Raw genomic sequence first — 72,089 nt, forward strand, 5'->3', positions numbered from 1 at the left:
ACCAGTTCAGCTTTAATTCTATGCTGGGCACCATGTTGGGGTTTTTGTGTGTGCCCTTCTCTCGGGTCCTCTGCTCAGAAGAGCTGTTTTTCTGTCTGGTGCCCACTCTCCCTCACTCCCCACGTGCATTTGAAAGGAAGATGAGCTGTGTGGCTCGAGTCCAGTCTATGCTAGCCGACTGTTCCTTTGGTTTTGAAAGAGTGGCTTTACTAAGCATTTAGTGGGCAAAAGTAAAAGCATAGGTAACAAGTGGGCAGAGGGCAAGACGTCATCAACTTGGTCCTCACAACAGGCAGCAGATGACTGACAACTGAAAGAGCAGACAAAGGTGACATCATCAAATCCAGGGCTGTTAGCATCAGGAGAAACCAAGCAGGGGAAGTCGAGGCAGTCAGATGAAGCTTTTTCTCCTTGGGTGATTAACTTCCATTCCGTGGCAGGCATTTTTATACCACAGGGTAAACTATAGTAACCTTGGCTGGAAATCGTTTACATTTTAGCTGTTTTTAAAACTGCAGTGTTTCAATTCTCCTAAACATTTATCTAGTGTATGCCTTGGCATTTCGTGAAGGTCAGAACCTGTAGGATTTGGTTCACTGCTTCTACCGCTGGGATCTGGGGGGTGGTGGTCACACTTGGGTTATCAGGCTTGGTGGCAAGTGACTCAATGTTTTATTAGTACTGGTAGCTGTTTACTGTTTTTCCCTGATCTGCTCCGGAGCCAGAGCTGGGGCCAGGGGTAACCCATCACCACACAAGAATTCCTGTGTGACATTTGAGATAAACATGCCTGTTGGGGGTGGGGTGGAGTCAGGTGGGGTGGAGTTGACTCTCCTTTCAGAGGCACTTCTCAGTAAGTTTAAACAGCATATGACAACGTGTCAATATGATGTACATTAGATCTCAGAAGGCTGGGGAGGCAGCCTCATACAGATCTTTGATGTTTTTATCTAAACTCCTTGCCTCGGATGACATGGAGTTCCCCAGTCACCTTTGCATGCAGAATACATCATCCTTGGTTAAATAGGAGAGGGAGTGAGGGAGGAAGGCAGAGAAGAGGAAAGGAGAGAGAGAGACAGGCAGGCAAGCAGGCAGGCAGACAGACAGACAGACAGACAGACAGACAGACAGAACACTAACCCAACAGGGGATTCGTGGTGGTTTTCTCTTATCTAAAAACAAAGTGGTGTCTTCACTGTAGATACAGTCAGTCCCCTGCTCTGTTCTTCGACACTCTGCCCTCTGTGAATTCTCCTTGACCTTGACATGCAAGTGTCTTAGTGACCCAGAGAGCTGGCATACATGCATGCATGCATGCGTGTATGTGATATTGGAGTCCTATGCCATCTGCCTCCAACTCTCACAGGTTGCCATGTTGTGGGTGCCGCTGTCCTGTCTGCTTTTTGTCTGACCCTTTCTTGAGGCAAGTTGGCTGATCTGTGCGTTGCAGATAGCAAGGAAAGCACAGACTCCTTCCTCACAGCGCGCTGATGGCTTTGAATTGACTGATCTGAGGAAGGAAAGATGGGCCGAGGTTGGTACCTGGGAAGCCACAAAGCTGGCCATCTAGCTGAGCCATAGATCAAACCTCCCCACAGTTAAGACTTTCTTGTCTCCCATGCAGCCCACACTAAAGAACAAGAGGCATATCTCACCTCCTCTGGGCTGGAACATCAATATTTAATTACTTGGATTGTTTTTGCATGGAAATATGCCTCTTCCCTCCCTACCTTTTGATTAATTCCATTTGTATGAGCTTGAACCGAGGCTGTCTATTTTATGCTTTGGATTATGACCTAATACCATTCATTTTGTCACTGGAATTGTTCTAGTTCTGGCCAGTTGGAGCACTTGAAATTGGCCCCATTTTTTTTAACATGGCCCTGTGAAGCAAGATTAATAAAAACTCAGGGTCATAAACTGGGGTTCAACCTGAAGATCCGAAAAGCAAAACAACCGGTCACTCACTGGCTCTTACTTCAACTTCAGACTGAAATGGTGATCCTGCTTCCTGGAAACTCAAGGGTCTGTGTGTTGAGAGCTGTTTTCCTCCCATTTTATAGTCCTCTCTAGGACTGAGATTAAAGGCATTTACTGCCCAGTTACTATGGCAACTAGTGTGGCTATTGGGATTAAAGGTGTGTGTCATTGTGGCTACTAGGATTAAAGGTGTGTGTTACCATAACCTGGTCTGTAAGGCTGACCAGTGAGACTGTTTTACTCTCAGATCTTCAGGCAATCTTTATTTATTAAAATACAATCGAAATGCCACTACAGTCCTGAAAATGTGGAGCCTACTTCTGAGCTTTTCTTATTTCTGGCACTACAAAATGCCTCTTGTCCTGTTTATTTCTTTCCCCGCACTGCCAGAGTCAGCCATTGCTCTCTAACCCCCAGTTCCTTCCATCACAATATGGCACCATAGGCTGGGGCTTGAATGCCAGGCACACTTGTTGACACTGGGGATGACCCGCTCCTCCTACAGAGCAAAGAGGCATCTGAATACTGGTACACATACCAATAGACACGCTGTAGACAAGTATTGAATTTCCATGAGAGTAGAAAGATTTTGTGCTGAATTCTGAAATCCCCTTTCTAATTAACACATGTGCTTTCTGCTGTCTTCCTATCTGGCTCCTCTGTGAGTTCCCACCCCGACATCAAGAAATCTACCAGCTTCTATTCACTGCATCCTTGTTCACTTCTGGTAGCCATGGGGAGCAGTATTAGCCCGTGTTTCTCCTAAGACAGCTTAGCTTCCTCATGGAGATCACAGGCTTGCATGGGATGCCCTTTGCTCAGCCTCGAACATGCTACTATTTTGCAGAGTTCCCAGGTCATCATTGGTCACCCATACTCTTTCCTGTTGGTTTGGGACCTTCACCATAGAACCCAGCTTTGGCCAGGCAGAGTTCTTCTCTGGATCCTCTGGCCTCCAGAATGGCATTTTAAAATTTGGACACAGAAGATTCACATTTTATGCAGCAAGTCTTTGGACTTTTACACATGCACAGTACAATGAAAAGGAACATGTCTCATACCAAACTACTTTATGCTAAGAACCTGGGCTTTTCCAGCTCAATTTTCGTTCTTCTCCTGACACCCAGAGGCTATTTTACTGTTCTGTACTTTTTAACATTAAGAATTTCAGTTACGGCCCGAGACAGCAATGTCCACAGGAGTATACTTGAGCCAGGCCCAAGGCAACAACCTCCACAGAAGCAGGTACAAGGGAGCCACTGCTGAGGGAGCAGGCTCAAGCCAGAGACCTCTGCAGGACCAGGCATGAATCAGTGACCTCTAAGGTAGCAGGCCCGAGCCAGTAACCTCCACTGGAACAGGCCTGAACCTGTGATCTCCACCGCAGCAGGCCTGAGGAAACAACCTCTGTGGGAGAAGGCTCAAACGACCCCTGGTATTGCAGAGCAACCCCTGGGAGCACTGAGTGACCTATAGGGTGACTGAAACCGTGGCCCTGACTGCACCATGAGAAGCAACCATCTGAGCCTTGGATTCACTGGCACCTGGAAGACTGATCACTAGAGACACAGACAGCCCCAGCCACGGTAGACAGGGTAAGAATACACTCAACACCACAAAGAGCAACATGACACCAGTAAAAACTAGTGGCCCTACCACAGCAAGACTTGAACAACTAAATATAGATGAAGCAGAAGAAAATGACCTAAAAAATAACTTTAGGGAGACTGTTTGAGGCCCTTAGAGAGAAAATGAGAAATTCCCTCAAAGAAATGGAGGAAAAGACAAACTAAAATTGGAAGAAATCAGCAAATCCCTTAAAGAAAACCAAGAAAAAGCAATCAAACATATGAAAAAAAAACTATTCAAAACTTGAAAACTGAAATAGAAACAATAAAGAAAACACAAACCAAGGGAATTATAGAAATGGAAATTATGAGAAAATGATCAGGAATCACAAATGCAAGCATAAACAACAAAATATGAGAGATGGAAGAGAGAATATCAAGGGCTGAAGATACAATAGAGGAAATAGACTCATCAGTCAAAGAAATAATTAACTCTAACAAAAGCTTAACACAACATATCAAGGAAATATGGGACACTATGAAAACACCAAACCTAAGAATAATAGATATTGAAGAAGGAGAAGTTCAACTCAAAAGCACAGAAAATAGCTTTAACAAAATCATAGAAGAAAACGTTTCCAACCTAAAGAAAGATATGCCTGTGAAGATACAAGAAACTTACAGAACACCAAATAGACTGGATCCAAAAATGTCCCCTCACCACATAATAATCAAAACACTAAATATACAGAATAAAGAAAGAATATTAAGAGCTGCAAAGGAAAAAGTCCAAGTAACATATAAAAGCAGGCCTATCAGAATTACACCTACTTCTCAATAGAAACAACGATAGCCAAAAGGTCTGGGTCAAGCATTTGCAGACATTAAGAGACCATGGGTGACAGGCCAGACTACTATACCCAGCAAAACTTTCAATCACCATAGAAGGACAAAACAAGATATTCCATGACAGAACCAGATTTAACCAATACCTAGCCATAAACCCAGTCCTACACAAAGTACTAAAAAAGAAAATTCCATTAATATAAATGGACTCAACTCACCAATAAAAAGATACAGGCTAACAGATTGGATATGAAAACAGAATCCATCCTTCTGCTGCATACAAGAAACACACTTCAACCTCAAAGACAGACATAGTCTCAGAGCAAAGGGTTGGGAATAAAAATTTCCAATCCAATAGACCTAAGAAACAAGCTGGTGTAACTATCCTAATATCTAACAAAGTAGGCTTCAAACTAAAATCAGTTAAAAGAGACAAAGAAGGACATTTCATACTAGTCACAGGAAAAATCCATCAAGAGAAAAATCTCAATACTGAATATCTATGCCCCAAATACAAGGTCACCCTTATATGTAAAAGAAACACTTCTAAAGCTTAAATCTACATTAAATCCCACACACTAATAGTGGGAGACTTTAACAGTCCACTCTCACCATTAGACAGGTCAGTCAGACAGAAAATTAACTGAGAAATAAGGGAACTAACAGATGTTAGGACTCAAATGGACTTAACGGACATATACTGAATATTCCATCTAAACATAAAAGAATATATCTTCTTCTCAGCACCTCATGGAACCTTCTCAAAAACTGACCACAAAGCAAACCTCAACAGATACAAAAAAGGTGAAATAACAAAAAAAGTGAAATAACCCCATGTATCTTATCAGATCACCATGGCTTAAAATTAGAATTCAACAGCAACACTAACTCCAGAAAGCCCACAACACATGGAAATTCAACAGTGCTCACCTGAAGCATCAGTGGATCAAGGAAGAAATTTAAGACTTCCTAAAATTCGACGAAAATGATCACACAACATATCCAAATTTATGGGACACAATGAAGCAATGTTAAAAGGAAAGTTCATAGCACTAAATGCCTACATAAAGAAACTGGAAAAATCCCACTCTAGTGAGTTAACAGAACATTTGAAAACTCTAGGACAAAAAGTGGCAAACTCACCCAAGATAATTAGACGGCAGAAATAATCAAATTGAGAGCTGAAATTAACAAAATAGAAACAAAGAAAACAATACAAAGAATCAATGAGACAAAGAGTTGGTTCTTCGAGAAAATCAAACAAATACACAAACTAACCAAAAGGCAGAGAGAGAATATCCAAATTAACAAAATCAGAAATGAGAAGGGGGACATAACAACACAGAGGAAATCCAGAAAATCATTAGGTTACATGACCAGATAAACAAATTAAATAGACCTATAACTGTTAAAGAAAAGTCTCCAAACCGGAAAAAAAAAAAAAAACCACCAAGGACCAGAAAGTTTTAGCTCAGAATTCTACAAGATTTTCAAAGAACTAATACCAATACTCCTCAAATTGTTCCACACAATAGAAACAGAAGGAACATTGCCAAACTCTTTTTATGAGGCTACAATTATGCTGATACCCAAACCACAGAAAGACATTGCTAAGAAAGAGAATTACAGACTAATCTCACTAATCTCATGAACAATGATGCAAAAGTAGTCAATAAAATACTGACAAATTGAATCCACAACCACATCAGAAAAATCATCCACCCTGATCAAGTCGGCTTCATCCCAGAGATGCAGGGATGGTTTAAAATATGAAAATCTGTCAATATAATCCACCATATAAACAAACTGAAAAAAAATCATCATCTCATTAGATGCTGAAAAAGCCTTCAACAAAATATAACAAAGTTCTTGGAGAAAGCAAGGATATAAGGAACATACCTAAACACAATAAAGGCAATATACAGCAAGCCAACAGCCAACATCAAAATAAATGGAGAGAAACTCAAAGCAATCCCATTGAAATCAGGAACAAGACAAGGTTGTCCACTCTCTCCACATATATTCAATATAGTTCTTGAGGTCCTAGCTAGAGCAATAAAACACCAAAAGGAGATCAAAGGAATACAAATCGGAAAAGAAGAAATCAGACTCTCACTATTTGATGATGATATGATAGTTTACATAAGCGACCCCAAAAACTCTATAAGGAACTCTACAACTCACAAACACCTTCAGTAATGTAGCAGGATATAAGATTAACTAAAAAAAATCAGTAGCCCTTCTTTACACAGATGATAAATGGGCTGAGAAAGAAATCACCTGTCACAATAACCACAAATAGCATAAAATACTGTGGAGTAACTTCTGGAAGCATCACAATCTCTGACTTCAAACTCTGCTACAGAGCTACAATACTGAAAACAGCCTGGTATTGGCATAAGAACAGACAGGAGGAGCAATGGAACTGAACTGAAGACTGGGTATCAATCCACACACCTACAAACCTGATTTTTGACAAAGAAGCTAAAAATATAAGATGGAAAAAAGAAAGCATATTTAACAAGTGGTGCTGCTGGCATAACTGGATATCAACATGTAGAAGAATGAAAATAGATCCATATCTATCACCACGCACAAAACTCAAGTCCAAATGGATTAAGACCTCAACATAAAGCCAATCACACTGAACCTCATAGGAGAGAAAGTGGGAAGTACACTCGATCGCATAGGCACAGGAGACCTCTTCCTAAATATAACCCCAGCAGCACAGACACTGAGAGAAACAATTAGTAAATGGGACCTCCTGAAACTGAGAAGCTTCTGTTAAGCAAAAGAAAAGGTCCACAAGACAAAATGACAGCCTACAAAATGGGAAAATATCTTCACCAACCCCACATCAGACAGAGGTCTGATCCCCAAAATATACAAAGAACTCAAGAAACTGGTCATCCGAAGAACAAATAATCCAATAAAAAATGGAGGACAGACCTAAACAGAGAACTCTCAAAAGAGGAATCTAAAATGGATGAAAGACACTTCAGGAAATGCTCAACATCCTTAGCCATCAGAGAAATGCAAATCAAAACAACTCTGAGATTCCATCTTACACTTGTAAGAATGACCAGGATAAAAAACACTGGTGACAACTTATGCTGGAGAGGATATGGCATAAAGGGAACACTCCTGCATTGCTGGTGGTAGTATAAACTGGTACAGCCCCTTTGAATATTAGTATGGCAATTTCTCAGAAAATTAGGAAACAACCTTCCTCAAGACCTAGTAATACCACTTTTGAATATATACACAAAGGATGCTCAATCGTATCACAAGGACATGTGCTCAACTATGTTCATAGCAGCATTGTTTGTCAGGGCCAGAACCTAAAAACAACCTAAATGCCCCTCAACTGAAGAATGGATAAGGAAAATGTGGTACATTTACACAATGGAGTATTACACAGCAGAAAGAAATAATGACATCTTGAAATTTGCAAGCAAATAAATGGATGGATCTAGAAAACACCATATCGAGAGAGGTAACCCAGACCCAGAAAGACAAATATCATATGTACTCACTCATAAGTGGCCTTTAGACATAAAGCAAAGAAACCAGCCTACAATTCACAATCCAGAGAACCTAGAAAACAATGAGGAGCCTAAGAGAGACATACATGGAACTAATCTACATGGGAAGTAGAAAAAGACAAGATCTCCTGAGTAAATTGGGAGCATGGGGACCTTGGGATAGGGTTGAAGAGAAGAGGAGAGGGTAGCTCAATAAAATCAAATAAAAATAAAAAATAAAAAACAAAATATTCAATCATAATAATTTTTTTTTACATTTACGTAAGTATGTCCTGTGGAAGCGGCCTCCTGTGTGTCACAGTATGCCTGTGTAAGTCAGAGGATAACTTGCAGAAGTAAATTCCCTCCTTCCCCCATGTGGGTTCCAAGTATTGAACTCAGGACATCAGACTTGGCAGCAAGCACCTTTACCTGCTAAGCCATCTTATCGTAAATCTGAATCAGGATTAATTTACTCACATGGGCTCACTCAGCAGAGACTCTTCATTTAGTGTTTGGAGTTCAGGGAACTCAAACTGTCTGCTTTCAAATGGCAAGGCCGGTAGTGTATTTTCACAGTCTTACCCCAGAGGCATATTAACCCCTGGCTCTGCACCATACTTCAGTCCTCAGTAATCTTCCCCTGTCCTTCCACAAGACGTCACTTCAGTCCTTTGGGTCAGTGACATTATGCCGACTGAAGCTGCCGAGGGAGAAGTCCCAAACATTCTCTACTTCTTGGCAGGATTTGTGTGTCAAGATTGGGAAATGAATATGACCTCAATTTAGGAGCATTCTTTGGGGGAGATTCAGAGGTCAAGCTCGGTTCAGATAGGCCAAAGCATCTAAGGTGGAAGACTAACTAGTGTGTATCTTTCTACAGCTAAATTAAAGAAAGAAACGGCACCTAGTTGGCCTCTTTGGAGACAACACATTCCTCGTTTGGGTGTTACTGTCATTAACTGAGTGACCCAGAGAGCTGCTAGTCTGAATGGGATCCAGAACAGAAGAAGGCTTTCCAACAGATCCTGGCTGCATGGGAGCTGTGCAGCTGCTGGTTTGGGCTGTGGATTCCAGCAGAGTTATGGGTGCTGCAGTGACAGTGGCTGTTTGGAGCCTGGTGCTGCTACAGGTGAAATGTCCCAGCCTTTGGACACTGGAGCAAACCCTCTATTTCCTAAGGGAAAGTACTTTGCTCTTGAGAAATGTTTGACCTGCTGCTGGACCTTAGCAGAGACTGAATGTTGACAGGCTGGGCTGGCTTGGAATTTTCTATGGAGCCCAGACTGGTCTCACGTTCACAAGTGCTGGGATTACAGGCATGACTCCCATGCCCGTTCTTGTCTTTGTCTTGATGGTCCATGCTGATATCTCAGTCATCTGAGAGTCCTTCATCCTTACTGGACAAGGTCAGGGAGGTCATGCTGGTGACAGATCTCTTCTCCAGACTGCACTACCAGAGAAGGTAGTAACAGTTTCAAAGTAATTTGATGATAGATCATTGCTGGGTGTCACTTAGCCATGTCTGAGGAGTCGGTTACCATGGAAAAGAGTGGGTTCTTCATAATGGGACCCAGTTCCTTATTTGCATCCTTTTAAGCATTTGGGTTCTATTCTCTGCGATGCTACAGGAGTTCTGACCTTCTGACCTTGCTGGATGTAGGTCACCGTCCAATCCAAGTTCAGTCAATGAGCAAAGCCAGCTAATAAAGCCATCCCAGCTGTGAAAGCTCGAACATTGAATTCTGAATCTTGTAAAAGTCTCCCCACTGGCAAGTTCAGCCTGATCCAGCCAAAGTTCAGGCTTCTTGTCTAATCCCCTAATAATGACACAGACAGCAGAAGTTAAGAGTGGCAGAGATACCATCTCTTCCAGCCCTTGTCTCACCAGAGAACCTCAAAGCAAAAGAGACCCACGCAAGTGTGAAGAGTCACAGCATCCCAGAGGACCTTGTTTCTTGACGCGAGTAAGTAGTTTTAGAGGCTGCCACTAGCCCCCAGTGGTGGAGACTGGGGCTGGAATAGGGCAGAGAGCTGGAGACATCTCCAGAAGCTGGGAGGTGGTGAGAAACTGCTTTCTGACTGGGGAAATGCCTGTTAATGGCTCCTCACCAGCCTCCCACGCTCATGTTCTGGTGGGATCACAGGGTGTTCTGCCAAGGCCCTTGGCTACTATGAGTAAGCCTGGCCTGCACAGCCTTTGTGAATGGAGATGGACGAGGACTCTAGGCACCAAGCTAGAGGCATTGCCCACTCGTATTCACTCCATCCTTTACTGAAGAAAACTGAGGGGATACTCCTCAGCACCAAACTTATCCAGGGGTGTAATTCTATAGGCGCTGGCCCCAGTCTATCAATATGATCTTACCTGGATGCCTCCTGCCTGTCCTGAGCAAGGCAACTGAGAAACCTGAACATGTAGTAGAAGAATCTTTGGACTTATGAGAAAGGCTTTCTTACGTTATAGAAAGTTGTGATTCATTTCCTCCATAGCTATTTTCGAGCTAAGCTTGTCTGGGGGTGCATCTATCTATCAATCTATCATCTATATATGCATCTAACATTTATTTACCATCTATTTTCTGTCTACTAGTCAACTATTACCTATCTTTGTATCTATCAACTATTAACCGTCAATCATATATCATTACTTATTATCTCTTACTGAGAATATAGATCATTTCCTCAACACGCCTGTCCCTCTTATGTCCACTGACTTGGCAGTTATTCAGTTCAGTGAGAACTTGTGGGTAAATTATGTGAAAGTTCGCACTGAGCTCACCCATCCTGTCAGAGGTCAGTGTATGACTGTGTGAAGATGCATGCATCTCCAATGCTTTACCAGTCCTCCTGGTACCAACTCATGCCTGCACATGGAAGGTAGGAAAAAATAGGGAGCGCTTCAACTTACAGGCACAGGTAAGGACTTTCTGGGGCATGGAAAATAAGACCAACAAATAGGATCTCATGAAGCTGGAAACTTCTGTACAGCAAGGGAAATGGAAGCAAGTGAACAGGTAGCCAGCACAATGGGAGGCAATATTTGCCAGATGCTCATCCAGCAGCAGATAGCTGTTGTCTTTAGTACACACTTAAAATTGTTCCACTTTTGGCCCTTGGCGCTCCCCTAGGCTGGCCCCCAGACCTTTGCAGAAACCCATATCCTTCCTGAAGACACTTTTGTTTTTTGTCATAACAGAATACTCCAGGCTTATCTATCTAGTTCACCCCCTGACCCGTTCCTGGAATCCATCTCTTCCCCCAGTGGGGCTCTGTCTCACTGACTTATAGGATGATGGTTAGAACAAAAGAGCTGGTGCTCACTGTCAATGGGATGTCATGCTTTTCTTTCAGTGTCAAGGTAGGCAAAGTTAGAAAATGCACAGGTATAATATGTGTATGTGTTTATTTTATCTATCTATCTATCTATCTATCTATCTATCTATCTATCCATCCATCCATCCATCCATCTATCTATCTATCCATCCATCCATCTATCAATCTATCTGTCATCTATATATGCATCTAACATCTATTTACCATCTATAATCTATTAGTCAACTATTACCTATCTTTGTATCTATCATCTATCAACTGTCAATCATACATCTATTACTTATTATCTATTATATCTATTGCCTATTATCTATCTTTCTATCTACCCATCATCTATCAATATTATCCATGTATATATTTACCCACTTACCATCATCTATTTTTCTTTATCTATTAAAATGTACACTGTCTCCAACGTAAGTAGAAGAGTTCGGAGGCTGCTCCAGGCATCACGCTTTCTTATTTGCAGTAAGACACCGGCTCTCTTTCTAAGCCATAGTTACATATTTGTGTCACCGTCGACATAAAACAGATTCAGAATTGTGGATTCGTCGAGAACATATTTGCTGACTAGAATACAGCACTTGTCTTTAGTTGTAACACAGTTTTACAAGATGACTTCCATCAATTTGCCCTCCCCATTCTCTTCAGAGTGATTTTACTATTATTTATGATAAAGTCAGGTACACTTGCTATTTTGTCTTGGGTCCTCAATCAATTGAGTTTTTGAGAAGGGGGTGCCTGCTATGTTGGCTGATGGCAATTCCTGAGCTCAAAGGATCCTTCTGCCTCAGCCTCCTGAGTATCAGGGATTGCAGGCATGCACCACTGTGCCCAACAGTAGTTTATCTTTTTAAAAGCATGCTCTGTAAAATTCATTCTTCACACCACCTGCCTCTATGGGCTTTTGATAAACGCATAGACTCACATGGTCCCCACAGACATTGTTGTCCTATGGATGTGTTCCCTCTCCTGCACTGTCTAAGTCACTGTTTTATTGCTATGAAGAGACACTGTGACCCAAGGCAACTCTTACATTTAGCTGGGGTTTTAGAGAATTATTCCATGATCATCACAACAGGAAACGTGGTGGCATGAAGGTAGGCATGGTGTTAGAGAAGTAGCTGAGAGCTTTACACCCTGACCTACAGGCAACAGGCAGAGACACTGAACCTGAGGTGGGCTTTTGAAGCTTCAAAGCCTACTCCCAATGACGCACCTCCTCCAACAATGCCACACCTTCTAATCCTTCTGAAACAGTTCCAGTAGCTGAGGATCTAGCATTCAAACCCAGAAGCCTGTGTGAACCATTCTTATTCAAACCACATGCACTCAGTCACAACAGACATATGAGGACTCTGATCAGCCCTAGACTCCTCATTAGCAGTGCTGCAGCGTTAATCTCCCCCCCCCCCCAGGAGGCACTAGAGTAACTGTTACAGATGCTGCAGAAGTCACATCTGTGCTGGACGGTGGAAGACAAGGACAAGGACTCAGACATCTGCCACACTGATGGTGTTTAGGGATTTGATAGTCTAGTTCAGTGGTTCTCAACCTTCCCAATGCGGTGGCGACCCTTTAATACAGTTTCTCATGTTGGGGTGACCCCACCCAACATAAAATTATTTTTGTTGCAACTTCATAACTAATTTTGCTACTGTTATGGATCATAATGTAAATATCTGATATTTCCAGTGGTTTCAGGTGACCCCTGCAAAAGGGTTGTTCAACGCTCAAGAGGTTGTGACCTACAGGTTGAGAATCACTGGTCTAGCGTGTACTATGACCTCCCTCTAATGACAAATTGCCACACCTCACACCTTCTGCCACAAAAGGAAAGTCAAAAGCTGTGATGTTGTTGTCTTTGGAATTCAAATATCTCCTGTGGCTGATGGGACTGTGTAGGTCTACATATTGTGTGGCATGCAAGGCTACCGACTTCATGTGGCGCCCAGAGCTGTGGGCTCTGCAGTCTGTCCATAGTGCAAGCTTGCTCAGCTCTGCAGATCAGAGGTTTGGATGGACAAGGATGTGGTGAGGTAGGTGGGTTATAAAATTCCAATGGGTGAGCTGTCATGTAGACCACTGCGACCCTTGAACAAAACCATGCCGTTGGTGGCCAGACTCTTCAAATCCTCAGATCAAAAGACTGCAGCAGAAGATGGGGTGGGATACATGGGTTAAGTCTGAGCAGGCCCAGAAAGCACCACAGCAAGAGGTAGATGACCCTGATTCTCATGTCATTTCCTCTCACACTGCTGCTTCCCAGGTAGCTCACATCATAGCCTCATGGTGAGGAGTCGCGATGGGGATGGAGATCCCATAATCCTCTGGGGGATGAACAAAAGCACCATATCCTGGGGTGGAGATGAGTTGACTAGGAGGGTGACTGTGCTTGAGACGGAGCTGGAGGACACTAGTGACAGGCTATCATCCAGTGGGTGGCAGCAAGCAGGAGAGAGTCTATCTAGGGAAGGAGGGAAGGATGGAAGCAGGGAGATGCATGCGCTCTGGGCAAATAGAAAGACCTGGTTGATGGGTCAGAGCAACCAGAGCGGGCAAGAGAGAAAGACTTGAAGCAATGAGGAAAAGGCAAGTAGATGGATCCCCCATAAGAACAACCACCGGGCATGCAAATTTCTGGTCCCGTGTTGATTTTAGGCAAGACACTTAATAGCCAGAGGCTTGGCTGACTACCTCCTGTTCCAATCCAGAGCATGCATAGTGGGCTCCTGACTAAGCGGCACATGGCAGGCTTGGCAGCCTCACTACAGACCCCGTAGTCTAAGTCCATCAAACCTCCTAACTGTCACTGTCAGGACCCTGTCTACCTGCCTCCGATGATTACGTCATACCCGTGTCACCTGTAAGTCCAAGACTTGTCCTTATTACAATGACCATCTCTTCACAAACACGAGTCTCTGGACAACGCCAACACTCTGAAGACAACTGAAGGCTTGCTTGGTCAACTCCATTCCACAAACCTCTGCTTCAACCCAAGGACCTTCTTGGTTTCTCTCTACATATCAAGATGCGAGGAAGCCTCGGTCCTGACAAAACGATGGGATGGCCTGTTGGTGACTCAAGCTTTCTGCTGAGCTGGAAGTGCTCCAGACAGACTGCTAATGAGCCTCACCCAGTGCTGGCACACGGGGCCCCATTAGTGAGAAGCCACAGTTGGATGGCCCGAGGTTGAAATAGTCATGTTGCACACTGTGGCTTCCAGAAATTCACAGTTAGAAAGTGTGCTTCTGGTTTTGATAACAGCAGGCTCTAGGGCCCTGATGGCCAGGGGTGCAGCTTGCTCCGGGGACACCGTGTTTGCCAGTGCTCTGAGGACAGCATGTGCAGTTTGGACTCGTCATGCAGGCAAGCAAAGAGTCTTGTTGTTGGGGTCCAGGCTTTTCCTGGTTGGGGTGGGAGGTGGGGTGAAGACTCTGAAGTCTGCAGAAATCCAGGTGAGCATCTGGATTTTTTTCTCAGCTGGGGTTGCCAAACTTCCTTTTCAAGGAGGAGATATAAACAGGCAAGGTCTTACATCTATGGTCCCTCCTTCTAAGGTCCAAACGACAATCCAAGGCACGATTCCACCTCAGTTCACCCTGGGAAATCAATACATTTATTGGCCCTCCTTACAGAACATGGATGAAAGCTTGCTTACTGGGCTGTGGGTAATCTCTTCCTGCAAAAGAGACCACATCACAAAGTGTTTACCCAGCAAGGATGAGCCCCCCCATAGTAAGATAGATAAAGACAGACTCCTTCCTCTATCTTTCCTTTGGATGCTCTCTAGTCCCTTCCTGAGGCCACATGCAAGCAGAGTGGTGTTGCGTACGATAGGTGGTAGGGGGTGGCTGGATACTCAGGTGAGGGTCTTACCACCCTCTTTGTCTCCCTGCTAGGATATAGAAACAGCAAACAAGCCCAGCTGGGAGGACCTTTGGCAAGCAGACGCAGACGAACTCTACAATATGGCGGTAGAGAGAATGATGTCAGCCACGAGCAACCACAGTAATCATGACCTGGAAAGGGAAGTGGGGCTGTTCAGACCCTCAGACCCTCAGCAGTGAAGACTGTGTCTTCTTCCACTAACTCTGTGTTTTGTGTTTTGAAGATGTTAGCTCAGCTGTTGCCTTGAGGCAGCCACCTGAGTAGAACTGACTGAGATGAGAGCCAGGGATGCATTGAAGGAGTGACCGAGGTCCCTGCACCAGTCTTGGAACACCCCTCCCACCCCACTCCACTTGGCTTCACCTCATCAGTTATGACTGCAGTGAGGAAGATGTGGGGAGGGAGCCTTGGGAGAGGGCTCAACCCACGCTCACCTGTCACCTCTGACCTCCAGTAAGAGCCCATAGTGCCCCTTCGTGTGTACCTTGGAGCAACTATGATGCTGTGGACACAGCAGGACCCCCATCAACAAACACATATGGGCATTCCAGAAGTGTGTGGGTACCCAATGTGGGATGGAGGCTGAACAAAAATTCCTTTACTGTTTGGTTCTCAGGAAGCCAGTTCTAAAGAACATCTGTATATTCCTCCTGAGGGTGAATCGGATCAGGTCCCACTTATCTGACTCCGTGCTGGACTCAATATGGTCTTTCCCCCTTCTTTTGTTTCTCTGTCTCCTCAGCTCTAGTCTCTGGGACCAGGACTCAGACCAAATATCTACACACTAGTGGGGGCAAACTGTTCTCATAGCAGCAGGGTGGAGGGGAAGCTCAAGTGTAGACATGCTTACAGATGTGTTGATAAGTCACTTGCATAATGGGACCCAAAAGAACAATAGTTACAAAGCAGCAAGGCTCTAATTGAGCTTCCTCTGTCGCTCCTTGCCTTCATTATCCTGTGTGCTCTGGACGAATTCAACACCGGGAAAATAGCATAAATATCTGATCTACGACTATAATTTTCTATCCCTGATCTCGGAAGCTCTGGGCACTCACCTCCCTCTCCCCTGCCCCATATCCTAGTGGGCACATGGCACATTCAGGGTCCAAACCCAACACACTCTCTTCCATGCTTATCTTTCCCAGTGTTTCTCCTGGATGCTGATATTGTCCCATTTCCCTCTGGCAGTGCAGCCTTGCTTGATTCTTCTCTTCCTTCTCTATGACCTCCTACCCAGGAGGTCTCTCCAGCTCGTCCCATTCTTTCCACTTCTGCTGCCAGGAGAAAACTTCTTATTTGTTGGAGGCAAGAGTGTGCCAGTCTGCAATATCTACCAATTACTCCCATATCATATTCACTATGTATCATTACCAACATTTTTGTTCTAAAACATCTCATTCATTCATTCATTCATTCATTCATTCAATAATTAACTTTGGATTTCCCATCTATTCCTTCAACAGTGAAAATGCTTGGGTTTGCAGAATATTTCCAAGATGATCCACATCTACTCCTTTGACATCATGTTGGCTGCTTCTGCTTGCACACTGCAGCCCCACACAGCCACGCGGCATGAAGACTGCATCTCTCTGCTTCTCAGGTGCCTGTCTTGGAGCCATGTCACTGATCTCAAGTGGCGGGGAAGGAAGTTGGTTTCTAACCCTAGATATAGGAAGAGGACATCAATGGCAAAGGAGTTTGATGGACACACATAGGTGTACACGTCACTTTGCCTACGACGGAGTAGACACTAAGCCTTATGATTTAAACAAAAGGATTTAGAGGGATTCCTGGGAGAGCCATCCTTTGGCTTTAGATAGTCTGTGTTGGTGTTGGGCAGGTAGGTTCTGGGCTGTAAAAAGAAAGCCAAAGTCCCCTCTCCTGGTGAGAGGAATATCTGTTTACTTCTGCATGTGAAACTTGCACCTCACACAATCAGTTTGCCATTTGACCTTCATTGACTTCGTCTCCCAGCACCTGGCTCTGACCTCACATTTGGACTGTACCCATCATTGGCTTGGAACTTTGGTTTTTTTTACCCATGACCCTCTAGTGTTTGACCCTGCACCCTCTCGTGGTTCTTGCTCCAGTATTCCCATCAGTCAAAGAGGTCTTTTCCTAACTGCAGTCAGAACTTTGCTGGGTCCTCTTGCATCATGGAATAACTTCTCAAGGTACCTCACCCTCAGTTCTGGTTTTCTGAACCAACCCCTCTCCTGCCTTCTTCTGTCACTCTTAACTCCTCCCACCATGCGTGGTCTCTCTTCGCTCTGTGACTAAGAGACGCCATGCCTCTGCTTGCCCCTCTGTACCTGCTCTCCCCCAGCACCCTCTTTCTGTGTTTCCTGCCTGTTCTACGCGTTGTGTCTCTGTGCATAAGTTCCTTTCTTAGACAGAAGCCATCTTCAGTCCCTGGATGAGGATACAGAATCTATAACGGTGTTAGCCTTTGCTTCTTGCATCATTTACATGTGTGATGATTTATTTGCTGACCCCCCAGTGTACAAAAGCCTACTACCATGCCCGCTACATAGTAGGTGCTTACATGTGCTGAAAGAATGCATTCTCTGTCGCCAGGGCACTGTGTTGATTTGTCTTAACCTGAGTTCTTTAGAAAAGGAAGTCTTAGACACACTTATACTGGGTGGAGGGGGATCCACAGGGAGGTGAGACCCTAAGGGCAAACCAGCAAACGAGAAGGTAAATGCCACTACTGTGGGAGACTTGTATGTAAAGCCATGAGACCTATGGAGAAGCCATCAAAAATGTGACTCCAAATTGGCACTCTCAGGTGGGGTGGCAGGAAGTATGTATGTACTAGTTCCTGTTTTCTGTTTCTTAGGGACTCCCCTGATTCCCCATTGTGGAGGTAACACTCTTGCTTTGTGCTTTCATAGCCACCAAGAGACACCTTTGATTCCTCAGTCCTGGGCATGGTGAGAAACCAGAGGGCCACAGTAGCTATGAGACTCTTGAACAAAGCTGAACAGGACACTGTCAGGTTGAGCCTAGATGAAGGATGAACCTAGACGGAGTCTATCAGGGCCATGTAGGGTTGGCTGCCTCGCTCCTGGATTAGGTGCAGGACCTCATTTATTGCGTGGCTTCAACTGCTCAGATGTTTTGATACCTTATGTAATTGCTGGCTCCAGTTCTAAAGATGTGATTTCACTGATTTATAAATCGAGATTTTCTCATTCCTTCTTGGATCAAGGGAGACTTAGTGTGGTCCAGGACAGATTTCACTTACACCCTGGGGGCCAGATTCAGTCTCTGCAGATGTAAGCCTAGAAGGTTATTGGGACATACGACATGGTCACTGGAGTGAGCCATAGCTGGTGTTCCCATCTTCTCTTCCCCTCTCCTTTGGCATATTTTCGCACCCTTTAGAAGCACTTTGGTGGGTCTGAGTTGCTTGCCTGTGTGTAGGAGGGCATTGAACTTGTGTCCCTGAGGGGTCTGAGCCTTCAGCAGATTCACCCTTGTCAAATAATGAGAGAGTTTCAACTGCCCCCGCCCCCCCAGCCAGAACCACTCTTCACCAGGGAGGGGCATGGGTTCCAGGTATCCATCTCAACTACTATTGGGTACCACAGTGGTTCTTAGTGGTCATTAGGGCTGACTGACAGACCTTTGGGGCTCCCCAAATCCCTTCTCTGAGTTTCACAAGCTCAAGACTATTTCATAGCACCTTTCATCTACAGGACTGCAAATGCTCTCCATTTCACCATGGTAGAGGTGGAATATAGCTCTCCACTGTTGGGGTAGGCTGACGGATTGACTTCCTTCCCATGGGCATTTCAGAAAGAAGGAAAGCACAACTCCAACTCCATGGTAGACAAGCCTGGTAAACACCACCTTGTCAGGGCTCACAAGGTTAACATAAACTATGAGTCACTGAGATGGTAGTGTGCAGGGCACACGGGGGTGGGGCATTTGGGATGAAGGACCCTTTGCCTTCGGTTCTTTCTTCCTAACCCCAGAAACTCAGCCTAATCAAGATGGAACACCAGAAAGAAATCATCGTGTGACATCTTATCAAATCCATAGCCAGCATCTGTTGTTTTTAACTAAGTCTCTACATCATTCTATTTTATCAATAAAGAAGTGGGAGCCAGATGTGGGGATGAAAATCTTCTGGCTCAGAGAAGCAGAGAAGGCACCCAGCTGCTTCCTTATCTGCCGTCTTCCCAGAAAAAGAGCTTTCTCACATGACATCTCAAACAAAACCTCCTCAACCAGATGTCCCCACCTTCTCCTTCCTGTGCATCCCTCTGTCCATCCTCCTGACTGCCTCTTCTCCCTATCGTTTTTACTTCCTGTCAACTGGTTGCTTGATCAGTCTCTTAACCTAAGGTTGATTTTATTTAATCCTTTTTATAATATTCAATCAGAAGGCTCTTGGATTAGGCGTGTGCTGGGGCTGAGCAACACCCCAGCTAGAAGCAGGTTTTTCCAGTATATAACACAATCTCGGGGTTCATGGTATGTATGATTAAATATCCCACAACAAGCTTTCTTCAAGTCCATCTAGATCCTAAAACCAAAAGAAGTCTCAGTGATGGACGGTGTAGACAGTGCCCAATGAGATGTAAAGGCTAAGATGATGTGGGATCCTGGGTGGAAGGAAACCTGGAAGAAGAGAAGGCCATTAGGCAAAACTAAAAACTTTGAGTCGAGGATGACTTTGGTTAATACAGTTTTAATTCTGTGTTTCTGGCTGTCACAATGGACTGAGCTAACATGAGATGTTGATAATAGGGGAGATCTGGCTGTGGGGTTCATGAAACCTCTCCAGGTAATTTTTGCCATGTTTCTCTACTCATCTTCCTCTCCCTCTTCCTCATCTCTCCTTTCTCCTCCCCCATTACTCTCTCAAATGCAGGCTCTATGGAATGACAGGTGTATTGATTATATTGACAGCAGCAGTCATTTCATGGAGTATGTGCTGAATGTCCACACTGTGTATCTTAAAAGTCTGAATTTATAGGCCAACTGTGCATTAGTGGAGAATCAATTAAGAAGGCACAACAAAGAGAGAGACATACAGCAAGCACTCAGTGCAAAGGCTACCCCAAAGGATGCCTCTGTGGCTCTGTGAGTTCTGGGCTGATCTTTAAAAAACAAAAGAGAGAAAAATTATTCAGACGTACACATTTGACAGGAAGCTACTCAGCAACACGTGAAATGAAGTGTCACTTTGAGAACGAGTGACAGTGTTTGTGGCTGTCCTGGTGTCCTGGCTAGTGTCTGTCAACTTGACACAAGCAGAAAGCTCTCAGGGGAGATTAATGAACCTGAAGAAATGCCTCCATCAGATTAGCTTGTGGGTATGTCTTCATTGATGATTGGTTTTGGAGAACCAATTGTGTTATGATCTAAGGAGTAAACTTCAGTCTCTTTCTTTTGTTCTACTTTCTAATTGTTTTACGTTATTATTGTGCTGGCCAGGGTTTTGTCGTTGTTGCTGCTTTTCAGTTTGACACAAGCTAGAGTCTTCCGGGAGGAGGGCACCTCAGTTGAGAAAATGCCCTCACCAGCCTGGACTGCGGGCAAGCAAGCAAGGTTTGTTCCTGATGACTGATGTCGGAGGGCCCAGCCCACTGATGGTGGTGCCATCCCTGGACGGGTGGTCCTGGACTGTATGAAAATCAGGCTGAGCAAGCCATGGAGAGCAAGCAAATAGCAACATCCCTCCACGGTCTCTGCTTCAGTGCCTACCTTGGTTTCTCTCGTTTGTTATAGGAGACTTGTAAGTTGAACAAAGGCCTTTCTTCCTCAGGTTGCTTTCAGTCAGTGTTTTGGCGCAGCAACTGAACAGCAAACCATAATACTGGTTTAGCTTTAACTGGGAGTGTGATGCAACCTACAGACACCTAGAAAGAGTCTTGGTTGAGGGATTTCCCAGGTCAGATTGACATGGGGGCATGTCTCAATTGTTAATTATCAATGTAGAAGGCCTGAAAGTGTCTTAGTTATGTTTCTATTGCTATGGTCAAACACTGTGGCCAAGGCAACCTATAAAAGAAAGCATTTAATTTGGGGCTCGCAGTTCCAGAGGATTAGACTCGCTCATCCTCACAGTGGGCAATCAAGCTACAGACAGGCAGGCAGCTGAGGCACTTGAGCAGGCAAATTGAGCAGCAGCTGGGAGTTTACATCTCGATCCACAAGTACAAGGAAGAGAGAGCTAACTGGAATGGCATGGACTTTTAAAACCTTAAAGCCCACCCCAGTGACACACTTCCTCCAATAAGACCACACCTCTTAATCCTTCCCAAACAGTTCCACCAACTGGAGAACAAGTATTCAAAATTATAAGCTTATGGGGGCCATTCTGATTAAAGCCACCACAATAAGAAAGTTAGCTAAGATGAGCCAGAAACCAGCATTCCTACATAGCTTCTTGCTTTGACATCTTCATGGGAGGATATGATCTGGAAGTGTAAGTCAAATTAAACCCTTCCCTCCCTAAGTAGCTTTTTTTTTTTTTAAATGGCAGTAACAGAGAGGAAACTACAAGGGTAGCCAATAATAAAACTTTAACTCACAAACATAAGGAATTTCATATAAGTTTTAATACTTGTACGCATTTTTTATAATAAAGTAAGTTGGTGCCTTAGAACCCTGAATCAGTCTTGGCTGATTCAGTTACTTAAGAAACTTATTTTCAGCCTTTTCATCTTCTATGGTTTCATACTGAATAAATATCATCTTACCGATATGTGAGTGAATTGTCAAAACACATAACTCACAGGGAGTACTCTCTTCCATTCTTTAAGTCTAACTACGATTACTTACCTGGGCTTGGTGAATGTTCACAACAATGTAATCATAGTCCATGTCCCATGTGAGGTTAAACTCTGACCGACTCAGAAAGGATGAGGGCTTCCTTGAGAAGAGGGTGGGGTGCTGGGTCTTAGGAAAGGAGTTGCTGTTCTGAGGATAGCAAGGTGTGGGGGCGTCAGAGAAGAGGCAGAGCCAGGAGGTGGTCCTAGGAGTAGCCTGACTTCTGCTTGCTCCTGGGGGAGCTGTAGAGCATGTACTGCTCCACAGAGTTGCTTACATTTTGGGGTGCAGAGTCTGGCCCATTGTGCTGATTTAGGCACTGGCCCCTACCTCCCTTGTGTGTGTGCGTGTGATTTTCTGAGCCAAGTGGTTGTCACTGTTCCCAGGCCCCTTCTGGGGCAAAGGGAAGCTGTGAGTCCTCAGAAACCCATATGCACTGCAGCTGGCGGGCGTGCACCAGCCCAGAGCTCTGGGAAGGCACATGAGTATTGATTATGACTTATCTGTGATCCTTATTTGCTGTAAATAAAACCCACACCCCAGAAGCCAGAGCGACTGAAGTGACCATGGTATGCTGAAGCAGTGTTTCCCAACCTTGCTAAGGCTGTGACCCTTGAATATAGCTCCTTGTGTTGTGGTGACCACCAACCTTAAAATCCCATTCATTGCTTCCCCATAACTGTAATTTCGCTACTATTATGAATCATGTTAATGATCTATGCCTTCTGACAGACTTAGGTGACTCTCAGAGGGGTCGCGACCCACAGCTTGAGAGCCCCCAGCTCTGGAGTCTTAGTTACTAGACCAATGAATGAGTCCATTCTTCCTACGGAAACTTTGGTACAGATTCAGCAAGGGCCGTGCCATTTTGTAAAGCTCTTCCATTAATTTGTTTTTCTAGATTCTTGCTCTCCCCACCCTCACAGATAATTTTTCATATTGGTCTCAGACTAACAGACTCCCTCCCACTTTAACCTCCACCCCCGGCCTCCAGGAATCAGAGAAAACCTGACTACAGACATGCACTATGAATTCCCACTCAACCACAGGGGCCCAGGCTCCTCTTAGTACCCCCACTGCACTGCTGTCTGCTGTCTCTGGCATTAATATCTCTTCTAATAATGCTCTTATAAAAAGAATACACCCTGCCCCGAGTTCCAAATATATCTTTCATAGACTAGAGGAGACCCTGGCAGCCATTCAAGAGTGAATTTGATCATGGAGCTTCATCGCAAGAGTCATCCTTAGGTCCATGAGTGTCTCTGGATCTTTGCCATGTCAAGGCAATCCCAGGAAAGTGGTTTTGTGTGTGTGTGTGTGTGTGTGTGTGTGTGTGTGTGTGTGTGTATGTATGCATGTATGTATGTATGCATACACATGCTGATATACATAGGGGTGCAAGCATACATCACATGCATACATGAACATAGGAACACAGAAATGCATATTTCAAGTCCACAAGTACACCTGATGATAGGGATCAGATCAGTTCATCCACATTCCAGCTGGCTAGATATGGTTCATCAGCTTTAGGAAGAACACAGTTTGCTGGGTTCTAAACCATTGCAGTTTGTGGAACACACCAGAACATTGAAAAGCAGAGCCATAGGAAAGGGGACTGATGGTCAGTAAAACTGACAATTATTTACATGCGAGGGAGTCTAAAATGGAAGAGATGGAAACTTAGGCATGGCCACTGGACTAGGAAAGGTCGTGTCTTCCTGGCTACCTAGGCAAGCATTTAGGGGATGCTCTGGCTGCAGCTGGTACACCAATACAATAACCCACCCTGGTTGTTCTACTTTCAAAGGGACAAGTTGAAAACAGATACCAGAGCGGTACACATCTGGGAGCCCATGAAATTTGACACTGTCAATGACAGGAAAATTGAGGAATCAATGCCCACATTAGTGCCCAAGATAGTGCCCTTGGTAGTGCCCATGACAGTGCCCACGATAGCCCTGAGAGCTCCCACTGGGCCATTTGTTCTTTAACAAAAATGTAAGACCCAAAGACGTGCTCCAGGGTTTGCAGTTTTGAAAAGCTGACAATTGAGATGGAACGGTTTGGGTGACACTAACCTGACCGTGGATGAACTCTCCCTACGAAGCTGTTTTGGGCCAAGGTTTTTATCATCTGGAGAATAACTGCTTGTGGGATGTTTAATCAATGTGGCAGGGGCCAATCAGTTTTTCATCAGACAAAAATGTGGGGATTGTAATACTCCATCCCTGTGGTCCATTATTTTTCTTTGCCCAGTCAGATAATTTTTTTCCCTCCTTGAGCAAAATGGCAATCCACCACCAGTATGTTGTAAACAGGAAGTGCACCATCTGTGACTGCCCTCCCCCCCTCCCGCTCTTCCAGCTGAGGCAGCACCTGTGTTCCACAGGACACAGTCACATGCCACGGCCATAAGCATGGTACCCAGAAGGGGTGCTTTGCTAAACAAGAGTGAGCTCCCCAAGATGCCAGCTTCAGTACTAAAGAAAAGAAAACAAACAACCATAATCTGACTGGATCCCAAGCTTCCTATGGAAGTCATGGACTCAATAGTCCTGATGGGAAGCTATGACATAGCCAACCCAGATCGTCCCTACAAGGTCCCTGTGATTGAAGCCTCCTGTCATTTTCTAGATGAAGACCCAAGGCCTAGAAAGGGTCACCAGCCCAGCAAGGACGGAGTTGACATGTGTGCCCAGGCAAGCAGAATCAGCGAGTTACCTGCATTCCCTCACAGCTTCCAGGTTCAGGTCCTGCGCTCTGGTCCTCTGGCCCAGCGGGTCAGCTCTCCAGGTTATCTCTGCTCCTAGTTTCTGCAGAGCAGCGCAGAGAACCTGAGCAATAGCACAGCCTCAACCGTAGAGGGAGGGAAGGGCCACTGATGGTGGGATGGCGGGATGGGTCTCTATTTCCTCTTCCAGGCCGAGTCTAATAGAGTTAAGAAATCTGGTAGACAAGGTGACGGGGGATGCTGTGTTGTGGGGGTAGGCGCCACACCCACACTCTACTTTCTTCTTGCTGTGTGATGGAGCAATGCACATACCTCTTTCTCTTGTCTCCTTTCAGGAAGAGAGGGTTAACAGAGCCGAAGTGTAGAGGCCATTAATACAGATGAAGGATGTCCTGCAGGCTGAGGGCACTGAACTACGGTCCCGTGCAGTGGCAAGCATTCTCGACCACTAGGCCATCTCTCCAGTCCCCACCCTTAAAAATTATGCAATCAAAATTCTTTTTAATTGCCAAAACCTTCTTTCTAAAGTAAGGAAGTTAGCTGCCTCTCTACCTTAGGTTGCAATGCTTTTCCCTTAGCCCCCGGCTGGAGATTTAAAGTGTGAAACCAGAATTGCCTTCCAACTGTTTCTTTTTTTGATCGATGATAATTTTACGTGTTTGGATTTCTTTCTTTTCCCTTATACATTTTGGCTGTGAAGTCAGTCTACCTCAATATTATTCAAATATCATTCAAAATCATTCCTCATCATTTTGTGATTTTTATGTTTTGTTTTTAAATATTTTATCCATCTGGAATTCATTTTGGTATTTCGAGTGAGTCAAAGAGAACCAGTTTTATTTTATTTATAAGTGTTCCAATAATATGTTTAAAAGAGTCCTTCTTACTCATTTCTGCCTTAAGCTGGACTCTCATCCATTTCTCTTTCTCAACTCTCATTTGATTCCATTACCTACCTATTCTTTACTCTCATCCCAGAGTATGCTTGAATATCAGACCAGATAAATCTGGTTTCGTTAACTCTCCTCATGCCAAGCTTCTTCTTAAAAGTTACAATTACTGCTATTTTTTCTATTATAATTTTATTATATTCTTCTTTCCTTTACTTCCTCTCACCTCCTCCCATATCCCTCACTTGCTCTCTCTCAAATTCGTGGTTTCTTTTACTCTGACTGTTGGTACATATGTATGCATATACACATACGTACTCCTAAATATGGGAATACAACATGTGTAGACACACGTATACACACACACATATATACATACACACTCCTAAATATATGAATACAACATGTGTAGACACACGTATACACACATATACATACATACTTCTAAATATATGAATACAATATGTGTAGACACACATATAAACACCCCATATATACATATATATTCATATTATATAAATACAACCTGCTCAGTGTGTATAATGTTTCTTGTACACATTTTTTCGGGTTGATCATTTGGTATCAGATAACCAGTCTTGTGCTTTGCCCTGAGGAATTTTTTTCTCTTATTCTCAGATTCCCTAGGTACCTGTATTTTTTGTTGTGGGATGGAGGCCTCCTGAGCTTCCCCCAGAGTTCTCTTAGATCTTGCGTAGAGCCAGTCCCTCTTGTCAGCTAACTCTCCAGTTGCTGTTTGAATTATACTGAAGTTCTTTGAGCTTTAGGTATGCTACTATATTGAGGCAATTAACATTCCCAGAATTCCCTGCCAACATAAGGCGTGAGTCAGCTCAGTGGTACCTGTTGGATAGGGAAGTGAAGCCATTTGTCCTCCTGCTATTTAACACAGAGGGGCGTTGCTTACTAAAGCTCCCTGTCTAGCCAGGCTTCCTTTTGCTGCTTGCCTTGAGGCTTCCTTTACGAGCATGTTGAAATTTCGGGGTTGCCAGACTCAAGGTGGATAGTTGAGGTATACAGAAGCTGCAGGAATTCAACTTGTAGATTGTTCTGGGGGTGCTACACTTCCTAGTTAACCTGAAGTCATCTCTCTACTAGTCAGAGGTCTCGTGTTCGTTCACACATAACACCTAGGGGTTTTGTTGGACTTGAAGGACTAGGGAGAGTACCTCTACCCATCTTCATGGAAGCAATGCTCCCCTCTGGTCCATGCTCAGGTTCTGTGCTGTCTTCTCTTGGGTCCTCATATTTATACCTACTTTTTAAATATTTTAGTAGTAATAAAACTCTCAACAGTCTGTATCCACTGTTAAAAAAAGATACAGGAACTTTGAGGCAGAGCATCCTGTGCTCCCTTCCTCCCACACGCTCCTCTTTGTCTCTGTCATGAAACCCCCAACATAGCAGATACCACGATTGCTTCACACAGTTATCTTTCAATGAATCACTAAGACAAAATGGAAAGGTGGGGGCTTTGTTTTGCCACCGTTATTTCTTCCCAAGCATGCCGCCTTTCTTCAGGTAGTTCCAGGTTTCTGACCGAAGGCAAAAACATCTCCCAGGCTGACACGAATCCCTCAGTTTTTTGTTTGTCTGAGAAAAACCTTTATTCTCCTCCCGCTAGCAAGGGTAACTCTGTAGGACACAACTCTGGGTTGTTGTCTTCAATAGTTCTCAAGTCTACACTCCCGGGGGAACGGAGGTGGGAAGTGCCGAGGCTCACGGGCTCTAAATCTCTTCAGCGTTTCCCTGTTTTGTACCTATCTACACATCACCAAACCCAAGTTGCTTTTGGTCAGGGTATTTTGGCACAGCGAGGGGGTTGAGACGAGGACAGGGTAAAGACACACACCAATTCCTTGCCACCTATTTGTGCTGCGGGTGCTCTTTCTGGCAGGAAAGCTGCCTTTCCACTGGGTCTTAAAACAACAGGGCCCTTTGTTTTTAGTGTGAAGGTGTCTCATTGATATCGAGCCCCACTGTTTTTGTTCTAGAACTTTCAGAGACTATTTCTTTGTGGTGCCACCCTCTCGTGTTTGTTGTCCCTTCTGTCACCTTGCCTCGGGAGTTACTTCTTTTCTGTCTTCTAAACCTTGAGCTGAATGCTGAGTTGATTTCTGTTTACTCTTTCTTTGCTTCTGCCCCACGCTGTTTAGGGAGACGGGTGTTTTTGATGCCCTGTGTGGCAGGGTTTGCTTTCCTTCCTTTTTCCTACTTAGGTCATTACATGAATTTTATTGCATGGTAGTTAGCGATCCTGAGCTCTGGGGTCTCTTTTCTTTCTCCCAGTCTCTGTCTAGTTCAGGAGATCTTAGCATTCCCTACCGCCCATGTTGTAGAAGACACACTCTTGCCAAGCATATGTATGGATGCTTGCCCTGAGAAAGGTGGCTGATGGACCCTCGGGGAGCTGTGTGTAACGTACAGTTCTTGCTGTCTGCTGTGGAAAAGGCTCACACACATATTTGATCGTTGGGTTTACGCCGACCTTGCCTGCTGCTTCTAAATAAACTGAACATCTGCCTGGGATTTCATTGACTATTAACAAATCACTCCTCTGCAGTCTTTCCCATGGCTCTGTTTCTTGTATGACCAGTCAGTCCCATGTGAGCCAGATGGGCCCCAGCAAAGCCGCTGTACGTGGGGGAATAGGGCATAGCTTGGCTGCAATGTAGTCTTTGCCCTGCTGGAAATAAACCCTAGAACTCCCTGGTTTGCTGGTCAGTTATGCCTCCAAAAGGTTCTTCAACGAGGGCCACCACACGCTGGATCCTGAGGCATCTCAAGGCCAGAAATAGAAAAGACTCCAGATTTCAATAATGTGAGACTTCCGTTGTTGAAGTTCCGTGCTGCATGAAAGTCTGTGCTCCAAGTCTCCCCTCCCAATAACCTCAAAGGCAGGAAGGCCCTTCTCAGTTTCTCCTGTCGGCCCTGTGCTCAGCAGATGTCCAGCCCCCTGTGGTGTCTGTGGAGTCCTCAGCCAGGAGAATCCAAGTCAGCAGCGTGGGGGAGGGGGCGTTGAGGACATAGACCTGTCTGAGTCATTCTTTGTATTACCACCGTCTCTAAGATACGGTGTTTCCCAGGGTCCGGAGCCCACAGAGTGATCTATAGCTGTTGCTCCATGTGTCCTTACTGACTGCTAGTGATGAGAAGCAGCTGCTCGCTGCTCCTGCTAACTCATGCATTTCCATATTTCTCTCTCTCTCTCTCTCTCTCTATCTCTCTCTCTCTCTCTCTCTCTCTCTCTCTTTTCTGAAAAGCAGTCCATCCCCCTGAGGAGACTCCCACGTCTGAGCAGCTGAGGTTCCAGGCCTGATCTACAACCCAATGCTTCAACCCCATGCCTCCCTGCTTGATTCAGCTTGGCCATGGCTGGGCCCCAGGTCAGCTGGGCACTGCCAGCCCTGTGAGAATAGCAGAGGCTGCCTGGGGACTCTCACTGTGGCACTGAAGAAGACAAGAGGAGGTCACCCTGAACTGTGACAGTCAGGGAAGAGCAGAACAAACTGATCAGCAAATGTTCTCTCAAGCATCCCTGCCTTCCCCGGATTGCCATGGTCTTCTTTATCCCTCTCCTAAAACACCCACCCATGGCCCACATGCCTCATACACAGGCCATGAATGCACACATACCCATATTCATACCACAACGCATGTAAGCCACACAAATGCACATCCACACACCGCAAAAATCTATGCAACAGGCGTGTGAACATGCATGTCACGCACATCATATACATGTCACATGCACATACATGCCATACATATTCGATGCCATTTAACCCACTCCCACAGATATACCATACACAAAAACACCCATCTATACCAAACAGTAAAAAGTAAAAGACTTATACTATTCCAGGTGCAGAATCTCTGCCTCTGGCCGGCAGATACAGATGTGAGCTCTCAGCTATTCCCGCTGCCAAGCCTTTGCTACGCCATGACGGATTTTAGCCCTCTGCAACCATATGTCCAACTACATGATTTCTTTGATAAGTTGCTGTGTTCATGGCGTTTTATCGTGGCAATAAAAACCCCGATAGATTAGGCAGTCACTTTTTCTCATTTTCTTAGCTCCTTGAGAGTTCTGTATGATGTATTTTGATTGTGTTCCAGCTGAGAAGCTACTGGAAACTGATAGCTGCTCGGAAAGGGAAAGTCTGTTTTCTTAAGAGTGAGGCCCATGGTGGGGCAGTTACACACATACAAGAGGATCTGTGCAGTACAGACTGTATTTGATGTGGTGGAGGACACACAAAATCGAATGGGTTCAGAGAAAGGTGGATCAGGAGGATTGGGGGGAGTGAACATGACCAAATGTTCTACCTGTTAAAACTGCTACTTTTGTTAGGTATTTACAGCCAGGGTGTCATGATACAAACATCCTACCTGTCTCTGTGCCTTCTCTGTGTGGCCCTCCTTCCTGTTGCTGCTATTTAGTACAGCGGTGAGGCTTCGTGCTTAAGGTGGAGCACCCGAGCGGGATCAGCAGGAATGACCCCAGCATCCCGACTCCCTTCTCAGTCCCCTTCGGTGACCCCGGTATCCCGACTCCCTTCTCAGTCCCCTTTGGGGACCCCAGCTTCTGGTTTTCACAGATAAAGCCAGGCCTCCTCCACTACAGGGCCTTCACACTGCTCTTTTGGGGGTCTCAGGTGTGCTTTTCTCTGCTATAGTTTTAGGGAGAGCTGCTCACTTTGGTCACGTTCCTTCCTGACACCCCAGCTCCCCTTCTTCTTATCTCCCTTTCTGACTTTGGTTTTCCTCTGTGCTATTTTCCACATATAATTTAATCAAAACTAATGAATGACTTCTTTTATTCCTTTCTCTCTCTCTCTCTCTCTCTCTCTCTCTCTCTCTCTCTCTCTCTCTCTCTCCCCCTCCCTCCCTCCCTCCCTCCCTCTCTCTCTCTCTCTGTCTCTCTCTCTCTCTCTCTCCCTGGAATAAGGGATTAAGAGTTTTGTCTATTTGCTCACCGTTGTAACTCCAGATCCAGGCATGGTACCCAATACACTGTGTTCAGTAAATGTTGATTTAACAAATAAGTAACAAGTTTGAGGCCTAATCGCTGGTAGACTCTGAACCAAAGACAAGACCGCACTGGTGGCAATGGGAAGGCCAAACTGATCAGCTGTAAGTTCATGGCATTTCTTACAGTGACCACTCACTGGCATCTGTGATGATCAGTCTCTATGGGGCTTTAGGCTGGAGCCTCTTTGAACTGTATTTCAGTGTATGTTAGAGGAGGAAGGGGCCTCTCAAATATATGATACAAAAGAGAGTGTTGAAAGAAATTAAATAGGAACAACACCAGGTATTTATTTTGGAAATATAGCTTAAGTGTTACTAACTACATTTCCAAGTGATAACTCTCTGTGTTAGGTGTGTGTGCGCACGAGCGTGTGAGTATGTATTTATCTATAGGTCTGTGCTTATCTGTGTGTAAGTATGTGTAGGATGTGTGTGCACATGCGTGCACCATATCATTATCTGCACGATGTCTCACACAGAACATATTCCGAATGGAGAATGCTTGATGTGGAGCTTTCCACGTGGGCCTGACCACAGTGCTCGGGCTGCAAGGAGCCACCTTGACCCTACATCCCTTCACTTGTCAGCATTTGGATCCAGTTTCACGGATGCTACAGACTTTGATCAGCAAGCTAGTCACATTTTCGGCATCTTGGGGCCCACAGACCCCAATTCATAACCAAGACACCTTGGTGGACTCCCACAGCTGGTCACACACTGTAGCACAGAAGCTGCTCTTAGACGTTTCTCAGTGGCCCCATTGTGGTCCTTCCACACTCATCCTTGCCTCCTGCATGCTGTTCTTCTAAGAAAACCTTCCCTCCCCCCCCCCCCCCCCCCCCCCGCGGGAGAGGTTACCACTTCATCCACCCCCTCAGGGAAAACAGACTGTGTATGGTTTATTTTTGTCAGGGGAAAGAGAGTCACAGCAGGGGCGAGCACCCTTCCCTCTCTCCTGAAGGAATCATCTGGAAAGATTGATTTTCCAAAAGCTCCACTGGGCCATGCTTTCCCATGGGCACTGCAAGCCAGTCAGTTTACTCTTACCACAACTTAGAAATGAGAAAGTTTTTTCGGTCTAGAGATTGCAGTGAGTCTGGGCAGTCAGAGGCCTGTGGTGAGGCTCCTGGCTAGAGCATGTGATGGAAGATCTCATCAGTAACCAGAGAGTAAAATGGGAAGATACAAGGGTAGAATACTGTGGGCTCCTTCCAGGGCAGGCTACTGCCATCTAAAGACCTCCGGCTGGCCTAGCCCCTTCCAGGTCTCACTCCAACCCCTGGTATCAAGGTACTTATTACTTTTCTTATTGGTGTGACAAAAGGGGACCTAAGGGAGGATTTACCCTGGCTCACAGTTTAAGGAAACAGTACATCACAGTGGGGGGAAGTGTGGCGGCAGAAGCAGCAGGCAGTGGTCACACTGTGTCTGCAGTCCAGAGGAATGCTGGTACTCAGTGTGCATTCTCCCTCTTTCTTATTGTTTCGACTGGAACCTCAGGCAGTGAGATGTGTCCGGGCGGGCCGCCCCTCATTGAATGGGCCATCTCTCTTCAGATAAACCTCTGTGGACATTCACAGACACAGAGGTACATCTCCTAGGTGACTTCAAATACTGACAATGGGAGCCGAGCATCACAACTATCCTTGGGGCCAAACAGCAATGCAAGGCTATTCGGGAGACATTCTAGGTCTAAACCTGCTCAGCTTGCTTACTATCTAAGGGGTGCTCCGAGAAGTCTGCTTCATCCAGCAACAGCCCTGGTGTAGAAGATTCTGGCCTCTGCTGGGTCAACGGGAGTGTTAGCCACCACCTACATCACCTGGTTGTCACGCTGTGTTCTTCTTGGACTGTCTAATTTGTGAGCACACCACTTCCTCTGCTGCCTGCACAGGGGCAGCCCATGGTTTCCTCCATGGGGAACACGGGGTTGTGCTATTGAGATAGTAGATGAGTACTCTGAGAAGCAAGACGGAGACAGGAGAGCGCAGATCTTGGAGCCAGCCTGATTTCTCGAGAAGCAGAGGTGAGACCATCTTTTCTTCCTCGCCCCTACTTTTGCCAGCTCTGCCAGGGGCCTCCAGAGTAACAAGAGGCAGACCCTCTCTAGGATGGACACTGAGATTTTTTTTCCAGTTTGGTAAAATAAGATCCAAAGCCACGGATGGCATTAGGTTTAGAGCTAGAAAAATGTGTCCATTAATCAGACCCAGGTGCTCGTGGAGCAAGAAGGCGACATAAAGAGAGAAAAGCCTGCAGTGTGTCTGCAAAGCATCAAGGCCAAGGTGACAGATGCTTGCTCAGCTCCTTCCAGGATGGCCAAGAGATGTTGGTCAGGAGCGGTGGGTGCATCCAGCAGTGTACACATGTGTGTCCCTGGCCTTACCAGCATATGTTTGCAATTTGTAAAGATCATTTCCTCTTTTCCAGGGTGTGGATTTTTATGACTTTTACAAGAACTATGTGTGATGTCTCTCTATCATAGTATACATCTGAACCTCAGCAACGGGTGAAGCCAAAGCCATCATACAGATCTTTAGGTATTTAAGGACGTGGACAGTAGCGGCTAATGGCAGAGAGTTTGTGTGTCAGGGAACACAGCAACAGAGCAGGGTCTCCTGTGCTGTTACTGTGTCTCCTGGGCTTATTGTCACCATACCACGGGACACGTTAGGAGTCTGGGGCTCTACCTAGTTCATTGTATCAACAAAACCTATAGTGACTCAGTCAAGGGAGTCTCCCCAAACTTCAGGGCTTCTTTCATCAGCTCCCACAATAAAGAACTCTGCCTCTGGGCTGGAGAGATGGCTCAGTGGTTAAGAGCATTGCCTGCTCTTCCAAAGGTCCTGAGTTCAATTCCCAGCAACCACATGGTGGCTCACAGCCATCTGTAATGAGATCTGGTGCCCTCTTCTGGCCTGTAGGAATGCATACAGGCAGAACACTGTATACTTAATAAATGAATAAATCTTAAAAAAAAAAATAAAAAAAGAACTCTGCCTCTGATTTAAACCAACACGAGGAACCCAGTGGACACATTGAAGCTACCCATGAGAGAAGCTGGACACATCTGTTTGGGAGGAGAACAGTCTTCCTAGGCCAGGCAGAGTGTCAGACAGTGTGGGGGTTATCAAGAATTACTAAGTCTGCTGAACAGGAGACCTGCTCTGTGCTGTGCTATGCGGTGCTGTGCTGTGAGGCAGTGCTGTGCATATCCAAAATGCAACTGGTCCTGATCCGTTGCCAGGAAATATCTGTGGAGCACTGATGCCTTGCTGTCTGCATCTCTGCCCCTCCACACCGTCTCCGCTCTCAGGTAAAACTGACACCCAAAAATCTCTGAAAGATTTCAATGCACGTTCGTGACACCTCATCCAATCAGAATTGAAGATGTTATAGCCTGTGGAAGTGTGACACACCTCAGAGACAGCAGGTGCCCCAAACTGCTCTGCCTTCTATCTCTGAAAGAACGGGGGCTGGGAGAAGGAGAGGTTGGTCAGCCCTGTACAGGGAGCAATTCTGCAAGCAATCTGCAGTCTTGTGTCTGTTTTATTTGGACTCCAGGGGCTGGTAACTCAAGCTGAACACAGACCATGGATCTGGTTCACATATCGTAATCACAAAGCACGCTTGACAGTGAACCTGCCCACTTCTTGACCTAGTTACTAAGCCCCAGTTCCCACACTCTGAGTACACTACCACCCCACTTTGCCACTGGGAGACATTATATCTTCGCTTTAATAGGACAGTCTGCACACACAGAGACAGACATACAGACACACACACACACACAGAAAGCAACACACACCCACACATTTTCTTTAAAGGGGCAGGATTTCCCCCCAGTGATTGCAACTTTTTCAAGGCAGTTGACTATTTTGCAAACATCTTTTCATGTGTGCTTGCACAGCACTTCCCCCAGGTACAGTTCTTGCTCCACTACGGCACAGTTCCTGGGTCAATCCTAGATGAGCTTTGGTAGCTCATGAAGTCGAGGCCTGGAACCTCTCACTCCAAGGCTCTGTTCCTCCTTCTGTCGCCGTTCCTGATGGAGCCTTATGAGACGTACCATTTCCTTCCCCACGGGAACATCTTTAAGGCTATGTTTTCCTTATAGGCAGAAGCTGCTAGTTTGCTTCCCAGCCACCCCACAGCTCAGACCCAAAATCACCACACAGAGACTGTATTAATTAAATCACTGCCTAGCCTATTAGCCCTAGCTTCTTATTGGATAGCTCTTACATCCTAATTTAACCCATTTCTAGTAGTTTATATTTTACAATGAGGCTTGTGGCCTGCCAGCAAGGTTCTAGCTTTTGGTTTGCATTTTTCTTGTCAGGTGGCTCCATGGTGTCTCCATGACTCCTTCTTCTTTCTCCCAGCACTCAATTTAGTTTCCCCCCCACTTAGTTCTACTCTACCCCATCACAGGCCAAGACAGTTTCTTTATTCATTAACCTATAAAAGCAACACATATACAGAAGGACTTTCCACACCATTTCCTGACTGGTTTTTATGTCAGCTTAACACAAACTAGAGTCATCTGAGAGGAGGGAACTTCAGGTGAGGAAATTCTTCCTTAAGATCCAGCTGTAGGCAAGCCTGTGGGGACATTTTCTTAATTAGTGATTAATGTAGGAGGGCCCAGCCCATTGTGAATGCACCATTCTGCACTGGTGGTCCTGGGTTCTGTAAGAAAGCAGGCTGAGCAAGCAATGAGGAGCAAGCCAGTAAGCAGTACCCCTCCATGGCCTCTGCATCTGCTCCTGCCCCCAGGTTCTTGTTCTGCATGAGTTTCTACCCTCACTGCTTTTGATGATAAACTGCTATATGGAACTCTGAGGGACATAAACCCTTTCCAGCCCAAGCTGCTTTTGATCACAGTGCTTCATCACAGCAATATCAACCCTAACTAAGACTCTTGTGATATTTGTTTATCTGTTCCACATATTTCCCTTCCATTCCTTTTCATTCTTTTCTTCACAGAAGTGAGATCACCTGGCCTGGCTCACCTTGACAGAACATCTTAACTCAAATGCCCCTTTTTAATTTTAAATATATATGGGGGTGTGCATGTATGTGCACTTGCCCAAGGAGTCCAAATGAGGGTGTTGGATCATCTAGAGTTGGAGTTAGAGGCAGTCACAAGCTGTCAGATGTAGGTGCTGGGTATTGCAAGATCAGCCAGTGGTTTTAATGGCTGAGCTATCTCTCCAACCCAGTTAAATGCTCTGTAGACTCAAAGAAACAATTCCACACTGCTCACATACACCTGCCTGGTCTTAGTGGGTTCAAATCCTGGAAACAATGGGTCCCCAAGTGTCATACCGAGCTTCCAGTATCTTCATCTAGATAAGGATAAAACTGCCATGTCTCTGGTAAGAAAATGCTGGCTTCAAGGTTGTGGAGGTAGAGTCCCAGGATCAAAGGTCCTTGATCTTGACTTCAGTAGAGAATCCCTGGGGGCCTTTGAACACCTCCCTTCTTCTGCACTCAAGCCTTTCCAAGACCAGATAAACCACAATCATTGGTACGATATAGCAGAACTGAGAACTGTCTATGTTGTTATAGAGGAGATGGAGAGCTCGGGGCCAGGCCAGGAGATTCTGCCCCAGGGTGAAGAATCAGACGCAAAGGCCTGTGTAGATGGTTACAAAGCATGCTGGCACCTCTTCTAAGCCGTCCCAAAGTTTCTAAAAACCAAAAGTACAGCCTTAAAACTTGGAAGAGCAAAAAGCAAAGGTGTTCATCTGGATAGTCACTGCTCTAAACTGCCTACATGCTGAGGGTTCTATTTATACAATGCTTTCTCTAGTTTTTAGCAGTGAAGGTGGCTGAGGACTCAGCTTCTGGATTTGCAAGGCTAGCTAGCTTGAAAAAAACACACTCAATTCAGATGGATTTACTCCAGAGCAGTACGGAGCATTTTCCAATCTGCTCCTAGATTTATGGGTTTCATCTCGGATGCAAACAATTAGCAAAACAATTTCTGGTTTATTTTAATGACTTGATGCTTCTTGAAAGGCTGCCACCCTGGGCCTTTCCCCTGGGAACAGTCATGAAACTACCCATCTGGGAGAAATCCCCAAGGCTTTGTTCTGTAGCAACGTCCTCAGTAATGAGACTTCTCGAGGAGGCTAGTTAAGACTCAAGTAATAAACACACTTTACTGGGTTCAGGAAGTAAACAACTCACAAGTCCCAAGAAGTTCCTGAGATTACAGGATTCATCAGGGTCCTCTCTGGGGTTATACAAGCAGTTACAAATGCTCAGGGAAGAAGACTGATGGGCCCACAGGTTACAAAGCCATGAAGGGATCCCCAGGGACTCATCTCCCATGAGCTGTCATCCATGTTGCAGTAGGGTTCTTGGTGATGGAGTGGCCTTTGAGTCACCCACACCCCTGTAAGTAACCCCAATAAACTGGTTCACCAAGCTAGTCTTGGATGGAATGTGTTTTTTGGTCTGTTGCCCATGCCCTATCTGTGAAGAATAGACATTTCATCACCTCTCCCCAGGGACAGTCACATGAGTCATTCACTTACTTCCTAGTCATTACTATCTTGTTTTAATTTCTTCTAAGAATGTTGGCTAGTGACTGGCTGACTGAGGCTCTTCCTTCTGCATGTTAATTAGATATGTTATTTAATAGTTGGATCTGGTTGCTTGTTTTTGAAGTTCATTAACAGAGAAAATTACTATTCTTCAAGAGAGAGTGAAAGTCCTTCAGGCCTACCCTATGAGTTTCACAACGGAATATAGGATCATGTGTTGGTGGGAGCTGTGGGCTGTGTTCCACCTGGCTCCCAGCCACCTGACTAGCTTATGCCCCAAAATAACAACACACAAATTGTATTCTTTTAAACACTGCTTGGCCCATTATATCTAGCCTCTTCTCGGCTAACTCTCGCACCTGGACTAGCCCATTTCTAATAATCTGTGTAGCCCATGAGGTGGCTTACCAGGGAAGATCTTAACCTATGTCCATCCTGGGTCGGAGCTTCATCGCATCTGCCCCAGAGAGCAGAGCTGAGGTGTATGAGCTCACTTCCTCTTCCTCCCAGCATTCTGTTCTGTTTACTCCACCCACCTATGTTCTAACCTATGAGGCCAAGCAGTTTCTTTATTAATTAGCCAATGACCTTCCTCCATCAATCATGCTTCTAGTAACAGGGGACAATATGGGGTCTCTAGACTAGGACTTTATGTAGAGAAAAAACTTTGAGCCATGTGTGTTTTGTGTGGTGTACCAAAAGTGTAAGAGAGAGGACTGCCAGAAAGAGCTGGCATGTTTCATATAAAGCTATGTCTGAGTTGAGGCACGTGTGTTAAAGGCGACTTTTGTCATCATGGGTTGGGTAGTTGTTCCCATGATGGGATGGCTAGTGTGTGCTGTGCTGCACTCCACTGGGGACAGACTAGGAACAGGAGCAGTGTGAACTTGACAGCAAGTGTTAGAATTTAATTTTTAGATTATTTTTTATGTGTATATTATTGTATTGTATGTGTACAAGTGTGTATGCACATGTCATGGCATTTTTGTGGAGTTTAGCAGATAACTTTTGGGAATGAGTTCTCTCCTTCTGCGGTGGGTTCCAGGAAGAGAATTTAGGTTCCCAGGCTTATATAGCAAGCACTTCTGTCTTCTGAGCCAGCTCACAATCCTGACAGCAGATATTTTAGCCAAGTTCACATCAGCTTTCAGGAGTGAACAAAGGCAGAAATCTTGGGGAGAATTTTCCACTTTTGTCATGCGGTGTCCCTCAAGTCTTGCTAAGGACAGGACAAAGCATGGGTAAGAATGCCGAGAAGGACAGATGTGAGCTTCTTCAACTTCCTGTTGTTGGGGTCGTTAAGACACTTTGTGAGCGCTGTCCAGGACCGCTGTGCTGTCGGAGCTGACCACACCTTCTCTGTTGCCCTGCAAGTCCCTCACACCAGGGATGCTCACACAGCCTTCTCCCTTTCCATAGTTCTTGATTTCCTGTCAAGGGGCCGAGCCAACAGAGCCAAGAGTCCAGATGTTCCCACCACTTCCAGCAGCAACCCCGCCCCTCCCACACCTGTGCTGGGACCTTGGGCTCCAGGGAGAAGCATCTTCTCAGGGCACGCACGCGTGACCCCAATTGGAGACAGGAGCATGAGATACCTTGCTCCTTCCCAATGAGCAGCAAACTCTGCACCAGGAACGGGATGTGTTTTCTTTTGTTTCCTTCTCAGATCTCCTTCTGGGCCTTTGCTGTGTCTTTGCATCAACAGTGCAACACACACAGGGGGAGGCCCACCACCCTTCCCTTTAGTACAGGAAAGCATGGAGATGCTCAGAACCTCTTCAGAAAGCAGGACCTCCAGCGATACGCTGACATTTGGACTCTGGATTGGACACCAAGTGTAACTGTAGGCAGAGGACAGGATGTGCCATGGGACTGGTGCCTGCCTTCTATGTTGACCTTGGTGACCAGAGGGGTTAGAGATTAACTCTGCATCTCAATATGAATGCAGAGGGCCAGCTTCAGATTGGGGGACAGGAGAAAGATGAGCAATTAATTCCCTTCTCCACAGACATGCACGAAACAGCTGGAACTGGCGAGCAGGTTCTCTGAGGTTCTCCACGACTTTCCTCCCTAAATGACCTTGAATCAGGAAGGATGCTCAGGAACATCCATTGGGCTCAACCATGGTCGTGCACATACTTACAGAAGTGGCACAGGGAGGTGTGACACATATGGGGAGAAGACCACATGACCCTGGAGGCAGTGATGTAAGGAAGCCAACCCCAAGTCAACACCGGAAGCTGGAATCGGGGAGGGGAGGCTTCTCTGCAGCTTCCAGAGGGATGGAAGTCTTGTCTCTATCTTGGTTTTAGTCTGTTGATACTTATTTCAGAATTCTGGTCTCCTTGTTATTTTAAGTCAACAAAGATATGGCAGTTCATTGCAGAAGTTACAGAAGCCCAAGGGGATCAAACAGAATAGGCCCGGGGATGGAGCCAGATCCTGGGCCAAAAACACACCCTGTGTCAGAGACAAGGAAGTCAACCAGTCAGACAGACAGACAGAAAAAAATGGAAAAGTGGGATAGAGCCAGGGTCTCCTTTCTCATGGGCTCCAATGCACTTCAGTTCTCTCTCAAAATAGACTTTTCCTCTTTATGTTTCCAAGAATCGTATCCGAGAATCTATGACCTGGACACAGAGATGTGGTTCCATCTCAGCACAGATTGGTCCTGGGGGAGCTGCATGCTTCCCAACCTGCAAGGATGCAAACAAAGCCAATGGCTCTCCCCAACGTCCAGTCATGAAGCTGACTCTTCAAGAGAAAGGCTGTGTCCCATGAGAGAGAAAGAGTGAGGTACCTGAGTTGACAGGAGCTAGTGGTAGAGCCCACGCCCCAGCTCTGAGGCAGCAGTGCTGGTGGCTCACAAGTGTCCTCCTGTGTTAGTCACCGCTCACCACTGTGACAATCATTTTATATCCACATCTTAGGAGGAGGATTTAGGTTCATGGCTTCAGATAGTGTGGGTACCATTGCTGTGGACCTGTGACAAAGCAGAGCGTAATTATGGAGGTGGGAACCGTGTGGAGGAAGCAGCTCAACACAGGGCAGTCAAGAAGCAGGGATGGGCAGGACAAGATGGGCCTCTGGTACCCACTTCTTCCAACCGGACCCTGTCTCCTAACAGTCCATTTGGTTATGGACTTGTTAGTTGGGTAATTCATTGGTGAAGTCAAAGTCAGAGTTCTCGGCGGATCGGACCACTGATGAAGCCGGAGCCCTCAATGGTTGGAGCAGTGATGAAATTGGAGCCCTTATGATCTATTCACCTCCCAGCCATGCTACCAGCTGGGGGTGAAAACTCCAACACATGAGGCCATTGGGGGAACACTTCATGTTGGAGTTTGAAAACGAAACATCACTCCTATGCTCATATTTTCAACACTTCAATCCAAGCTGGTGGCACAATTTTTGGAGGGCATTGAAGGAGGTGGGATGTAGCTGATTGAAGGTCACTGAGTGGGGGCTCTATGGGACATCTTTGCTTTAATCCCTTTATCTTCATCTCCCTGCTTCCTCCCACATGCTCTTACCACCACAGCATGCTCCCCAAGATCATGGGACTGAGCAACCACAGCTGAACCCTGTAAAACCACAAGCCGGTATAAATCTTTCCTTCCTCAAAGTCTTTATAAGGGATTTGGTCCCAGTGATAAGAAAAGAGAAATAATAACCTCACATCTAAGCCATCTCTAAAAAATTCTATCCATTCCCCTTTATGCCTCATACCTCAGAATAGGGAAGTAGGGACATTAGTTGACTCCCAAGGGAACTTGTCTCATGAGCCTTTCTGGGGCCTTCCTCTGTCCTGGAGATTTTGCCGTGAGGTACGTGAACTTCCCAACAGGCCCCTAGGTTCTCCTGACTGAGCTGTTCAATAAGAAGCTGCATGTTGCTCTCAGACTTCTCACGGAATTGTGAAGTCAAGTAAACTCCTCCTAAGCAACACAAGAGGTGGGTGGGTGCGAGGCAACAAACAAACAAAAACACTTGATGGTTCTGAGCAGCTGTGGGCAGGACCCAGAAACTGAGAGCTGAGTTGGGAGCAGGAGACTGCTGGGGACTTCTTGCTGAGCCTATGAATGATGACAGGAAACCCTACCAGACTTCCGGTGGGGAAGGCTGCTTCCTAAGACGTGTGTCCTTTCTTCAAAGGCAGACCTGTGAGATCTGCTCCCTGAGAACATTCTCCCTTTTGCCGAGCTTGGACAACAGTTCCGCTCTGTCCTTTTGCTCTTCTGTGCGGAAGTGATTTCCAGTCATGGGATGGAGAAAGCATTTGACCTTAATGCAATAACCATCCTATCCCCTAGAAGACTCTTCTTCCTTCACATGCCAACAAGATAAACACTTCCATGCTCCAAGTGGAGGATCTTCCAGGCAGAAATAGCTGCTCATTAGGTTTGCTGCCCCAAAACTTGTGGTGACAATCCCCAATGGGAAGTTCCAAACATTTGTGGGGTGGGTGAAAGATTAAGAACAAATGTCTTGGCTATGTGAACTGTCAAAGCCCCAGGGACACGAATGCATCCGTGGGATTCGGATGATGACTCAGCCCAGGGTCAGTGACAAATTGCTGAAGAAGAGGCGGCAGGGTGGGTGACTCAGCTTCAGAGCCTCCCAGGAGCAGATAGACATGGGACCACCAAGATTTGTAACCCGCAGCTCCAAGAAAGTGCAGAGCGGCGTGACATGATATGAGCATCATGACATCTTCTTTTCTCTAAGAGCTGGTTGCTGTTAGAAGGTTGTGAGTTTAGACTTGGCCAAATTCTCCAGAATGGCAAGGAACTAGAAAGCTGTGGCTGCATAGAAAAGTTGATTTTATTCCCCAAAGCCAAGCAAACCTTGGGTATAGCAGCCTCTGAGACTGTATAGAACTCTCTAGAAACTCAACAATCATCACAATTTCAACAAGGGCTATGCTTCCTATAAAACAGACTGGTTGGGTCCTCTTAGGGTGTTCCATGTTCAGTTGATGCACTGGCAATGTGTGTGGTCCAGCGGGGAAAGGACACGAGGTCCAGGCTATCTCTCTGTAAGGGCTCAGGTGAGCACTACAGGGCCTTGGAGAAACCAGCTCAATTCTGAGTTCTGCTCCCAAATTTCAGCTTTGCAGAGAAGGAAGGAGAAAAAGGTGTTTAGCCATTGAACGACACTCTCAGCCTTTGTTTGTCTATTGCCACACTAGAGGCCCATGCCAGCCAGCAGGGCAGTGACAGGAAATACCAGCGTGCCAAGTGGGACTAAGAGCATTCCTGTGAGATCTTGGTGTTGACTTGAGACTCTGGCACTGTCCAGGTTCAGTGAGCAGAGGGTGATTGACACGGCTATGGGTGGGAGTTTGTAGCACAACCTGGAGGAGAGAACTCACTGGGCTGGGTCTTCGCTCCCACCCAGACCCCACTCATTAGTGTTGAGACAGCAAATGCCCTTCTGCTTTCCAAGTCCTTAAAGACCTGCTGTAGCAAGAGGCTTTGTACCGTCTGATTTTCCCATGTTATCTTCAAGTGTCTGTAGAGTTCTTCCAAACACCTTCTCTGGCAGATCACATCCACTCCACTGCTGGGACCCATCCATTCCAGCTCTTGGACACATCCACTCCACTTGGAACTATCCACACCAGCTCTGGGACTCATCCACTCCAGCTCTTGGACACATCCACTCCAATGCTTGGACCCATCTACTCCTGCTCTTGCAACCATCCACTCCAGCTCTTGGACCCACCCACTCCAGCTCTTGGACCCACCCACTCCTGCTCTTGCACCCATCCACTCCAGCTCTTGCATCCATCCACTCCAGCTCTTGCACCCACCCACTCCAGCTCTTGGACCTATCCACTCCAGCTCCTGGACCCATCCACCCCAGCTTTTGCACCCATCCACTCCAGCTCTTGAAGCTTTAGGGTCTACTCATTATCTAATTGAGTTCTTGTCAGGAAAAGATCTCAACTCAGGTCTCACATGCCATCAAACGAGCCAGAGTGTGCACTTTGTGACCTGAGACCCTGGTCACCAGGAATACCACCAGTGAAAGACTCTTGAGCCCTGGGTGCCTCTTTCACCACAGGTGACAGATAAAAGGGAGGACAGGCTATACTCCTTGCTGAAATGGAAGATCAGGATGGGGTTATCTTGTCATGTCAAACAGTGCCACTCAGAAAGGGCCATCCGAGCTGAGATGCCAAGGCTGAAGAGCTGTGGTGACTGCCCTCCACGCATGCTCTGGGAATGAGGATTTCATACAGCATTTTACAGAGTCCCTCTGTCACTGTGTAGTTCAAGCTGCCAGATGTCAGCACGCCATGCGAAATGAAGCCATTGAGAATTTGCTCCTGGCCGTCAGGCGTCCAGGGCTTCAGTTCTCTGTGGATGGTGTCAGATGGGCACAAAGGAAGATTATAACTCTGAACAAAAGGCCCCACCTCCTTAGAGTCCCAGAGGCCAGAGTGAGAAGGAGAGAAAAGCACAGGAAATGAGGGAGTCAGAGGGCCAAGCACGGAGACCCTCATGTCAGAGGATCTGCCTCAGCAAGCTCTTCTGCTTGCTGGGGGTTAGGGCACCTGTGCCCTCCTCGGCTTCATGACAGAGAGAGACACCATGAAGGTGGTCAGGAGATGTGGGCCATATTTGGGACTTAGACCATAAACCCTTGGGCTGACCTGAGCTCTGTCATGTGTTGCTTCTGTCTTTGAGAAGGTGGCTTTGTGTCTGCGAACCTCGTTTGCACATGTGGATTAGGCAGCAGACACTTGGGGCTGTCAGAATGCCCTGTGGGTGTGTGGTTAGCACACCCTATGCAGGACTGTCAAGAGTGGGTGCTGAGGAACTAGTCACATCCCACTACAATCTCTACAAGTTGAGTCAACCTAAGCGCAACTTCAACTTTACTGGAGAAACATGGACGCTGGGGTCTGGGGAGGTAACTCAGTAAGGTGCTTGCCATGCAATCAGGAGGACCTCAATCCCCAGCACCCACAGAAGAAGGAGGATTTGGTGGTACATGCTTCTATTCCCAGCTCAAAGGAGCAAAGACAGGTGGGTCCTTGGGGCTCCCTGGGAAACCTCAAGCCCCAAGTCCTGGTTCTCCTGAAAAATTACAGCAGAGGTAAAAAAATTACCTCTGGCTTCCTCATGCACAGGAAGAAGGAGAGAGAGAGAGAGAGAGAGATAGAGAGGGAGAGAGAGAGAGAGAGAGAGAGAGAGAGAGAGAGAGAGAGAGAGAGAGAGAAGTTGTAAAGCCTAGGTATTATTTTTTATTATTTCTGTTTTAGATGAGGGTAAAAACCCCTCTCTTTGTGAAGTACAAACACACAGAGACTTTGTTAACCAATGGAATAAAGAAGTCAAAATAAGCAATTAAGGCTCATAAGTACTTTCTTAATTTATGTCACGAGACAAGAAACATTTCTAGTAAATGGATGAATATTCAAACACACAAAATACTTAATCCTGAACTTGAGCACAGTGGACGCCCTACTGTCAGCGGTTTCCTGTACTCCTCCTAACACACCTGCTGATGCCATCTGCCCACATGACACAAACATGTGACAGACGGGTCTGGAAGTCGGTCCCCCAAGGCTCCTGGCAGCAGAGCCGATGCACCTGGTATCAGAATGTCTTTACAATGCCTCTGTTCCCTGTCTCTGATTTTACACCAAGCACACGGGCTCCACCTACAAGGTGATATCTGGCACTACTGCCCAGTTAGAATACAAGGAGAGGGGTGGACCTGGATGCGTAGGCTCAGAAAGTCAGCATGTGAATTCTGCTGGTTATAACTGTGTTAAACTGGCGGAGTCAGAAGCAGCATGAGGGAAGGCTTCTGGAGACCTAGCTAGGGAGAGCTGTGAGCAAGGCCTTCTTCTTAACATCTGGTATGTTCCTCTTGTGTCCTTGTGCCATCTGGAAGCTTCAGCTGCAAGCACAGGTGACCGTCCCCAGGTTATCCTCATCTTCTGTTTCCACACCGTTTGCTCTGTCACTCAAAGAGCACAGACTTGATGGTAACAAACCTGAATACCGGCAATCTAGTGTCTTCTTGACTTTGATGAATCACACAATTATATATTGCATAGTAGCACTGCATTGCAAACCACTCCAGGCTTCTACGGGTATCTACACCAATGTTCATGAATCTATAAACAATGCACAACCGGGCTGGCTAAACCTGGACCCAGTGGGCAGCCTTCCTTCCAGCTGTTTGAGTCGGTTCCATTTGGGTCTACGGCCGTGTTCTGTTCAGGGTCTGGACTGAAAGGGAAGCAGCCACCGCTAAATCTTTTAGTAGCAGGTAACAGTGTATGACAGACAACTGGACCACTCATGCACAGTGACAGCTCACATCCCATTGATTAAAGCACGCCAGGGGCTAGACCGGTGTTGTGAAGAGAGGATAAAAGCTGGCTGGGAAGGCATAGGTGAATGTTAGTGAACAACAGTCCAGGTTCTCAGACTGCCTGAAGCTCGTCTGTAAATCCAGGGACAGCACTCCCCCTCAGAGGCTGCTGTGAGTGTGTGGGTTGGACAGACATGTCTGGCCAGTGTGTGAGGTCAGTATTATACTGATTGTGATGTCCGAATACTGAGTAAAGAGCCTCCGGCACCCACATAAACAGCTTCCATTGACCCAGGAAGGCATGCAACCAGGGCAGTGACGGATATGTCCCCTGCAGAAGACCACCCTCCCCTACCAGCCGTCTACTCTGTGGCCTCCTCCCTGCATCCCCGACCCCAGTCGTCAGAGGACTCTGACAGCAGAAGCTGCGATTCTGCTGGTCTTTCCTGGTCTGGAAAGCCCGGTGCAGATGTTGCTTCTTCTGGCCACTTTCTTCCTTCTCCCAAAGCTGCACCAAGAACAGTTCTCAGGCAAACACGTCTTTGATAGTATGACGGGAATTTGGCACTAGTGTGAGGGTCTTACGAGAATTTACACTGTCGTTTGGATAATGGAACATTCCACAGTGAATCTCCAGAGTCTATCTTGTTTGATACAGAGCGGTTTTGAAGTGGCGCTGCCTTTGAAGCGGGCCAGCTCATAGTTGGTAGCCATGAGTGTGATGAGCCTTTTGGCCCAGGGACATGTGAAGCCTGACTTTTCCAAGATGGTTGCCAGACTCTGAGCCATTGTTGGAACTGATCCCTTCCAGAAGAGTTTCCCTAAAAGCTCTGTGATTGTGGGTGATGTGTCCATCTTCTGTCCAGCCACATGTCCTTGGCAACTTGGCAGCCTCTGTCTGGTCTCAGCCTAGGAGTTGACAGGTACCATGGAGATAAAAGGAGGCATGTACTAGAAGGGGCCTGGCACGCATGAGGAATGGTGGTGCCTGTGATGGTGAATGTCACATAGAAGAGGGAGGCGTGGATGGCGAGGCAGGCCAGGGCCAGGTCTTGGAGATGACCACAGGGCCCTGGGTGGGAGGCAGAACTGCTCGGCCATGACAGCTCAGGTCACACTACAGGGCCCCAAGTCCAGCTTTTTAAGAGACCTGTTTAAGCCCCAAGTCTTTCCCTTTTCCTCTTTCTTTCTTTCTTTTTTTCTTTGGCAGGGTTTCTCTGTAGCTTTGGAGTCTATCCTGGAACTAGCTCTTGTAGACCAGGCTGGCCTCAAATTCACAGAGATCTGCCTGCCTCTACCTCCTGAGTGTTGGAATTAAAGGAGTGAACTGCCACCACCCAGCTCCCAAGTCTTTCCTAATGGGCCAGGGTTGGATGGCACCGCAAATGGGCTCCAGAGTAGAGTGTCCTCAAGAAACCCACAAGAAGATCCTTGATGTTGAATACGGAGAATTGTCCAAGAGCCTGCCAGAGGTTGGGCAGTCACTGTGGAGAGAGATCACAGTCCAAGTAATGCAGATGACTCTTCCATTGATCTAGGGTTTTAGTATGTTGATGTCTTGTTTTGAAAAGGTGTTCTGGACTCAGGCCAGAGCACCCAGAACATGCCTGTGTCATCCTATCGTGTGACAGGGCTCCTTTCTCATTTTATCTCCTCTTTGGAAGAAAACTTATATTTGCCTTCTATTCCTCTCCCTCCAGTATTTAGGCAAAGCACCCACTCCGTTCTCACTTGTAGGCTTCACCTTTCCTGTTGAGGGTAGGTACACAGAAAACCAGAGAGTCCCATGTAACATGAGGGGTCTGGCTGCTTGTTTGTTGGGGTTTTTGTTCTGCCCGGTACCCCCAGCTGTTTAGCCCCAAAGAAAATCACACAGGGATCTCTATAGGTTATAAAGCTGATTGGCCCATTAGCTCTAGCCTCTCACTGGCTAACTCTCACATCTTGATTAACCCATTTTTCTGATCTATGTTAGCCATGTAGCTCAGTACCTTTTTCAGTGAGGCAGATCACATCCTGCTGCTTCGGTGGTCTGGGAAGGAGTCGGGGAATCAGCTTCCTCCTTCCCAGAATTCTCCTGTTCTCAATACATCATTTCTACTTCCTATCTGGTTTTCCCACCTATACTTCCTGCCTGGCCAATCAGCGTTTATTTAAAACATGATTGACAGAATATAGATAATTCTTCTGCACCAGTCCCCAAAGTCATAACAACAAAGCTGTCATCAAGGGTCAGAGAAGGACCCTTCAGAGGCAGCGCCATGACCTCCTCAGTGGTACACTGAACCTCAATATGCTTACAAAAGAGTTTTGCCCCCATAGAGAATCTTGCATGGCTACTGTTAGGTGGTTGCTGGCAGGCTCACTCTTTCAACCAGTACTGCCCAGTGTCTGCAGGGGACTCACCTGGCCCCTGCCCTCACGGAACCTGGGGGCATATGCACTGAAGTCAGACCAGTAGCACATCAGTCAGCATTGGGAAGAAAAACCCTTGAAGCCACCACAAGTATACCCAACATGAGCCCTGGTTTATTCCAGAAGATGAGATTTGTTTTTCAACAAATGGTAGCCTTTCTGGGGTCAACAGACCTGAAAGTTTCTCAGTTTCTTGGGAGATTTATGAGGAGGGCTCCCCAGGAAGTACCACAGGAATGCCAGGCAGGCAGGATTGGGCAGAAAACCTTGTCTACACCTGAATTCAAATAAGCCCACAGCGATCCCAGCCATTTATGAGGATAGCAAGGATGGCTCCTCGCTATACCCCAGCCAATGCTAAGGGCCTCATCTCTATTTTCTACACCCCAAACCAGCCTAGCTCTGAGTCATCACTGGATCAGGAAAACCCTGAGTCAGATGTTCTCTGGGGCTGAGAACAGTTCCCAGCAGGGACATGGCTGCAAGCCATAATCCCCGAGGGCCAGCATCTGGGGTGGAGTAGGCAAAAGCAAAGCTGGTGAAACTCCACAATGCCATTGGTGAAGATCCACAATGCTCTCTCACGGAGGGAGAGTGGTGGGAGTTTGGTGACTTGAATCAACAGCGCATGGGAGAAAATGCTGTCCCTGAATGCAGCCCACGCACTGGGAGCTGGGTCAGGCAGGTCGCCAGGAGGAAGGCACAGGGAGTGCCCTGTGTTCTGGGCTTGTTCATGAGGTAGAGGCTGCTGGTGGCTGGACCAGCAGGAAGGCCAGATCGATGCCTCTTGGAGTATCCCGGGGCTTCATCCCTATCTCTGTCCATCACTAGGAAACCCGGCATGATCTCATCTGGCCTTCAGACTTAAAATACATCTCCTGTGGAACAATGGCCCTGAGTTCTCCTGCCGTTCCTCCCTTGGACTCCAGAGGCATATACAGCTACTTCCATAGGAGTCCTATAAGCAGAGCCCGGGCTACTTAGTACTCCTCATCTTTGATGTTCCCCGGCTTGACCTTCCTGCAGCCTTCCTATCTCACCTAAGGGAAAATTAATTCTCCCAAGCCAGCCAGCACCTGCTTCCAACCTACCAGCTCCACCCCCATGAAATCCAGAATCCCACCACTGTGTGCACCTTGGCTGAGCCCCCATTGCTACCTGTTTCAGGGCAGAATGCATATTCAGGTGTTTGGAATTGGGGGTCCGCTCGACTTTCTCTCTCCCATCACTATGTCTCCCTCCCCATTTGTATATGCACAATTATCTTCTTAATGGTGTTTGACATTTTTAGAACCTTAACAAAAATTCAAACCATCCCTTTGATCACTTTGTGATGTGATCGCTTTGTGATGGTGAATAACGTCACCTTGACTCACCCAGGAAACCAGTCTTAGACACGTCTGTGACAGATGATTGGAAAAGCTGTATTGAGCTATGAAGATCTACCCACTGTGGGTGACCCCATCCCCTGTGCTGCAGTTCTAAGCTACATGAAAAGGAAAAGCAAGCTGGCATTAGCATTCATCTCTCCCCAGTTCCTGACTGTGGGTGCAATGTGACCAGCTTCCTCGTGGTCTTACTGCTGAGTCTTCTCCACTATGAAGGATGGTACCCTTCAACTGAGCCCAGATAAACCCTTCCTTCCTCAGCTGACTTTAGCGAAGTTACTGATACATAATTCATATCCCCTTTACTGCTTGACTTATCATCTATCTTGTCTACTAAAATAGAGGTTCAATTGATTGGAGGTCTTCCTTTTGAAAGATTTGATTTCTTATTCAATTTCTAGTACCAAGAACAAGACCTGACACATAATAGGTTTTCAAAACTAGTTTGAAAAAAAAAAAAAAAGAACATCTTGACTGCCTAAATCTCTACCCCAAGGGGGAAAGGAAGAACTGGAATGGGATGCACCCTCATCAAGTAGCCTAAAATGTGGCTGTCCTTCTAGGAAACAGAGCTCGGCCATTTGAGATGCCCCAATGAGATGCGTTAACTTCCCTCCAGTTGACATTAGGGGCTGACATGGGAAAGCCCTGGCTAGCCTTGGTTACATTGGATGATTGCTGTGATAGCACATGTACTGAGCTCGCACTGGGCCGAGCCTGGATTCTGCCTGAGTTGGGTCACAGACAGAGGTGAGAGGCCCTAGAGCATTCTGTCCCCTAACAGGAGGATGAAGCCTGCATCTCCCTGGTCATGTGACACCGAAGGCTGTGAAAAAAGGAGGCACAGGAAAATCGGTGAGGGCCCATGGAGGGTCGAACTCCTTCTCCGTTAACCCCCCCCCCCCCCGTGAAAGCCAGGGCCACTAGCTGGGAGAAGCACGTGACCCCATACAGAAGATCAGGCCAGCCTTCAGGGCGGCTGATAAGCTCACAAGCAGGCCTGTTTGTCCTGACACCCGGATGTGGACTGAGGCCAAGCACCCTGTATTTTGCGGTCACAAAAGCAGATTCTGTTCTACCAGAATGATGTGTGTGGACTTTCAGTGAAGCGGACTCAGAGAACTCGACAGTTTCCTCCAGTTAAAAGGTTAAGCGCTGGCCTGGAGCTGAACATGTGTAAAAACAGTTTGCTGTAAACTCTGAAGGACACCAGCAGATACAGCCATGCTTGGAAAGGAATACTCTGAGCTGGTTTCAAGGATTTCTCCCCCCCCCACCCCCTTTGATTAACAAGGTGAGCTGGGAACAAGATTCAAGTGTTTCCTGAGAACAGCCTCACTGGACTCAGTCGTAATTACAAACTGAATTCTCAGAACCTATGAAGCTCATTTTCCCATGATATCTGACAGCTTAGCAAACATGACTGAAACCAGACACAGAGGCGAAGCCAAAGGTGTCAGTGAAGGCCCAGGAACTGCTGCCTGGTCTGGGCTGAAGGAAAGAGGATGGGGTGGGGTGGAAAGGGACCACACAACTGCCTCACCTCTCACCTTCCTGGTCCTGGGAGTCCGGCTCCGTCAACAGGAGCAAAAACCACAAGGGCCAAGGATAGTGCCTACCTGATCCTGTTACAGAGCGAGGAGGCCTTCCAATAAGAGCTCATGTGTTCTTCATGACAACCGCTCTCTGTTGTGTCTGCTAGAGAGGCTGTGATCTGGAGGCGCCTGTTGTGATCCCAAGAAAAGAGAAATTGAGTGACTGTGTGTGGAAGACACAGCCAACAGAAACCAGCAAGGACCCTGCAGCAAGGCTGGGGACAGAGCTGGACCCTTTGTTCCCTGTGCAGGTGGATCCAAGGGATGTCTGTTTGTCCTGCAGTGACACTGCCGAGCTAATGGAGTGGCCACAGCTGTCCTCTTCTTCGCTCCACCTCCCCTGCACCCTGCCACGAGTCCCCTCTGAAGAACATCCCCAGATTCCAAAAACAATTCTCATTGGTCTCTGTGGAGAAACCCAACCAACTCTCCTTTCTCAGAGCCGGCACTGGCTCATTCACCCAAGACGATCCTTTTCCTCTACCAGGTCCAGGATTCAGTGACCAGGGACAGAATCCTACACAGGCTCAGCCACCTGGGGCAGTGGCTGCAGACTCACATAGCACAGCATCAACCCTGGTCATTGAGGGTCTTCACTCCTACATGAGGCATGCACGGGCTAGTGTCCATCTTCTGCAGACAAAACACAAGCACAGCTTTCCAGAGCTGTTAAACCCCATAGGGAAATCAATGCTTAAAAATGCCATTTGGCTTCTCTACAAAGACGAGATAATGAAGACCCAGACAGCAGCATGGCTTGCCTAAAATAATATGAGGAATTCTGGGAGTGGAAAGAAACATGGCTTGCACACTGGCTGTCCAATTTCTAGCCCTCAGAAGAAAGGTAAAAATTCAGAACACATGTGTATGAAGGCCAGAGGTCAGACTTGGGTGGTGGTCCTCAGGAAAACTATCCATTTTCGGTTTTGAGACCAGGTTGCTCATGGGACCCAAGGCTCACTGTTGGGCTAGGCTGCCTGGCTTTGGAGACTTCCTACCTTGGTCTCCTTTGTGGGGATAACAATTGTGCTACCATGCTCACCTCTTAAAGCGGTTCTGAGACTTGAACTTAGGCTTGCAAGGCGAGCATTTTACTGACTGAGCCATCTTCCCAACCACTGCTTCATTTCATGTTGATGTTTCTTCTTCCGGTATTATATAGCATTATAAATCTATGAATTAGATGAGATGTCTATGATTTGGATATCTTTGGGAGGATTTCAAACAAAGTTTTTTGGGGGGCAAGAGGTTGGAAGAAAAAGATGGAAGAGAAGAGGTGGGGAAGAGATGGGAAAGACAAGAGAAATACAGAGAGGGAGGTAAGACTCAGATAGAAAGGCCACAGGGTTGAAAGTATACACCAAGGACTTGTGCCAGGTCTTGGAGTGAAAAGATGGACCAAAACAACCCATATTTGTCTAACTTTTTCTTACTGAGGTTCCTGGGTGGCTGCCCTTACTTGTTTTCCTCTTCAAAACACACATTATACCACAACAGCGCTCATCCCCACTCATGACTTCCAGACCCACAAGCTAACCTTACACGTCTTAATCATATCATCTTAATTCTCTTTATTTCATACATCTGGTCAGCTGTCTGTTGCTGTAACAAAGACAGGAGATGCGTCAACTTATAAAGGTTTGCGTCTGGAGTTTCTGTCAATGCTAGGTTGGCAACATGGCTTTGGTGTCTGTGCCAAGAAGCACATCATAGCAGGAGGTGTGTGGCAGAGTGAACTGTTCACCTGGAAGTGGGGTGGGGGGGATGTGGAAGAGGCCAGGGCTCCTTCAAGGTAGCGCCTTTAGCAGCCTATAATCAGCTTGCCAGAATTCACCTCCCAAAAGTTTGAGTTCTATGAGAAAGACCCAAGCCTTTCACTGTTGAGCGTACGCAGCCATCCCAAGCCAAGGGACCAGCATGCCATTTGTCTTTGTTTACAAGCATGTACAATGCTCATGAAGGCACCATCCACCATGAGCATGAACCAGGAGGCTCAGTGTCTCATGAATCAAGCATTGTGGAAGAAATGAGACCCAGCCCTGTGGGGAGCATGTGGTTACCCACGTGTTTACTTTTGTCTGCTGCTGAGATAAAACACCGTGACTGAAACAACCCATAGAAGAATGAGTTTATTTGGGCTGTGGTTCTGGAGGTAAAAGGCCCATCATGGATCTGAGACAGGCATGGTGAAGGAGCTGGCATCTGGGAGATCACATCCTAAAGGCAGAGATGAAGCCGAGAAAGTGAGCTTAAAATGTCACTAGGCTCTTTACCCCAACACCTGCCCCCAGTGATGCCTTTTCTCCAGCAAGGATGCACCACCTAACCCTCCCCAAATGGTACCACCAACTAGGAACCAGAGCGGATGAGAGACAGTCTCATTCAAATCCCCACACTCCATTATATAGTTCGAAAACTGAGCCTTGAGGCAATTATGCAACTTGCTAAAAGCCATGTCAGCATCAAAGCTGAAAGGAAAGCCTAGTTCCGGTGGACTTAGGAGTCCTTGCCCAGCTCTGTGCTATGAAGCCAGCCAGGACTGAGGATAACCCAGGATGAATATTTCTGCTACCCTTGGGTCTTGCATTTATAGACTCTTACACATGTATACACACCTACGTTGCATATCACTCGACTCCAAGAGTGCCTTTTCCTCCAGGTTTTGCTCAGACAGACCTAAGACATCCCCAGTTAACTCAAGAGCAACCCCCATTTTGGATCGGCCGTCCCCCTCCTTCCTTACATTTTGTTCTCTGGTTTATGGGTCTCAAATGTGGAATTTCAAGTCCACATCCTGTCCGTCGCTGGCTCGAGCAGCAGGCAGCATTCTTGAGGAATGGCCAGTTGATTTCCTGACTTAAAGCAAGGATCTCGCTCCTTCCTTTCATTTCCTCAGCTCGAGCACTCATGAGAACGAGAGCTGAGCCACGTGTTAGTGCAGGCGCTTCTGGAACAAAGGCACTGGCTGCAACAGATGGGAAACATTTGGTGCCAGGGTTGTTTCTTCTTTCTGGACAGCCCCGAGCCTGGTACTCGCTGGTGGGAGTGTTGTCTTGGGCTCACCAGTAACGACTCTGAACCCCAGCTTCCCCAGTACTACCTTCTCACCCTGACACACACTCCCCGCTTCACCCCAAGAGTGATTTTCCTCCTGCCATCCCAAAGTCTGATTCCAGAAAGAGACTATATTCTCAGTTAATATTTACGGACCTTAAAAAAAAGTCAATCTAATTTTCCCTCCTTATTTGGGTGTTTGGTTAAAAAGTTGTGTCCCGGTGTGGCCAGTCCAGCTGTAAGCTAGTGCGGTGTGTTAGCCGTGCTGTGTGTTAGCTATGAACTGTCTCTCTTCTTTTTCATGGAGATTGAAAGGTGAGAGAATCAAAGGTGACACACTGTATTTTCATTCTAAGGCTTGGTTCACTTCCAAAGGGACCTCTCTAAGACCAGGAGCCTCATGTCCACAGCAGCCTGTCTCCAAAGCCTGGGGCAGACTGAGAACACATGGAACATTCAGCACCCTGGTTACAGGAGCTGAATTCCCAGGGAACCCTTCAAGGGGTGAGAGGCATAGAGGGGAGCTACAATGCTTAGAAACACACAGTCAGCTTTGCTTACTTTTCTCAGATTTGGAGGGGAACTCATCCAGGAGCCCTCTTCAGAAACATTATCACCCGAGTCCCAATGAGGACAGGGTATTTGACCTCACCAGACCCTAATGCCACACCACAGGGATAGAGTTAAAGGAGTATTCCTATACACTGAGCTTTTGAGTGGGGCCATTGGAACCTCTAAAGGGAAGGCGGTGGGAGATTTTTGAGAGGAATAAGATGGGTCTCCTTGGAGACCATTTTGTGTGATTGACAGCAGGTAGGCTGGGAAAGGGGAGGGCATGGTGTCCATGCACTAAACGGTGTAGAAACATAACCAAGTTACACCTGGGTGATTGTTCCTCTCTTCTTACATGGCAGTGTGCTTCTTAGTTGGAGTACAAAAGAGGGAGAGGTGGTGTACTCTCAGGGGAGTCTGGAAATGCCCCGACTATTCCTGTCAGCTTTATCTGGAGGGCTGTACCACACCTGAGTCCATAACGACAACTGCGCCCCCTCAGGTGAGTTCTGAGGCTCTTCCTCTAGGGTGTAGTTGGACCATAGCAAGACACGGTTTTAAATGTTTTCAAATACTTGTTTGTCCTTAAATCCTTCTGAATGTCATTAACAAGGACACCAGAACACAAGAGATTTTGTGCTGTCCAGAGAGACAAGGCTGAGGTGTGCATGGCTGGGATTCTGGAACCCACACCTACAACTGCCAGGCTAGGCTACCTCTCTTGCTCCTGTATTCTAAGTGTCTGCCCACCAGCTGCCTTCCACACATCACGCTCACATCTAGTGGGAAGACATTCTGCTCTGAGCTCCCTGGGAGAGAGCACGGGGAGACCCCAGGATTCCCTTCCAGGCAGATCAGCCAGAGTAAGCCAGGGCACGCAGCAGCATCCACTCCAGACTCCCAGTGGCTTTCCAGAACCAGTTAGCTGACAAGATAAACTGCTAACTGCCATGAAGGAGTTGCCACCATCCAGGCCGCTGTGCTGGTCTGAGTCAGGTGTCTTAGTCAGGGTATCTATTGCTGTGAAGAGACACCATGACCACGACAACTCTTATAAAGGAGAACATTTAATTGGGGCTGGCTTACCATTTCAGAGGTCTAGTCCATTATTGTCATGGTGGGAAGCATAGTGGTGTACAGGCAGATAGGGTGCTGGAGAAGGGGCTGAGAGTTCTAAATCTGGATCGACAGGCAGCAGGAAGAAAATGTCACACTAGATCTGACATTAGCCCCCACCCCCTAGTGATGCACTTACTCCAGCAAAGCCACCTACTCCACCAAGGCCATACCTCTTAATAGTGCCACACCCTAGGAGCCCAAGGGGGCCATTTTTAGTCAAACTACAACAGGCAGGTTGTAGCAGATGCCCCCTGGCAACTTTGCCCTTCAGCCCTCGCTGACCCACACATCCTTCTACTGCACGAACTCACAAGCCCCACACCAGGGTTCATTTGTTGGGAACTGGCACAGCCATTGCAGAAAGCTGCAGAACACTTTGTAGGTAACTTCCTGGCAGCAGCCTGCCAACTGTAATTGGAAGGTGGGAGCATGGTCTAGCTTGGATACAAAGCGTCCCCGGTTGTCCATATGTTGAAGGTATGGTTCCCATCTGGTGAAACTGTTGCAAGGTGATTATGTCACTGGGATCTTTATCCATAACTTAACCATTGGCCTAATCCTTTGATGGGTTGTAAGACGGCGAGACCTAGAAGGTGGGGTCCTAGCTGGAAAAAGTGGGTCCCTGTAGGTTTATCTTTGAAAAGCATATCTTTGGCCCAGCCCCTGTCTGCCTGTCTGTCCATCTCAGACTCTGCCTGTCATGAGCTGAGTCACGTGACCCCACCGCCATGTTATCCCTGTGTCAATGGGTGTTCTGTTCTTCAAGGGACCAGAAGCAGCAGAGCCAAGTGACAGTAGACAGAAACCTTTGAAACTGTGAGCTGAAATGTATCATTCTTCCTTTTAAGTTGTTTCTGTCTGATGGCTTGTCACTGGGAGGAGAGGCTGTCAGGACGCCCCATACTGAGAATTCCTTACCCTCCACGCTGCAGTTTACCACCAGGGAAGCTTGTTTATCTTGGAGAGGTTTTGTCCAATGGGCAGAGTTCTTCCGTTTTACAAGATGAAAGGTTTGTGGAGATGGAGGTGGTGACAGCTATGTGATGTAACATATGCACTTAGTACCACTGAATTCTAAGCTTAAAAATAGTTCTGATGGTAAAACTTAGGTGTGTTTTGTCACATCCACTTTGGAAAGAGGTTTGGCAGTTCCTCACAGTTAAAATACACTTACCACCCTTCCTGTGTTGAAGGTCTACTTACCATAGCTGTGTTCAGGATTGCTCTAAGCTTGAAATGACAAAAGGGTCTCTCAGATGGTGAACAGACACATCCTTACACACAGATACAACTGAATACCAGGCAGTCAGGAAAAGGAGCAGACTGAGGATATGCAGCCACGTGGATGAATCTTCAGTGTGCCCTGATGGAAGCCAAGGGTCAGAAGTCTCATTTTGTTGCCATGAAAATCGCAGCAAGGCAGAACCATGAGGACCAAACAGATCAACAGTTGGTAGGGCCCAGAGAGGAAATGAGAGGCTGACTAGAACATGGCCTGAGGGGCTCTTGGAATAATAATATTCTATGCATCAGTTACTGTCATTGGTTAGTCAACTGCAGTCCTTTGATAAAACGCAGAACTGTTCATCTGAAAGGGTGATTTACTGAGGGTAAATTAAGCCTGAGAGTCTGGTTTTGAAATAAACAGTAGTCCAGAGAAGCTGGGTGTGTGGTACACATCTCTAATCCTCATGTTCAGGAGGGTGGAGGCTGGAGGTTCTCAAGTTCCAGGCACACAGAGTAAGATTTTTGTGCTTCCACCCCCTCCAAAAATAATCAAGCCAAAACACCAATATCAAAACCCATAAGCAAAAATCCTTTTTGCTATCTATCTATCTATCTGTCTGTCTGTCTATCTATCTATCTATCTATCTATCTATCTATCTATCTATCCATCCATCTATCCATCTATCTATGACAGGGTCTCACATATCCCAGGATGTTTTCCAACTCTCTGTGTCACAAAGGATGACCGTGAACTTCTATGCCCCTGCCTCAACTTTCATTACAGACCAGCTTCTGGGTGCTTTCATTACAGATCAACACAACCATCCCTGTAGCGGCGAGGACTAAATCCAAATTTCATGAGGTTTAGGCAAGGTCTCTACCTACTGAACCACACCCCCATCCTCTGGCTTGGTTTGTTTTGCTTTGCTTTGTTTTCTGAGTCAGTCTTACTAAACACTTCACTAAGGCTGTCTTCAAACCTGTAGGCAAAAGTGACCCTCCCACCTGAGACTCCCAAGTAGCTGTGACTACATGTATGAGCCACTTGGCTCAGCTTGTTTGATTTTTAATTATGGCCAAATCTATAAAAGCATAGTGACAGAAACAATGCATTGCAGTGGTTCACAACATCCCTGCCTCTGTGACCCTTAATACACTTCGCCATGTTATGGTGATCCTACCCATAAAATTGTCTTTGTTGCTACTTCATAACTGTACTTTTGCTACTGTTATGGAGTATAATGTAAATATCCATGCTTTATGAGGATCTTAGGTGACCCCTCTGAAAGGGTCATTTAATCCCCAAAGGAGTTGAGATCTACAGGTTGAGAATCGCCGTCCTTGATATCCCACAATATGGTCTGTTATTAACTATTTTCAATGGCTAGTACAATACCATCGTGGTTGGACATTGTTTTTCAATCAAAAATGATGACCATTTTTTAAAAAGGGGAGGGATAAAAAGTGATAATGCTTGAGGTTCTAAAAAGCAAACAAAGAATAATTATTTTGGTTACAAAATAGATGCAGTTGAAACTACAGAGAGACTAGGACAGATGTGTCTTTCAAAGCTGCAGCTTGGGGCAAAACAGATGTGAGTCCTCCATTCCCAAGATTCTTATGCAACTGGCCCTGGCCAGAGTCATTGACACTTGGCTTAGAGAGAAGCTGGATTCCCATTAGCTAAGTTCCTTTACAAATGACACCACTGGAGTTGGCATCACGTGAGTGGCACAGGCAGCAGTGTCAGGTGGCTCTTGACAGCTGTGTGATGGGAGAAGTTGGGGACGATCGTTGACTCTGGTGACACAAAAGCCTTGAGGTTTGGTGAGCTTTGATGTGGTCTGAAGGACATGCGTGGCCACAGTACCATAGTGCCGTGGGTCGTGACAGAGGGATTCTGATTTGTTGACACAATCCAGGGGAGCAGAATGAAGTCACAGGGTTCAAAGAATTTTTCTTACACAGACCCACAAAGTGTCTTCAAGGAAAATATTATTTACAGGAATTTTGAACTAAGATATACATAAAATATGCTTCTCCTCACCCCTAGTGTAGACAGCACTCAACTCTTAATCAGGAAATGTGTTTCAGCAACACTAAGATGACCGGACTAGCCAGGTCTGACCCTGGGAAGTCATGACTGTTTAGAGAACAAAGTTTGCTAAGAGCCAACTGTGAGCAGATTGCTGAAGTGCCTGACTTTTGTCTGCAGTCATGGCTTTACCAGAGAGAGAACAAGGTCACTGGGGAGTTATTAAGTATTGAAAAAACCACATCCAAATTCTGCAACCAAAATGAAGAAACGCTTCCCAGAACCGTGTGCCACCGTTGACTAGATTTGGAGTTGTTACAAAAAGTATGCATGTCCTTTGGAAATGTCTTAAGCAGAGCATGAGGTGGAAATGAGCCTCCTCCCCAGCAAACAGCACCCCCAATTCCTGGGGGGAACCATTCGTCATGTCGTGTTCTCAGATGTCTCTGTGTATGCATGCACTCACATATAGCGGAACACATCATACACACACACACACACACACACACACGCCAGATGGCAGATGAGGTAATTTGTCTTTGAAGATTCAAATAAAATTGGCTGAGCCCCCATCCCACATGTGGTGGGCAGTCCATGCCACTCAAGCAGCCTCAGAGTTTGCAGCAGGGAGGGGAGGAAGACGTGTTTCCTAATCCCTTTTGCTTTTCGGCTTCAGCTCTTGCCAAATTAGGTCAGGGAGTGATTGCTTTGGTATCCCAAACATAGACATGCTGTGTCTCTTTTTTTTTTCCCCTTAAACCCCAGATGCAAAAGGCTCGAATTATTATTCTGCAGCAAATTGTCTTAGTTCATTTCCTGTCGTCCTGATACAATACCCTAACAGGAGTTACTTGGGGGAGAAAGGGTTTGGTCCAGCTCACAGCTCCAGGTCACTGGGGTAACCATTCATCATGTTCTCAGATGTCCCATTCTCTGCATATGCATGTACTCATATATAGAAGAACACACACCACATACACATACGCACACGCGCACGCGCGCGCGCGCGCACACACACACACACACACACACACACACACACCATCCATCATTGTGGGGAAGTCAAGGCAGCAGGGACCTAAAACATCACATCCATTGTCAAGAGCAGAGAACAAGAAGTTAACGCATGCATACTTACTCCCAACTCACTCCCTCCTCCCCCCGCCAGAGTCCAAGATTTAAAGCTGGGGACTGGCTCCACGCACTTTTAGGCTGGGTCTTCCCCACACTGATCAGCACAGTCAAGGCAGTGTCTCCTAGGCAGACTTGGTATGGATGATCCCTCATTGAGACTCTCTTTTTTGGGGGATTCTAGATTGTGTCAAACTCACAATTAGGCTAAATATCACGTTCATGGACCATTGCTGCCAGGGATTCCTGCTAGATGCTCCATCTGTCTGTGTCTGTCCGTCCACGGTTGAGTCATCCACCCATTCACAGCTCCATCCAGACATCATCTATTCCATCTCTTCACTTCAAGCCATCCCATCTGTGGTGTTACTATGAACTGGCAGCCTGGCGGGATTTGTAATCACCGTGGGACCATGCGTCTCCGAGGGCATTTCCAGAACGATTTAACCGATCCACTGTAATGGTTTGAATGAGAAACATCCCCCAGAGTACTGAGCATTTGAATACTTGGGCCCCAGGTAATGGAGCTGTTCAAGGAAGTTTAGGAGATGTGGCTTTGTTGGGGAGATAGAGCCCTGAAAGAGGGCTTTGAAGTTTCAAATGTTACATGCCTTTCCAGCTCTCTCTCTCTCTCTCTCTCTCTCTCTCTCTCTCTCTCTCTCTCTCCTCTCTCTCTTTTCCCCCCTCTCTCTTTCCCTTTTTCCTTCCTGTTCGTCATTCAAGAGGTAAGACCTAAATTCCCACTTTAGCTGCCACGGCTCACTCTGATATCATGGACCCAGGTGGCCTCATAGTTCCCACGGGCCTGAGGGTAACCTTGAACTTCTGGTGTTCCGTTTCCTCCCAAGTGCTTGGCTTTCGAGTGTGTGCACTGCACACGGAGTGTGCGGTGCTGGGGATCAAACCAGGGGCTCTGTGAAAGGCGTACGGGCAAAGCGCCCACTGAGCGGCACCTCCAGCTTGCCTTATTTCTTAAACACACCCTGTGGGAGGCAGGTGTTGGTGAGCTCCATTCTGTCCCAGTGACTCCTCTCCAGACGATGATGATGGTGTTCGCATAGCATGGACCCAGGACAAAGTCTGCACCGAGAAGCCAAACTTAGGAGGACAGGAGACCACTGAAGAAAACCTCTCCGGACTTGCGTATGTAAGCTGAGGCCGTCATCATGCCTCAGCTGACCGCCCTTCCTCCAGCAGCTGTCCGTGTCAGAGAACATTTGGGCCTTGCTGACCGCATCCCGGCCCTTCACTGTTTATTCAGGAAGACCCTCTTGGGATGTCCCGCCCACCTTTCCTTTCCAAAGCTAGCCCAGCCCAGAGTGAGAAAACTTGTTCAGCACTGAAGTCTTTGTTTCTTCCTGCTCTCACTCCGCCAAACTTCTCATCCCTCGGGGAGCATTCTTCTTTCCCCCAGATTCAGGTTTTTTCGGGGGAGACACCACCCATTATTCAGACAGGAGAAAGAGGTTCCAGAGGGAATTGTGGTCAGCTCTACGTTCAGTGCCCGAGCACAGTTGGGCTCCCCACTTCCCGGTGCCTCCTGAGGGCCCTCTCATGTGATGCTGGCTGGATACGCAGCATTTGTCTGTTCCAAGTTCTTTCACTAAACTGTAGCGCAGTGCCTGGTTTAAAAACCACATGTTACGTGGCGTGTCTTCCTCCAGTTTCCACAGAACCCAGCCGTGAGCCACCAACAGTGTATGGGAAAAAAAACAGTCTAGATGTCTCCTTTTGGTTTGTGCTTTTTCTGGTGCTTGAGATGGAGCCTGGGGTCTTGTGTGAACTAGAATGTTCCTCTACCACTGAGACACACCACAGCCCCTTGAAGAGGGGCCTTTGGAGGGTGTTGTTCTCTGCCAGAACCTCTCTGGGGAGCCCAGGTCCCTTTCTCTCCAACATTCGCTCTTCATCCAGAGTCACTTGGCTTGATTCTGATTTTGATTGTTTACAACATAACCAGACAGAAGGAAAATATGAAGGATGGACCAGAGATAACCATAACTCAAAAACCATCTGCGGATAACATTTAAGAAATTTGGTGCCAGGCAGTGGTGGTGTACACCTTTAATCCCAGCACTCAGGATTCGAGGCCAGCCTGGTCTCCAGAGTTAGTTCCAGGACAGGCTATAACCTACACAGAGGAACCCTGTCTCAAAACAAACAAACAAACAAACAAAAAACCAAAAATAAAACAAGACAAAGAAAGAACTTTGGGACGCTTATGCAGATGTCACAAAACGGCTCAGGTATTGACTTCTGCATGCTGTAGGTCACCTTCCCTGTAACTGACTGTCATTGTATTTTCTCTGTCCTCACTTTAGACCTGGGAGTCTCCACACTGGCTAATACACTAGCATTTCACTCCCTGTGATTATTGCAAGCATAGTTGTTCCCCATCTTCCAGGAGAGTAAATGATACCACAAAAGGTCATCCCAAACATGAATTGCCCTTTTCTATTTGAACCCTAAGAGATGGAGTTACCAAGGTTAAAGCTTACACATGGCTCTATATGTTTTGGAAAAACACAGCCACAGGAGCTTGGGAAACAGGCGAGCTAGAATCATCTTTGGCAGGTGTGGGGAAACGGCCCCCAGGTTCTTCCTTTCTGATGAAGGCTCAGGTATCTCCCAGGCCACAGCGGCTGTCACCATCATTGGTGACCTCCTCTCAGGTAAGTTCCTCCCAGCCCTGTCTCTGTTTCTTTGGTCCCCGATGATGTGTCTCCCAGGGTCTCCTGACCCTCTTTCCCATCACACTGGCCTTGGACATGGTTGGGAATCATAGCATCTGACGTGGAACTTGGCCTCTCATCCCGTTCCAGTCATTCTTAGGGGCATTTGACGAGGACCCCTAAGAAATAGTTTGGAGGATTTGTGAGGGCCTGCCCACTGTCTGGAGTCCCTCTGGTCTCAGAAATTCTCTAGCTATGCCAGGGACTTGCTAGTATATGTCTTCCAGTTAGGGTCCCTGTCTTCATTCAGCATGGTCCCTGGCACCTGCCATGTCCAGGCAATGGACTCCCTCCCCCCATCTGTCCTCCAGGCCCCTGAGGATTTTCAAGGCTTTGCCACCTTCTTAAGCAGGTCATTGAATTCTACCTGGGAGTACGGAGCACAGTGTTGTTAAATATACAACAAAGCCATCCCCAGAAAATTCTAGTCCTGTTATCTAACATCTCCTCAGACCACTTTTGGGAAGCAGCCCTCCTGCTTTCAGCTCGACAACAAACCCTTAGAGATTTGGCCCAGCTGTCTCTTCCCCACAGTGGAGCCTTGCTCCGCCAGAGAAAATGGGTCCTCTCTTCCCCACATCTGCCAAGTTTGCCACATGCAGCTTCCAAGACCTCGGGGGTCTCACCACTACCACCCAGCGCTAGTGGGGCCTTTTCAGGTGGGCACACAAAGGCTGTCTTGGGAGGAAGTTGAGAGACCAGCTCTGGACTGGCTAGTTTCCCTTCGTGAGCTCCATGCAGGGCCCGTCAGGTCAGTCACCCTACGGTGTGTGACTCTTTGGGAACACTGCATAGTCCAGACAGGGCTCCTTCAGGGGATGTTTGAGAGCATGAAGCTCCTCCCAAGGTTATCAGGAGGGGTGCTCTGAGCATGACTGATCTTGACAGTCTTCAGGCTTCCTACAAGTCTGGGTCTTTAGACTTAGAGGTGGTTTTCTATCCTTTTTTTGTGGACACGGATGGTGTTGGAAAGGCTCTGAGACTATGAAATGTACTGAGTGTGTGTTCTGACCTGGAACAATGGTAACATCAAGTAACGGCTCTGCTGGAAAACAAAAAGGCAAAGCCAGGGGTCTAGCAGAATGTTTTCCATTTTCACAGCAGGAAAACCTCTACCAGGGCTGAGTGCGACCTACTGAGGCAGAGTTCAGAAGGGACACTCGGCACCACATGGGCACAGACAGTCACCACGCAAATGTGCCGTGTGGAATTCCGACCAGATGCGAAAGCTCATCTACTCACCTCAGATACAGCACCTGCGGAATGACTCCGCCCGAGCCTAACCTGGTGCACCTGAGTTTGTTGGGATACACACAAGAGGACGGGTCAGGGGTTATTTACAGCATAAGTGACCCCCCAAGTAGCTACATCACTGACAAGCACTACCCCAGCATGGATGATGACTTCCCTTAGCTACCCAGTTGGAGTCCCCCCTACTTCAGTTAGCCTTCCAGACCTTTGAGATCCTAGCATCTCCCAAGACCGTGCTCTACTGAGGCACAATGACATATAGCCGGGGGACAGATGCAGGAGGGAGTGGATGGCTGGAATCTCAGGTGAGGGATTAATGCCCCGCCCCCAGCCTTCCTTCTATGAGAAACATGAACAAGTCTGATCTTGCTAAGGGTCAATGACAGTCACCCCAAGCCGTCCCGTGAGGGGGTGTCAACAGGCTGGGTCTTATTGATGGCCTCTTGCCAATATTCATCAACCCCTTATCTGTCCTGAACTGTTTTCGCACTTGCAGAGTGGCCATACTCTGTCGGCCCATCTGGAGGCTTTTGATGGAACCAGTGACAGCGTGGGACCATGCCAAATGCAGGCACCCAATGGTCCAGAAGGCAGCAGCAAGCAATGTCTCCTCTCTCCGGAGATCATTGAGTCCCAATAGTTCTGAGAAACCTGCTATAGACTGTAGGGCCCTTTGACTGTGCTGCCCTATGGTTGACGGGCTCTCAGCTCCTCTGCTTAATGTGGGGTACTATACCCACCTGTCTGCGGCCATCACTATAGGAACATGAGGGCGGTATGAAAGCCAGGGTCCCTTTAAATCTTGGTTCAGTGAGCTTAGGCTACGGTGTGCAATGTGAAGTGTTTAAGAGAGTGGAATCTGCTTAGAGACTTCGAGAACGGACTTCAACACTGAATCTCCTCAGTTTTGCTCCCTCCCTCTGAGAAATGGGTCAAGAGGTGCCTTCCTACAGGGATGCACAGTGGCCCAAAAGAATTAATCTATTCTCTGGTTTGCTCTGGTCATAATGGCTGGGCTCACAGGTGCCACAGTGCAGTGGGGGAGGGGCAGCAGAGCTGTCATTTCACGGAGAGCACACCAGCCACCCCTGGACACCATGTCATAAGAGACCAGGAGACTGAAGACGTTGAACTGCCAGTAAAGAATTGTTCCCTAGACAGACATGTGCAAAACAGCTCTGGAGAGCCTGGCTTGTGACTCACAGGCAGCGTGCCCCCACACTGCAGCTGTGGGCAGCGCGGCCACCTTATGATTCACATTTTCCACGATTCTCCAGAAAAATGAAAACCATCTGGACACACCAGGACCACTCAGATGGACGCCAGAGCCGACACGGCTCACAGACTGGCATGGGAGCTTCCACAGTCCCGCCTCGCCCAGAGCTGCCTCCCCAGCTGTAGCCCCTGTCTGCCTCCACCACGGTCAGACTCCAGGTCCACTGACCCAGAGGCCTCTGCAGAGAACACCAAGTGGACACAGAGGTGCCTGTCTGCAGCGAGGCAGGGTGCAAACTTTGGGGTCTTTTAAAATTCTCTTACTTGCTGTTTTGAGCAATTGTCCTCACACCAATCACAGGCCACCATGTGGCGCCTCTACCTTGAGTCATCTCGTGTCTGACCTGCGCAGGGACACTAGGATTCCTCTCTGATTTAGGGTTTTGAAACTCGTGTAAGGGAGGTAGGGGTGTCCAGAAGGGAAGGGTGTCTTGGAAGGTTCCCAGCATCTGCTGTCTTGAGAAAGCAGCTCCCTAGCCATGTACAGCCAGCTGCTGACATCTGATTCCTTTTGTGTGTGTGTGCAGACCTGTGAAGAATGTTCCCCTAAGATAAGCCCCACCCGCGTTTTAGATGAGAGAGCACCAGGTCCAATCTGAAGCCTGGCAAAGGGTGCTGTCCTTGCCAGCTGAAGAGCCAGACACCCTGGCTCTATTTCTCCTCCCACGTTGACTGCCTGGCTCGGTTTCCTGGGGACCTTAATGGTTCGTCTAGAGAATGCCTAGAAGCTCGAAGGAGACAGGCCCTGGGGAGCACTCAGACAGTCCTGGGGAGCACTCAGACAGTCCTGGGGGTGGGAGAACAGCAGAGGAAGCGTCAGTTATAAAGTCACTGCTGTGGGGTCCTGGGGTGCTCCCTGCCCTTCCTGGCTGGAGGGTAACTTGAGTACCCCCTTTCAGCAGCCACTGAGTTCACATGTAAAGCTCCCACAGCTGTAAGAATCCTCCCACTCTCCCGTTCTTACAGACAGGCTAAATTCCCAACCATTGCCCATGCTATCCACTCTATGGGCTTCACCCCTATCCCCCTACCTCCTCCCATTCCACTGCTCCACCCCCCTCCCCCAAAGGCTAGGACCCTGTTCTTGGCACCTCTCCAGGCCTGAGTAGTGTCTTGTCTCTGGAAGACAACAGAGGCCTGTGTGATAAACAGTGGCAGGGCTGGTGGAGAGGTGGGCCCAGGAGGCCCTCTGCCTGGGTCATGCGTACGAGCAGAAGATACAGAGGCGGAGATGTGGAGGGTGGAGGATGGATGGGGGATGGGTAGCCAGTCCAATGGAGGATGGGTAGAAGACAGCCTGCCTGCAGTTAAATGTAAGGGGAGGGGGGAGGGGAGAGACAAGAGCAAGAATGACAGTCGAGGCTCTGTGAAGCTACTGAAGGCCCTGCCCTTCCCAGGGAGACAATTTGTGCTCCACGCTGCAGAGAGTACCAGCTGGGAAACAGAACACCATTTGGAACGTGCACCCAGGAGTTGGGGCGGGGGAGGGGGCTGGAAGTGGGGGCCACCACTCACTTCCTTTCTGGAAGCATGGCTGGAGAGAAGCAAGGATGATAGCTTGCTGGGTGTGCAAGGACTGGCGTTCGTCTGGCTTTGGCGTGGGCCTGGGGCGGTTCAGAAGCATGGTGGGAAACCACTGCTGAGTCTACAAAACACCCCCTGGCCAAACGCCCTGTGCTTCGGAAAGTGGTTGCCGCTCCTGGCCAGACCAGGAACCAGAACCAGACAGTCTTTTCACGAGGTGACCCTTCGCAAGGAAGGAGACCAAGAAAGGCCTCTCAGATGTGAAGTAGCCTCCCCCACTTAAGATACTGGAAGCTGCTGCCAAATGGGCCTGTGTTTCAAGGCTGCCATCTGGTGGAAAGTCGGGGAATAGCAAATACCTTAAACTAGGCCCTTTCCCTCCAGGGTCTCCTGTAACTATTGATTCAGTTATTGAATGTTACATACCCCATCCCCCATAAAGAGCTTTACAACTGGGAGAAAGCATCTCTAGGCCTAGTTGATTGACTGGCAAACAGAGAAGGTAACTTACCTATGAAGGGTCGCGCACCTCGCTCCAAATCCCTTCGTGTCTCCACAGTACCAGTCAGCAAAGCACAAGATAGCTGGCACTCCAATCTTGCCCAGCCTTTGACAGCGGCGTGTGCTTGTGTACAGGGTGTGGATGGATCACCATGTAGTCTGAAGACTATCGCTCCTGCCTGTCCGGCTGCACCGTGCTGTTCTCACGATCCATCAGCTACCAAGACCCACTATTGGGAAGGCCAAATGATGTCCTCTCCGTGAAGGTTCTGGAGTGGGACAGCCTAGCCAAGAGGGTGGGGAGACGTGGGAGCCCATGCTGGGGTGATATGCCTCAGGACTGGAAGACGACTGACATCCACGGTGAGGAAACAGGTGCTCCTGAAGACCGTACCTACAAAAGCTGGGTTTGAACTTCTGCCTCCAGAGCATCAAGACACTGCATCCGTGTGAGTTTGGCCCACTGGGCTTTGGCATTTGTTGTATTTGGCTTGGAACGTTAATGCGGACATGGCCTCAGGGTCGCGGTTGAGCAGTTAGACTGACATCAGATCTCACAGGCACGGCAGTGTGCAAACTAGTGTGTTTGCACTATTGCACCCCTTGGGCTGGTTTCAGATCCTTTTTTAAATTGATTTCTTAAGGCTAGTGAACGGCTCAGTGGGTCAAGTACTTGCCACTCAATCCTAATGACCCGAGTTCTATGTCCCTGAAACCGACACAGAAGAGGAAGGAGAGACCCAGCTCCATAGTTGTCCTCTGACCTCCACAAACAGGCTGTGACAAAGGGCATGCCCAACATCATATATGCACAGACACAGTAATAATACATGCCTTTGAGTTAAAGTATTTTCTCAGCATTTTGAAATCATGACAATTCTATATCGTTATTTTTTTTTTATCTGAAACCCACATTTACACATGATGCTATCTGGACTTTGCAGCCCTTCCAAACCTTTCTCTTCCACCAGACTTTGAAGACTATTTGGTCACTATGGCCCAGGGGCACAGTTTAAAGAGGTGGCACGGTACAGGAAGACATGGACAAAAGCCAGTTATCTCCCTGCTCGACCTTTCTACTTTTAAATAATATGTCCAACCTGGTATGCTGATCTCTTTCGTTTGTGGGTCTAGAACTGAAGATGAAGACTTAGCTCGCTGGACATCAGGCCGAGCCTGCTCCTCTCCTGTCTTCTCTCTGTGACTGAACCATAGCATTTGAACTTCGAAAGACCTTCCTGAATAGCAACAAAGGGGACTAGAGGCACCCAGGGGTCACACCACATGCCGAAGGTCACAGTTTGGAACACTGTTGGAGGGAATATGGAGATTGGAATCGCAGGTTCCCGAGATGGAGGCCCTTATTCCCCAGGCCACATCTCATCTCACCGAATAAAGAATGTGTTAGAAGGGAGACATCCTGACAATGGACATATAAGGAAGGGAACACTCTTCAGAAGAGGAGCCCGGGGGTGCTGTGAGATCCCAGGACTCTGGGAGACAAGCAACTTGGGAAGGGTATCACCTTGGACTCCAAGAGGCTCTGAGGCCCCCATCCGTTCTGACAATCCCTAAGGATCTGGACAGACCTCCTGGCTCTGCTATGGAAGAATGTGCCTACCACTATGGAGGACAGAAGAGACGGCTGGAGCCCAGCATAGAGACCACAGCATACCCAGAGCAGGTTGGGAACTTACAGAAGAGAGAGGATACTGTCCCCATCTGTGGCATTGGGGCCATTATCTACAAGTCAATTCCCTTGTGGTTAACTGGTTGATTAGCTTTCCAGAACAGAGTCCTGCTTGGAAGTTTGCAGTTAGTGTTGCAGACACCAAACCCTGTGTGTGAAATTAAGAACACAGAACTCCCCAAATGCATGCCCCAAAGGCAAGCTGGGACAGAAGACAAGGTGAACGCCACAGACTAGGAACAGCCTAGTGTTTCCAAAAAGTGGATTTCTGAGTAGTGGGGATCGGTACTGATGGCAGATGGCTTTCACTTAAGCAGATGGGGGGCTGTCCCAGACAGTGCTAAAGCCACACAAAAGGCCTTCCCCTCTCCCAACCTTAGCTCATTCACCTATGGAATGGGTCTCTGAGCGCTACCTATCAGGTAGCCATGGGAGTCACCCAATATGTGGCCGTCTTCAGCAATAGACTTTGATGACACACAGATTAGAGCCATGGGCTTCTTTCCAGCACCCGTGACCAGAGCTTGAGAGTACTGTGAGCCCAGAGTCTGACTCTATTCTTAACTGTCCCTGTGTCAACTGTCTCTTGTCCATGTGGCCAAGGCCTCTTTGCTCCATCCTTCTCCTCCATCATCCTTCCTTCCAAAGGGCTTTCACACTGCCAGAACTCTGCTATAACATGCCCTGGATCAGCAGGCTTTACTCACCAGGGGCTTGTTTGCTTGGCTTTACCCCTGTACTCCTTCTAAACACATCCCCAAAGGAGTGCTAGCTGGGTCAGGGAGATGTCACTGAATGGCCATTCTCAACTCTTCCTCAGGGTCCACCTGGGACCTGTCCCCAGTCCTCCAGGGAGTGTGGGGAGTATGTTGGCATGGCCTCATATAGGGGATCTCAAGTAGACTGGATGATGAGGTGACCCTAAAGCCTTAGTAAGTGGGGACCTCTGCTTTTTTTGCCCAGACTGACACAGGGCTTTTGAACTGGGACAAATACCTCTCTCCTATGTTTTGCTTTCTGTTGCTGCCATGAGCATCATAGGATAAGCAGCTTGGGGGTGAAAGGGCTTGTTTCATCTCACAGCTTACAGTTTGTGATGAAACAAGGTCAGGGCGGGGACTCAAAGCAGAAAGCAGAGCAGAGGCCATGAAGAAATCTTACTTACTGGCTTGCTCTCCATGGCTTTCTCAGTTTGTTTTCTTATGCCTCCTAGAATCACTTGCCCATCTGAGGCACCGCCCATGGTGGCTTGGGTCCTCTGACATCAATCATCAGGCAAGAAAATGCCCCACAGATATTTGCCCAGGTCAATCTGATGGGGGCATTTTCTCAGATCGAGGTTCCGGCTTCCAGCCTCCAGCTTGTATCAAATGGACAAGCACTCATCAGTATAACCACCTTTCTAATTATCCCAACTTCCCCCCCTCCTCCCGAGAGAAAGCCTCCAAAGATCCCCTCCATTCCTGTGTGGGTCTCACAATCCCACCTTCTGAAGGTCGTGTTTCTCCCAGTAGTGTGGAGGCCAGTTTCCTGGTACTTTGGAGTTACACCGGAGGGTGGCCTGTGTACCCGCCCTGCTATTTCCAGAAGTTTGGTGTGACTCAGGTCTAGCCCACCGTACCCTGACGACACCCCTCAGTCTTACCCAGCCAACCACACACTCTCAGGAATTCCCACACTCACTCCAGCAAATGCTAGCAGCAAATCTGTTTACTCCCCAAAACTTTCTTACTAGAGTTGTGTTCTCAACAGCAAGAACGAATCCGAGGTGCTAAGCACTTTTATGAATGATTAGGCAAGGGAACGCAGGAGGCCGCCTTGCCTTGTTCCTGGCCTGTTTGTGTGTTTGCTTGTTCGTTCTTTAGGTCTGGCTCGGCCAGAAGTCGTGCATTGGCTCCTCTCTCCCATCGCGTTGCTCAGCCAGGAGCTGGCGGTGGCAGCCCTGCAGCATAAGCAAGAAGCAGCTCAGTTCTCCAGAGCCCGCTATGCCATCCAAGAAGGCGCTCCTGCCCTCAAGGTGAGGTGGGAGCCCAGTCCTGGGGAGGTGAGCATGGTCACTGGCCTGAGAACGACGGTGGCTACAGAGCCAGTCGCTTGTTTCCCGTTTATTTATTCTGAAAACTCCCCATGATGCCAGCTAGGGCTTAAGAGCCATTCAGCCATTATACTATCAAATAATGATGACAGAAGTGTGAAAAGCCACCCCAGAAGGAGCCAAGGATGGCTTTTCCAGGGACCGCTGTCCACTGAGAAAATGGTACCCTGTGTTCTCAGACCCTTGGGCAGGAGAATCTGACCCAGTCATAGAAGTGCAGTAACATGGTAAGAATATGGGGATCTATAAAGTCTTCCCCCAGTGCTCCTGGAGGTGGGGCACTGAGTAGCTTGGGACCACAATCCAGGGAGAACACATGACCTTTCCCTGAGTTCTTCAGGCCATCTGAGAGCACCGTGGGCTGTCCTGGCTCTGCACACTGTGCCTGCAAAAATAGGACGGTCTTGGGCTTCCTTCACATCCAAGGATTAAGGCGTGGTGATGGAGGTGGGCCTCTAAAGGGACAGGAGACTCAGCCTGCCTCCTGGGCCACCTGGAGGAGACTGATTAGAGCATCGAAGGCAGGCCATTCAGAAGCCCCACCCTAAGGGACAAAGTGGAGGACCCTCAGAGGGAAGAGGCAGAAAGAAAAACAAAACACACCTGTACCCAGCACACACGGAATTTTGTTGTTATTGTTCTCCCCTCACAGGCCAACTGCTTACACAGCATTTCAGAGGTATTCAGTATGGAAAGTAATCTGCAGAGGAGTTCAAGGCTATAGGAGGGGAAGAGAGGGGAGAGGAAGTGGCTCAGCAGGTAGAGGTGCCTGCTTTCAAGCCTGTCGATCTGAGTTCGAGTCCCAGGCCCCCAAAGGTGGAAGGAGAAAGCTGACTCCCATGTGTTGTCCTGTGACCCCCACACATCACTATGCACACCCAAAAACCCCATAAATTAAAACTGCATATTTTTAAGTGTAGGGAAGAGTATGTAGAAGCTATGTGCAAATGTCAAAGCATTTTCTGTCAAGGAGCTGTCTGCAGTCAGTCGAATCCTCAGTTTAG

The sequence above is a fragment of the Alexandromys fortis genome, unplaced genomic scaffold (assembly GCF_014885135.2).
Source record: "Alexandromys fortis isolate MF-2015 unplaced genomic scaffold, M_Fortis_MF-2015_v1.1 scaffold_139, whole genome shotgun sequence".
Taxonomy (NCBI): Eukaryota; Metazoa; Chordata; class Mammalia; order Rodentia; family Cricetidae; genus Alexandromys; species Alexandromys fortis.